This window comes from Canis lupus, chromosome 28 (assembly GCF_003254725.2).
Source record: "Canis lupus dingo isolate Sandy chromosome 28, ASM325472v2, whole genome shotgun sequence".
Classification (NCBI taxonomy): Eukaryota; Metazoa; Chordata; class Mammalia; order Carnivora; family Canidae; genus Canis; species Canis lupus.
In genome coordinates, this window is record NC_064270.1 from 3067591 (window position 1) to 3139679 (window position 72089).

Genomic DNA, 72089 nt, shown 5'->3' on the forward strand with positions numbered 1-72089 from the left:
CCTGCAGAGTCAGATCAGTAATAAGCCAAGGTGGCTGATATACCCAATGGCAGGAAAACAATACTAAGAGTTTCTGAAAGGTCGTGAGCTGACAGGGGGGTGGGGGGATACTAAACCAAAACCAAAACCAGGAAAGCTGGCAGAGCACACAGGACAGAAGCAAGAGATGGTTGTCACTGCTTAAGGACACTAGCAGGTGGTATCTTTTCACCCTCAGCCACTTTGGGTCCCAGCTGAATGTGACTTTTGCTCCAAAGAGCTGATTTTTTTTCCTCTAACAGTTTTAAAAACACCAGGCACCTAACATTGTTAGATAATTTGAGACAAGAATGAACATCTCTAAATAATGTGACATGGACTAGATTAGATACCTCCTGGGGGAGTGTTTGGGAACTTGACAAGGGCCTTGCTCAGGTGAAAAATGATTCTTTTAACTCTACCATGCATTGGTAGGTGTAAAAACAGCTCTCATCTGAATAGTGGCCTATGGACAATAATGCCAGTTTTTGGCTCATTCCCTGAGATTTAGAGACCAAACCTTATAAGGCATTTGTGAAAACCAAATGTCTGACACCCTTGCAGGATGTGTGAAGCCAGGGACAGACATTTCTGGCATGTTTCCTGCTTGCTGTAAGTAATGCCAGGCCTGTGATATGTTAATGAGGTCATTATGGAAATCACAGTAAGTCTATGAGGTGCATGGACTAGCTGAGCATCAGACAGTCAAGTGTCATGGGCCTGGGAACTCTGGGAGTAGTTCCCCAAAATTCATATTGAATTCCAGGGAGAGTTCTATGTCACCTGGCAGCCTGTTGCCACACACATCCTTCTCTGAGGTCTCTGGACTCAACCACGTGGTGAAGCCTTGAGTCAGTGCGAAAATGCACATGTGTGAAGCCATCTGCCACCAGAAACGAATGACCACTGGCTGGGTCTCTGAGAGGCGGTTTATACAAAGTGATCTGTGATTTTAGCACCAAATGCTCCATGAATCCTCACAATCTCGTATGAGGGGGATGGGTCCAAGGCTCAGAGGTTATCTGGAGGAGGGACCTGGCCCTGCATTGGGCCAGAGGGACCCATCTGGCCAGCAGAGTGGATGCCTACATTCACCTCAGTGGTCATACACCTGAGTGGTCATACCCCCCAGTGGACATACACAGTTCATGTGGACTGTGCTCTGGGGCAGTGGTAAAGCCCTTCTCCCTGCTCTGGAGGTGTGAACACAGCCTTGTGGGTTATATGACTTCCCCACAAGCAAAGCACAGAATGTGGCACAGCAAAGACTAATGGGGGATCTGCTGACAATCTGTTTTGCCTCTCACCTGTGCCCTCTTTGTTGATTGATGTTGAGGGGTAGGGTGGCTTTCTGATACCCCACACATCCTGATGCTCCCTCTCTGGAGTAGGAGAGGAAATGTTCTAGGCTGACACTGGCACACTTGGACCCACTCATATCTCACCTGCAAGGCACATGCCCTGCTAAGACAGGAATGGTTATAAGAGGTAATGCAGGGGATCCTGTTGATGGAACTGTTCTGTATTTTGATTATGGTGGCAGTATCATCAATGGACAGGTGATAATTTGCATAGAATTAAACACAGAGAAACCCATACAAACTGGTGAAAACTAAGTAAGGTCACTAGCTGTATCAGTGTCAGTTTTCTGGCTATGACACTGTATTACAGTGCTGCAAGACATCACCATTGAGGGAAACTGGGGGATGTCTCCATAATATTTCTCACAACTATAAATGAACCTGCCATTATCTTAAAATAAAAATTAAAAACATGCATTGAAAAAAAATAGTACAGTTTGGAGTGTGTTGAATTTAAGCTACTTTAAGGAAGAATCAGATGAAGGCTGGGAGGATCCTCCTCCTTCATTGCCTCTGTCTCCTCTTCAGGTCCCAGGATTCACACTCACCTGCTGGCCTGTCTCCCTAGCACCAGGACCTGAGGACAGTCCTGGGAGGAGAATTCCAAGTGGATCCAGACAAGTGAGGAGTGAGAGTGATTCCAGGGGGCACTCTCCAGAGACCTGGGATATGCATGGGGTTACAGGCTCACAGCTGGGCAGATAGGTCAGGCTTCTGTGTCCGGCAGGAGAACAGCCCCATCTGTTCTCAGATCTTCACTATGTGGACTCCTTTCAGGGTGGGAGAGAGAAAGATTTAGAACTGGGATGAGGACATATTACTCTTATTTAAAACAGCCACAAAATGTCTATCAACGAAAAAAGTATATCATAAAAAATACTTTTAATTGATGGGTTTTTTGTTCTGTTATAGACTCCAACCATATTCGCATTTTCATTTTCCTATTTTAAGGCAGGCATGATCTTGTAACCTTTATTAGTGTTTATCAGGACATTATAATTTTAAGAGCATCTCATGGTCAGATCCACTTGGAAGATACTGACCAAGCTAGCTGCACAGCACCTCCAACTTCTCCATGGTCCAGGGCTTTCCAGGATCCTCAATTCTCAGGTCTCTTTACACTTGCTGTTTTGTGGCAGGCCATGATGGCTGCGGTAGTACTGGACTGGGCCCATGGGGGTGAGCAAACCTATGTTCTTCTCATAGCTCAGTCTTGGAAGGGTAGGATAGATGATTGACTGCAAAATGAGATGGTATCTGGTCTAAAGCTCAGAAATACTGCAACCCTGCTAATGAAAGCATGGCTTCTCCTGTGAAACCTGTTGGTATCGGTGTGTGTGTGTGTGTGTGTGTGTGTGTGTGTACTTTGTTTTGTTCAGGATTATGACATTTCTTCCATGTACCATTCATAAAAGGCAGGATTCAGTGAGATCAGATGCTATTTACCTTCATTAAGAGTTAGCCAGGCTTGATTCCTTTCCTGAGGCTCTCTCCTCTCTCCCTTGCTTAGGGAAAAACATCTCACACTGAGTGTTCCTCTACTGCTGTAAGATACAAACAGAATGCAAACAAGAGTTGGAATCTTGCCTTGAGTGTATTAATATAGACTTACTTCATAACTGCTGTCAATTAAAAACAAAATATTTCCCAGAGGGTCTTACCTCATCATATTGTAAGACAGCAATTTAAAACTGCCCTAGGGGCACCTTCGTGGCTCAGTCAGTTAAGCATCTGCCTTCAGCTCAGGTCATGATCCCGGCGTCCTTGGATTGAGCCCCACATATGGCTCCCTGCTCAGTAGGGAGTCTGCACCCCTCCCCCTGCTCATGCTTGCCAGTGTGCTCTCTTTCTCTCTGAAATAAACAAGTAAAATCTTTTAAATGAATGAATGAATGAATCAATCAATCAATCAGTCTGCCCTAAGGTCAACATCCTAAGCAAAAGCAATCAATCTGAGAAATAAGGAGTAACGCATACTGGAAGCACATGGCACACGTGATATGTGAATATGGATATGAAAATGCCTGTAGCATACACGACTGATGGGTAATTAGAAGGAAAGTTGATTATTGGGAACTTGAGAAGTGGTAGGTTGCCATTTATGTCCAGCAAATTTAAATACCTGGGTTAATACCGAAATGTGGGTTTCTTAGACCTTGATATTTGCTATAAGCAACTATTTCTGCATAACTTGGATCATGTTTTCCTTATGGCTACCTGATCAATCAATTCATTACCTACTGTGCCCCACTTATTAAAATGGGGACTTAAAAATGGGCCCTAAAACTTCGCTCTGAAGACTCTGGAACAACAGAACAAGAGACCAATAGTCTTTGTAGCAAAGAAGTTTCTCAGCTTTTAGTAATACAGGGAAATCTGAAACTCCTTTAGACCTCTAGGACTTTGGGTTTATGACTCTAGAGGAACTACTCTGGGAAGTTAAGGAACTCCAATTTAGGAAAATGTCAGAAGACATGCAACTGCTTTGAGGACATTTTTCTCAGATTAATAGGAGTCATGTCACTAAAGAAGTCTCCTTTACAATTATCCTCCCTTCAGACAACACCAGTGAGGTCACTGCAACAGGTGTCGAATTTTGAGAGTCAAGGCCACAGAGTATACCCTGTCTAAGGAATATTAGTATCAGAAGAGCAAAAAGGGTAGATTCAGTTCAGATCCCTGGGGGTATCAGAACCCAAAACCACGATAAAGGGGCAGAACAGGGGTCAATTAAACATGTAGCCAAGACTTCAAAGCCACAAGAAGACTGACAGAATTGGAACAGATCAGAATGAGAAGGTCCTGAATGAAGTCTCTAAAACAGCATTGCTTGTATTCATTGTAGGGTACATGGGTGCCATGGACTGAACTTTTGTGTTCCCCCAAATTCATATGTTGAAAAGCTACCCCTCCAGGTGATGGTATAAGAAGGTGGGGCTTTTGAGATGGTGGAGCCCTCAGAAATGGGATTCATGTCCCCATGAAAGAGATCCAAGAGCTCTCTGGCCTCTTCCACCAGGTGATGACAGAGAAGTCAGCCATCTGCAAGTCAGAAGCAGCCCCTCACTGGAACTCGACCATGCTGGCACCCTGATCTTGGACTCCCAGCCTTGAGAGCTGGAAGCAGTCAACACGTGCTGTTTATAAGCCACCCAGTCTGGTGCTTTGCAGCCTAGACTGACTAAGACAATGGGCAGGTCAGGATGACTTAAAGGTGTCAGTGCAAGAATGACAAGGCTTGAGAGCTTAGTCTAGGTTCTATGCTTTTTCTCAGAGCTGAGTAGGATCAGACAATTTTAAGTTTGTCTATTCTTTTAATAGCATTTATATTTGCTATGTGACAGGCACTGTGCTGAGCTCTGGATAAACAATAGTAAATAAGGCATAAGCCTTGACCTGAAGGAACTTATAATTTAGTAGTGGAAATTAAAAATGGAAAGACAATGGCAATATGGTGTTTTAAATTCCACAATAGTGGAAAGTTCTGGGTGGAACTGAAGAATCTGACACAGGCAGTCTTGGAAGGGAGAGAGAAATTTTACAGAGGAGATATTGTATAAGGTAATAAATGTGTAGAGTACTTAAAAAAGATGGTCAGGTGAACCAGTGAGGAGTGCATTTTAATGAAAGGGTTAGCATGCACAATAGAAGCTTCCTTAACCAGCTGTTACTCAGCTGCTTCTCTGGATTCCTAGACACTCATCCTCCCTTTGCAAACATGTTGAAGGCATATGCAGAGCTGACTGCTCAGCGGGCTACCCTTGCTCATCCTTTCCTAGCTTGACTTAGTACTCCTCAAGGGTCAGCTTCATTTTTCCCAAATCTGTTTATGATTGCTATGCTTGTTATCAAAGCAGTTTACTTCAAGTAAATGTTATTAAAATTGATGAAATATGATGAGTACAAAGAGTGTAGTTTATATGAAAATTAAATGGTAATGCTTGAAAAAGCTTGCTAAAGCTTTAGCCACTTAAATATAATGCTATTTAATTAGGTGTAGATGAGCAGCTGTAAATTGTTGGAGAAATAAAATAGTAACGTTCCTAGTTCTGGGGAGGGTATTGTGCTGATAAGGAGATAATGAGCAAGCCTTATCTCCTACAGATGCAGAGTGCTTCACAACATCCCAAATGTTTTTTACTCATCATAACACCTTAAAACACTTGTTTTTCCTCCATTGTTCCCATACAGTCTATTGTTCTCATATTCTCATATTCAAATTTGAGAGACATGAGCTATAATAAAGTACATGGGTTTAGGGTCAGGTCTGAGTTCAAGATCCGCTTCTACCACTTGGCAATTTTCTACTCTTAAAACTTCCTTAAGCTCACTCACTTCTGTTTCCTCATGCCTGAAGCAGGAAGAATAATGCCCACTAGGCAGTGTTAAGGAGCAGCTTCAATTATTGCCCAGATGACGTTCTATCATTCATCTGTCACTCTTTGCTAGCACTCTCCTAAGAACTGTACATTTACTATCCAGGAACTGTCACAACAATATAATAAGGTACTATCCCTATTTTACAGATCTGGAAACCAAGACTCATGCTGTTAAATGAGTCACTGGAGGGCACAAGCAAATAAGTTGTAAGAGACAAAACTCAAAGCACCCATCTTTAAGAATGTAACTGCTTTACAACATGAGAAGACTGGCTCACATGCATCCAAAATGCTCCTGGTTGTGATTCCCTGTGGAAGTCCCCTCCTCCATGAGGATGTTCACTCCTGCACAGACATTCCTTTTGTTCTCTTTCATCTTTCCCTGTGTATGGGACACAACCAGAACCCCAGTCCCTTGCCCTCAAAGCAGACAGAAATTTCTGTGATGGCCCTGTACAATGCCGGCAGTGTACAGAAATATGAAGGCAATGTAGGGTCCAGGGAAAATGCATGGTTAAAAAATACAATTAACGAAGTTTAAAGTTAAGCCCATTGCCTTAGTAACTCTGGGATGTCTATGGCCACAGATTGAATTCCTCCAGGACAGGCATCTAGTAGGTTCTATATGGCTATTTGGCTCATGTTTCTCAGGAAGTATCCAACTCTAACAAATATGAGGAGACCAACATGAAAAAAATGAGTTCATTCATGTTCATCCAGTTTGCCTCCTCAGCATAAACTGTTATTCTGAATCCCAAGCTAGGCCACTCTCCTGAGAAATAACTCTCAGAATAAGGCAAATAATGACTGATCAATCACAGGCACTGGCTCATTTAAACTTCATAATCACTGTATGAGGTAGACATCACAATCATCCCTACTTTGTAAATGAAAAGGCAGACACCAAGGGCAAATAGTGACTTCCCAGCACTGGCTGGGATTCAAAGTTCTACCTGGGGCTCTCTCACTACACCTATCTATTCCCTACCTTTCCCCAATCCTACGTGACCCTTAGGAGATCACATCACTAAGCTCAGTGGAATAATTGAGTCTTTAAAATACAGAATTATCAATAAATGCAGTGTGAAATATATGGGTTTTGAAGACACAGAGAGGGCAGCCCAGGTGGCTCAGTGGTTTAGCACTGCCTTCAGCCCAGGGCCTGATCCTAGAGACCCGGGATCAAGTCCCACGGTGGGCTCCCTGCATGGAGCCTGCTTCTCCCTCTGCCTGTGTCTCTGCCTCTCTCTCTCCATGTCTCTCATGAATAAATAAATTTAAAAATCTAGAAAGAAAGAAGAAAGAGAAGAAAGAGAAGAAAAGAAAGAAAGAAAGAAAGAAAGAAAGAAAGAAAGAAAGAAAGAGAAAGAAAGAAAAGAAAGAAAGAAAGGACACAGAGAGAGGCAGAGACATAGGCAGAGGGAGAAGCAGGCTCCTCACAGGGAGCCCAATGTGGGACTCGATTCCAGAACTCCGGGATCATGCCGAGAGCCAAAGACAGACACTCAACCGCTGAGCCATCCAGGAGTCCCCTGGCCATTCTCTGAGTAGCTCCCAGACTATGACATACAGCATCTCAAACAATTTGTGTTTTTCCACAGTAGAACCTCACTTTAAGAGTCTAAGAATTCTGAAATGTAACTAATTCAATGCAAATAAAAGAAAAAAAAAGAAACAAAGAAAACTCAAACTAAATTTTATCAGTTGTCAACGGCATGACATAACGACTTACATAGTTTTTAGTTCTCAATGATGTCATTACAAGTGTTAATTTGATGTTGTGACAATATCTATCAAGAAAGAGTAGAAGAGCCTTGAGGACATTATGCAAAGTGAAATAAGCCAGTCACACAAAAGAATAATACTGTGTGATATGAGGTATCTAGAGTAGGCAAATTCATAGATACAGAACATAGACTGGTGGTCACCAGGGGCTGAAGGGAAGAAGGTATAGGGAGTTGTTTAATGGATACTCAGTGTCAGATTTTACAAGATGACATTTTGGAGGTTTTGTGCACAAGAATGTGAATGATCTCACACTTAACGATGGTTACTATGATAAATTTTATGTTTTACCACATAGGTTTTGTTTTTAAAAGAAAAAAATGAGCAGAAGATGAATATCCTTCACATACTATGCTTCCCCGCATTTTCACTTTCCTATAATTAAGATTACTAGCTAGCCCTGTTTGCTTAGGACAACCTCAATTCACTCTCATCGTCCAGTGCAATTACTCATGGGTTCTTTTCACTCTTAAAAGTGTCATGGGTGATAATCATTATGCTCATTGTATCCAATATGCCTTTGGTAACAAAGAACAACTAGAGAACTTAAAGCTGGTGAGCACATCTTGCCTATCATCAGCATCCACATTCCTTGATTTACTCCTTCATTCATGTGAAATCAGAAGGACCTCTGCTTACCTTGTATCTGTTATCACTCTGGGCCCAACATTTGTGTTCAGGTGACTGTCTTCCCAGATAGACTGGGGGTCCCTCAAGGGCAGGACTGATATCTAATTCATCTAATGTCCCCAGATCCCAGCCCAATGCCTGACACACATCAGATTCCCAGCAGAAATCTGCTGGATCACAAGATGTCCTAGTACCAGCTAAAAGACAACAGTGAAGGAGGACTGGCTTTCATTAGTGTTGAGCCCTCAGAACGGTCTTTCCCCTGTGCCCTTGGGGATGGCCTGTTTGGATGGGCAGACAGAGGGAGGGCAAGCTCCTCAGCTAAATTTCTCTCTTACATATTATCCACTTCCAAGACCCTTGAATGGTCTTTATCTTTCCTATTGATACTTTCTATGTTGTTGTTGTTCTTTGACAAACTTAGAAACATTTCCATCAGTCCTGAAATAGATGCTCACAGCAAGCCAATACATGCTTGATAATGCTTGTCCATGTCCCCCTAATATAAATTACTCATTTATAAATCAGAACTTTAAAACTCTAGTGCAATGGCTCAGCAAGTTGGGCTAATTATCTCAGCTAAGTAGCAGGCTTTGTAAGCCTGGTCTTGGTTTCCTCTTTCCAAGGCAGTGCTGTCCTCAAGGTGAGTTTCAGGGAGTCACCTCCTCAGATGCTGCACATTCATCTCCAAGTGTTGGGTTGAATTACACCCTTCTTTGGGTGTTGTTTGGACCTCTTCTAATTTCTAGTGACCTGTGGCCATTTAGGAACTCAGGGATGGCATCTCTATCTTCCAAGTTGATTAAGGTCTCTGATTCCAGGAAAGCATGGAGCTTAACATGCTCCAGTCCTCTGCTTACTTCCTCTTCCCTCTTCTCTTCTTCAGCGCAGCAGATTTGAGGGCTCAAGAATCCAGGACAATGGGAGGAGAGGCCTAGAGAGGAGCACTAAGTAAATGTTAATGAACCAGCAGGTTCAGATCAGAGTGTCTTTTAGGGATTTCAGAATTGTTTTGATAAATTAAGCCCAACATCTGGATGGCATTTCGATTAAGAACCATCAAGACTACCTACTTATCCCTTGGCCAGTCTTGCCCAGAGTGCATCCTTTTCATTAGTCTTTTAAAAACAACTTTGGTTTTACTTATCCTCTCTAGTGTATTTTTTTCCTATTTTATTACTTTCTGTTTCCATCTTATGTTCTTCCTCCTTCAAATGTTAACATCTTAATATGCGTCTTAGTTGTTAATTTACAACTTTGTGTGGAGCGTTTTTTCCTTTTCCTGCTGATTGTCAGATTCATTGGGGTTCTTCTTTTGACACAGTGCCCTGTGTGTCTTGTGTGCAATTGGATAATGACTAATAGATGAGACAATTATCTTTCAGGAGGGCTCTGCTTAAGGAAGGAGATAAGATAGTACATGATATGTGTTCAATTAATAACACAATAGAACTGACTCTAAGATTTCATAGGAATGCTTATCAGTGACAGTTCCAGGGAGGAGGGCAGAGCAAAGAGTCTGTCTCTGTGGACAGGCTGAATCTGAATGGACTCAGAGAAGTTGGAGGGAAGGCCAGTGGAGGCACCTTCATAAGCCCACCATGAGCCCCATTCAGGCCCTACCACCTCTGTCCAGGGGAAGACCTCTCCCAATGTGAGGAGACTATGGGGCAAAAGGCCTGGGAAAGGAGCCAAGAACACATTGCAGAGGATCAGTGGTGGGCATGGGGGCATTCTGACACCCAAGAGCAGTGTCTGCATGCAGAGAGGCATCCTTGAAACATCTGGGCAGCAACACGATGAGCAGAGTGAGGTTAGAGAGAGACAGCTTGACTTGGAGACACTGGAAGCAGAGGGACCAGCAGGGAATGAACCATGGGCAAGATCACAAGTAAGATGACAGAATGGGAGGATGTGGACTGAGTGACTTCCCACCTGAGTTTCTGGAGGTGGGAGGGCCAGGGGGTGCAAGTATGTTCCATGTACACAGTTCCTCCAGTTTAGACATGGATAGGTCCATTTAACAAAGCATCTTCATGACAAAGTTATAAGTCCAACCTTAGACAGGAGATGGAAGCGAGACCGTATACAAGAAGTGGCACCCAGGGAAACTGCACCCTAGTCTTTGGGGGATGCAAGTCTCTGCTTTCTCTAACACATCCCACCTCCTTTCCAGGCCTTCCTTCACTCAGGTCACTTTTGATCATATCACCTTATTTCCATCAGAGCATTTCTTATGACCTGGAATTCTTTTCCTTGACCACTAGCTTATTGTCTCTCTCTCTCAACTACAATATGGCTACTCAAAAGCTATCCTCTGAACCCCCAGTGCCAATGATATTATAATACAGCTGGCATAGAAGGGGCTTCATGTATGTTGGTTGAAATGAAACAACACACCGTCACCCTGGCATCTTCATCCGTCACTTAAGAGTGAGAGTGTCACTCTCAAGAGGAACTACAGTGGGATAGAAGGCCAGGCCCATTCTTCGATCAGCCACATGGATTCTCACACAACTTACCAGCCCTGTGGTTCTAGGGCTCCCAGCTCTTACTTCTGAAAAGTGGGAATTCTAACTTACAAGGCTATTGTGACAATAAGACAAAGCATGTGAAGTGCCCAGCCACACACAGATGGTCAGTGAACAATTGCTGCTATGATCATACCTGATGACCTCACAGGGTCCTTTGTCTGTTTTGTTGTTTTGTTCTATTTATTCAATTTTTCTTAAAGGAAATTGACCCAGGTCACTCAGGACATCAGAGCTGATGATGTCAGGGATACTAGAGGTGGAAGGGAGAGCAGAGACCTGGGTTCCCTGGAGCCCCTGGATGAGAGGAACTACTCCTCCTGCCTCAAGAGACCTTGTCCAAGGCTGCAGAAAAACTCCTGTGGCACCCCAGTCTCCAGGCAGAGAGTGAAGAGTTTTAAGGTTACAAAGGAATAGGTTTAGACCTTGAGAAGCTTCTTAGATTTTTCAGACCTGCCCCAATAGTATGAGTCAAAATTTCCCAGTAAGAGCCTAATAGTTATTACTCAGGAGAGAAGATGTAGAAAAAGGAGAATTTTGACCTCACAACTGCTGAACAAGATCCATAACTTCATAAAAATTTATCCCCACCCTCGGCCTTTAGGAAACACTCTCCCCTCCTGATTCTGCAGTTTCATTTTCCCCTGGTTGTCTTCTTCCTCTTCTGGGGTCCACCTCAAGGTCTCTGTGGGCCCTCCTTCTCCTACCCCAAAGAAGCCCTGGTTCCTGTCTATAGCCTTAGTGATTTCTTTCTCCCGGGGCACCCCCATCCCCACAGCATCATCAACTTACCCACGATTATTGACATGTCCCCCTCACTTGTCCCACCTCTCTGCTTCAGACCCACATCACATGCCTGACCACCTGCACAGCCCCTCCATTTGGTGGCTCTAAGCATCTCAAGCTCAATATGCCTCACCCCCCCAAATCTGCTCATCATGTTTCTCTGAAGGCCAGTCTCCAGGTTCTTCAGTTCTGCATGGCTTCTCCACTCCCCAGGAGAAGACAGCAGACAGGAGCTCAGACTTGGCCTTTCCATCCCCAGACCACACACAGTCAGTCATGTGGTCTGGTGGATTTCATCTCTGTTTACCACTCTTCTCCATCTTTTTCATCTTCTCCACACCCCTGCCCATTCAGGCTCTGCCACCTTTGTCCTGGTATCTGAAGAACCTCTGACTCATGTCCCAACCATAGGTCAGCCCTTTCCATCTGTTCTCCATGCTGCCATCAGCACCATCTTTCCAAATGCACCAAATGCAAACCAGATAGATTGCATAACCCACTCCCCCTTAGCATCCTGTAGGACTCCATTTGATGAAGTTGAGTTGAGGTCAAGAAAGTGGCTACTCCTTGAGGTGGGGCAGCAATGACTGTGAGGGGTAGGAAGGAGTCCTATGCAGATCTGGAAATGTTCTATATTATGATCCAGGTGATGGTTACCTGGATAAATAGGTCAACATTCATCAAGCACGAACTGAGCATTTGTATACTTTACTATATGTTAATGATATGTCAAAAAATAAAAGCAGAAAATATATAAATCTATACAATCTATGGAAAGGGGAAAAAATTTAATACCCTATCAGGGCTTTCAAATCTCTTTTAGAATGAAACCAAATATTTCAACATGGTCTGTGTTTAGGATGCCACTTATCTTGGCTGTTCTGGCAGTCTTGACTTGTGCCTAAGGTCCTGGTATAATTACTGATGTGACCAAATTTGTATGATCAATTATATGGCCATCTCCCTCCTGCCTCTGGGCTTCCCTTGCTGTTCCTCTTTACCCAGTTAACAACTCACTCCTCAGATCCCAGCTAAAACATTATTTTCTCTGAAATGTTCTCTTACTTAGCTCCAAATCAGTCTAAGGATGGTCCCTTTGTTGACTACACCAACAATGACCTGTATTTTCTCCACCCCCATCCAAGTCAGTTGGCAAATTAGGATGGCAATATGACCATCCTTGTAGTTTTGACATTTATTTAGATGTATTCATCTTCTTCTATTTAGGATCAGGAAATATAAACCTCTCATTTTACGGGCCAGGGGCCTGGGATTCAAAGATATTAAGTAGCTCCTCCAAAGTCACCCTGTCAATTATCACCAGAACCAGGACCAGAACCCATGAGCACCCTGATTCAGGGTCCAGACTCCACAAGTTACTGTAGTGATTAGACTTTGGAACTTTGGGGATATGGTTCTGAATATAATTCCTTGGGACTGGCACAACAATTCAGAAAGTATAGAAGATTTAATTTAATGTCTTTGATCCTATTGGCTATCCTGGAAGTTTACCCTTTCAAAAAGCCCTTGAATGAACAAAACTGTTAGCTGAAGCTTTAGGTACCAGGCCTTTCCTGTTGGGGTATAGTCTAGAAGTTAAAGTGTTTATTACTGTCTGTTTATTACTAAGTGTGCATTCATCCAGTATTAATCCATTAACACAGGTGGCTAGCCCACCTATACACTGGCATCCTATGCAGATAGCAATCACTAGAATGGGCTAAAGGCAGGAAGCTGAGGCTCGGGTCACACTATCCAGACCAGTTCCAGCTCCATTCCTCCTGAATGTGTATGACCTTATCTAACCTCTTTAGAACTGAGTTTCTCATCTGAAAGTCTGGGAAATATTCATGCCTACTCATAAGATTGTTTAAATGACAGAATAAAATAATCTGTACAAAATGCTTCTCATGCTGTAAGCACTAGTAAGTCCCAGTTCTTCCTCTTCTCCTTCCCCTCCCCCTCCTTCACCACTCCTTCCTCTTTCTTTTGTCCTTCTCCTTTTCTTCTTCTTCCTTTTCCTCTCCTTCTTCTAATGATGTCTAAACAATAAAACCACATCTTCTTAGGATGAAGATTCTTTTCTATTGGCCCAGGAAAGCTACAGTGTGTGAGCCACAAAGTGGTAGGCATGGGAGATGAGGTCATTTTTTATATTATACCATCCACTTGATCTATCTTACTGCTTGAGATGTTCTTAGGCCTGGCTTAAGTTTTTTTGCATCCTTTCTAAAAGGTAGGTGCTAGAACTAAAACATCAAGATGTGGTTGTCCAGAGCAGAAAAGACAACCCCACCATCCACCTGCCCAGGAGCCACACTAGTCTTCCTATAGAGTAGCCTAAATAGCATGCTTTGAGGTCACGAGGTCATTGGTTGACTCAAACTGAACCTTTTGAAAACCTATTTAATAATATGAATTCTTCCAAAATTCCAAGTAGAGGGCAAGGCTGCAGAGGTCAGGTTGTGACCTTCTGAGAGGGAGAAGTTCAAAAGCAGTTCCTCTGGCAAATATTTGCCTGATTTGGTCTGTTACCACAAATCTTGCTTTGTTTATCTGGAGATCACATAGCCTTTCAAGTTTACATCTAACTGGCAGCTGCAGGCCCTGGCAACCACATAGCTGGGCAGATGTTAGAAATCTGAGCTGAGCTGCAGCAGCTGGAATGGCCAAGTGGGTTCCCCAGAGCCAAGGTCTGGGAAAGAAGTACACAAATGACTTTGGGAACACCATCTTTCTAGAAGACGAGAAGCCCAGTCTCTGGTGAGTAGCCCTATTGTTGCCCACTGTGTCTGGATCACAGTAACTGTTTATACAGGAAGGTCATGTCATTGACCACCTGCAGGACAGCAGGCCCCAGAGCTATTTTGCTGGCAAGTAGGTGGAGTTTTCAAGTCAGCATCACTATTGAGACATTTTGCAAACTTTCTAGCCAGAAAGCAATAGATCTGAGTTTCTGACCTATATTATTTTCTTCTCTTTTTTAAAGAAATTCCATTTATATATATATATATATATATATATATATATATATATATATATATTTTTTTTTTTTTTTGGTTAATCAAACCTAATAGCAATACATTTCCTCGGTTCTTATTTGTCCAAAAGTCTTATTTCTCCTTCACTTTTGGAGGATAATTTTATAGGGCACAGAATTCTAGGTTGGTAAGTTTTTCTCTCAATACTTCAAATAATTCACATCCTTTTCTTCTTGCTTGCATGGTTTCTGATGAGAAGTAAAGTACAATGTTATCTTCGTCCATCTGTAATAAGGTGATTTTTCCTCTGGCTTCTTTCAGGATTTTTTCTGTATTTGATTGTCCATAGTTTGAAAATGATATGTCTAGGTGTAGGATTTGGGGGGTTCTTTGGGGGGAGGAGGATGGTTTGGGATTTTTGTTGTTATTATTGTTGTTTTAGGATTTATCCTTTCTGGTGTTCTATGAAATTCTTGGATCTGTGGTTTGGTAGCTGAGGTTACTTTGGAGGAGATCTCATTTATTATTGTTTCAAATATTTCCTCCTTATTTCTCTTTCTTCTCTCATAATGCCATTATTCATATATTATACATTTTATAGATGTCCCACACCTTCATTTTGTCCCACCAGTCTTTATTCTCTTTGATTTTGTTTGTTTTTTGTTTTGTTTTGGAGTTTTTTGGGGTTTTTTAATTGTTTGGGTTTGTGTTTTTGTTTTTGTTTTTGTTTTTTGAGGATTCTACTCTATGTCCTCCAGCACAGAAATTCTTTCTTCAGCCATGTCCAAGCTACTAATAAACCCATCAAAAACATTTTTTTCATGTCTGTTACAGCGTTTTTGACCTCTAATCTTTCCTTTTGGTTCTTAGGATTTCCACCTCTCTGCTTACATTGCCCATCTGTTCTTGCAAGCTATCTACTTTATCTACTAAAGCCCTTAGAAAACTAATCATGGTTGTTTTAAATTCCCACTCCAATAATTCCAATATCACTGTCATATTTGGTTCTAGTGTCATGGAGGGGAAGTATCCTATCGTCCTATAATTAGGTGTCTGCCTTTTAGTAAACCTATGCCTCTGGACTGTGAACTTCACAATTGTTTCTCCATGTTTTTACCCACTTAGGTGGGACAGGATGGCTAAAGTGGGCTGGAGTTAGGTATTTCTTTTCTCTAGGTCAGTTAGGTTTGATAATATCTCAGCAGGTCAGATTCTGGTTAACTAGTTTCCCCTGAGGTCAAGCATTGTCAAAAACAGAGTGCTATGATTCCTTTTCCTCTTCTCCTGCCAGAAGCATGAGCAGATTTTTCTCTGATATTTATGGTGGGCACCTGGTCATTGTGGAAGCCCCATTATAAATGGGTACCCCTAGAATTTTTAACTCTCATACATGTCTGCTCTCAGCCTCTAGCAATTCAACTACTGTTCTGATTTTCCTATCCCACCACTGGTTCTCAGGCAGTTTCCTCTCGTGAGTCTTTGGTAAGCTGTGACTTCCTATATTTGCCTGTCTTTCCAATCTTAAAAGCTGTGGTTTGCCCTGTGTTCTTCCCTCTCTTATAGATCCAAGAAGAGTTGCTGAATTTTTAGTCTATTCAGCACTTTTTCCCTCCATCTATTATTGATTTCAATGCATACCTTGAGGGGAAAACCACCAAGAGTTGGGCTTATTTTACGTGGTTCACTTCTCTCACGAATTTCTGCCACTTAATTCGTAGCTATGTTGGTATCTCTTCAATGCCTTCAAAATATGTTTATTTTGCATTATATCTGGATTTAAAAATTTTTCTTGGCAAAAGAGTCCGTCTACTTCAAGCTACTCTATTTTGGTCAGACTTAGAAATCCCTTTAATTTTATTTTATGAGAGACAGACTAACATACCTCAACAACTCTAGAATTAGAAAGATCTGTGATTCATTTCTGGCTCTGCCACTTACTAATTTTGAGAACTTGAACCTGTTTACTTAACCTCTTAATGTTCAAATTTACAAAGTCCTATGACTGCTGGAGCTAACGTTTTAATGGTAAGGGGGAAAAGAGTACTAAGAACAAGTAAATTAATATATTACAAAATCTGATCAATGCAATAAAGAGATGACAATTATGCATCACTGGCATACAGATAGTATTTAATGATGTGGCAATAGACAGCATCCGTTATAGAAACAGGTTAAAGAAGAGAAGAGATTCCAAAATACAGTTTTGAGAAACGACAGCAGCATGGTAGAATTAGGCAAAGAAAGGGAGCTGCAGATAGGTAGTACGTGAAAAATCGTCGAGATGTGGCATCACAGAAGCTGGCAATGGAGGGTCTCAACAGAACACATGGGTAGACAGCCCTGTCACATACTGCTATGATATAAAGTAAGATGAGGGCAAAATGCTACTTATCTGATTTGATGCTGTGAAAACTGTTGGAAGCTTCAACAAGAGCAGAGATTTTTGTAGACAAAACCAGATAGAGAGGAGTGGAAGAATGAATCAGTGGTAGAGAAAGGCAGATGTCCTATTGAGACAACTTTTGCAAAAGTTCAGCCTTGAAAAAGGGGCAGGCATGGTGGCTATGTTTACAAATTCTCAGCAGGGTGTTTCTCAAGACGCTCCCTCTCCATCTCATGAACCATAGAGATCCACAAACTCAGTGCTGGTTTCCTTTTCCTAAGCTTTTCCAATGAGTCTTTTGTTGTCTCTTCATATGGCTTCTCTTTCTCCTTTCCTTTCTATCAGTGGTACAATTAATATTATCTGGTTTAGCGTTTACAGTTTTTTTTTTTAATTTTTATTTATTTATGATAGTCACAGAGAGAGAGAGAGAGAGAGAGGCAGAGACACAGGCAGAGGGAGAAGCAGGCTCCATGCACCCGGACGTGCACGTGGGATTCGATCCCGGGTCTCCAGGATCACGCCCTGGGCCAAAGGCAGGTGCTAAACCGCTGCGCCACCCAAGGATCCCGCGTTTACAGTTTTTAATGAAAGTTGAGTACTTTTTCATTATTTAAAAAAATATTTCCGACTATGTTTACTTTAGATAAATTAGTTGGTAGTTAATATCTTCTATTTATTTACACTTTTCCAAACAGTGAAATAATCTGTCCTAAAATGATGTAGTCAAATTGCAGTTTCTATAGCAGATTCAGAAGATAGACTGCAGGTAAAGCAGCATGGTAGATTACAGAATCTACAAGATTCGGTAAAAATCCCAAATTCAAGTCCAACTCTGTCATCTGGGGTAATTTATTAATCTTACTTTTATAGATTTTATATAGAAAGAAACCTATATAGCTTATCCATATACAGATTATGTATAAATTATAGATTAATTTAATTAAGTTATTTTACATATAAATCTATAATTTTAAATATCTTTAATTCATTTAATCTTTAATCATATATATTCATCTATGTGTATATGTATATATCATTTAATCCTTGATTATATATTCATCTTTGCATATATATCTATATCTATACATCTCTCCTTAGTGATCTACTGAGAATCCTTGATTAGATATTCAAATACTGGCCAAAAATAAATTGTTCATTTCATTCTTCTTTCCTCACTGCCATCTCTTTAACCAGCAATACACCTTTTTAAAAAGATGTACCCTTCTTTCTTCCTTTTCCAAATTTCTTTTGTTCCTGAGGACCTGTCCCTATTGGCACTTCATCTTGCCTATCTGCTAGGCATCATTCAATGCAATGCAATCGATTAAAAAAAATTATTTTGCAACTTCCTGGGTCACATACTAGGTCTTTTTTGACACTCATCTTTCATTTCATGAGCTGTTTATTGAGCCTGCTACTTCTTTATTGCTGCTGTTAAAATTATGTTAATAACCATTTTATAGAACCAGTCTTCCTCACACACTTAATTCTTACTTCTGTTTCCTGATTCCCATCTAACCTCTACCAAATCACTGCATTTTCCTATTATCATATGCATCCCTTGCTGCTTGATCTGCATTTTTTAAATTTAAAGTATTCTGCCATCTTCGAAGTCCTGTCTTCAAGGCTGGCTATGTAACTCGTGAGGCCCAGAGCAAAATTAAAATAAGCTACTCTTGTTCAAAGAAACAGGAAAAGGAGTGGAGTTACAAATGTAAAACTATATAGGTTTCCTGTAATAACATCTTATTACAGATAAGATGCAAGGAGACAATAGTGATATTATTTAATCACAGTATAACATACATAAAAGGAACAGGGATGACTTCATGCTGTCCTAGGGCAAAGCCACAGCTGCTGCTGCTACAGCTGCTGCCACACTGTCGTGGCTGCCAATCTGGACCCAGATCCCAATAATGACCATCCCTTCAAGATCCAGAAATGCTCAAGACTGCTGGACACACATGGAGCCCACTGTCCATGGTATCCGCCGGGCCTGACCCAAGATGCACCTGTTGCTGCCTTCTCTGATCACACACATGCTCCCACATCCCATCCGGCTTCAATTACAAAATACAAGTCCAAGGATGATGTTGTTAAGAATTTCAAAATGGCCACAGCAAAACAATAAACCAAGGGTGGGCACTTCTGATGAGGGGGCCCCAGATGGCTACCCCTGTTGTAGGCCCACAGATCCTCCAGCCCAGTCTGTCTGTGCCACTGCTGTGGGCTCTCATGGGTGCTGGGAGAATGTAGCTGTGGCATGCCTACGATGGACACACACTGGACTGGCATACCTTTCTTTCTTCCTTCCAAATTAGTTAAGAGTGGCTCAGGACCTGTGTTTTCAAGATTTACATGCCAGCATGGACTGTTGAGAAATGCGCACTTTGAGTTTGTAATATTTGTTTCCTATACCTCAGTTTACATACATAAAATGAGATTTCATTTGGTTGTCAAAAAAGTGAGAGGTCATGAATGAAATATTATCTACCCTCAAGGACCTCCTGATTTCTCATTTAAATCCATACCTTTACAGGTGCTTATTTCTTCCAAGCTATCAAATGGAAAGCTTCACAGAGAAATCATCTTGATCTGAACCCAGATGGATGAAAACCAGTTTCCCAAGTGCACAAGGAGAGGAAAGAACATTTTCAGGCAGCCTATATGTATGAGTACAGAAATGAAAGTTTAGCAAATTTGGCAAGAACTGTAATAGGAAATTTGGAGCAGGTGGCAGAGGGACAAGAAGAAAGCAATAGCAGATGGAATGACCAGGTCATAGGCCTTTGTAGCCTCATGAGGAATTTTAGACTGGATCTTGAGAGATCTTTAGAAAGACTTTTAAACAGATAAATTGCATGGGCAGTTAGTGTTGCTGAGCATTTTTTTTTTCTATATACCTATCAGCTATTTGTATGCCTTCTTTGGAGAAATATCTATTTGAGTCCTTATCCCATTTCTTAATCAGGTTTCTTAATCAGGTTATTTGAGTTTGTTTTTTTTGTTTGTTTGTTTGTTTTTGCTTTATCAGATATTTAGTTTATAAGAATTTTCTCTCACTCTGTAGGAAAAAAAGTCAGTCTGTTGATTGTTTGATGGGCAGAAGGTTTTTATTTTTACATATTCCCACTTGTTTGTTTTTATTTTTGCTGACTGTGCTTCTGGTGCTATATCCATGAAATCATTGAAATCTTTATGATTTAGTCAAGATCAAAGTCATGACGCCTTTCTTCTATATGTTCTTCTGGAGTTTTGCAGTCTGGGTCTTAACCTTTAAGTCTAATTTTGAGTTGATTTTGTGTGCGGTGTAAGATAGGGTTAATTTCATTCTTTTGCATATGGATATCCAGTTTTCCCAACACCATTTGTTGAGCAAACTATCCTTTCTCCATTGTGTATTTTTGGTAGCCTTGTCAAAGATCATTATTTCTGGGTTCTTATTCTGTCCCATTGATATATATGTCTGTCTTTATGCCAGTAGCATACTGTTTTAATTAGTGTAACTTTGTAATATATTTTGAAATCATGAAGTGTGATGCCTCCAGCTTTTTCTCCCCCTCAAGGTTGATTTAATTGTGTTCTTCTGTAGTTCTATATGAGTTATAGAATTGTTCTTTTACTATTTCTGTAAAAAAAAAAATGCTGTAAGATTTTGATAGGAATTGCAATGATTCTGTAAGATCACTTTGGATAGAATGGATGTTTTAACAATACTAAACATTCCAATCCATAAATATAGGATACCTTTCCATTTGTTTGTGTCTTCTTTAATTTTTGTTGATTAATGTTTTTGTACTTTTCAGTATATGAGTCTTTTATCTCCATAATTAAGTTATTTCTAAGTGTTTTATTCTTTTGGGTGGTGTTGTAAATGGGATTGTTTTTGTAACTTCCTTTTCAGATAGTTCATTGTTAGTATATAGAAACACACTGACTTTGTATCCTGCAAAGGATACTTACTGAATTTATTTCTTAGTTCTCAGTTTTGTTTTGTTTTTTGAGTCATTAAGTTTATATATATATATATATATATAGAGAGAGAGAGAGAGAGAATAAATATAAATATATATACATATAAATATATATGTATTTCTCTCTCTATATATATAGAGTAAATATATATATATACATATATATGTGTATATATATATATATATATATATATATTCAAGCCTCTTATTTCTTTTTTTTCCTAATTGCTATGTCTTCCATGACTATGTTGAATAGAAGTGATGAGAGTGGGCATCCTTGTCTTTTTCCTGATCTTAAAGGAAAAGTTTTCAGTTTTGACCACTGCAAATAATGCTAGCTTTGAGCTTTCCATATATGGCCTTTACTATGTTGAAATGTTTTTCTTCTATTCATAGTTTGTTGAGTGTTTTTGTCATGAAAATATGTTGAATTTAGTTAATTGCTTTTTCTGCATCCACTGCAATGATCACTTGATTTTTATCCTTTATTCCATTAATGAGGCATATCACATTAGTTGATTTTCATATGTTGACCATCCTTGCATCACAGAAATTAATCCTGCTTGGTCATAGGGCATGATACTTTTAACATGCTGTACAATCCAGTTAGCTAGTATTTTGTTAAGGATTTTTGAGGTTGTTGGTTGGATTTTTTAGATTGATGAGGTTTTACAACCCTCATCAAGGATACTGGGCCATAGTTTTATTTTCTTGTGATGTCTTCATCTGACTTTGGTGTCTGGGGAATGCAGACCTCATAAAATGACTTTGGAAGTGTGCCTTCATCTTCAATTTTCTGGAATAGTTTGAGAAGGACTAAAGTTAATTATTCTTTAAATGTTTGGTAGAATTCACCAATGAAGCCACCTGGTCTTGAGCTTTTCTTTGTTGAGAGGTTTTTGATTATTGGTTCCATCTCTATACTAGTTGCAGGTTTGTTCAGATTTTCTATTTCTTTATGATTTCGTGTTAGTAGGTTGTATATTTCTAAGAATTTATCCATCTCTTCTAGGTTGTCCATTTTATTGCCTATATTCATTCAGAGTAGTCTTTTATGATCCATTTTATTTCTGTGGCATAAGTTATAATGCCTCCTATTTCTTTTTTTAAGATTTTATTTACTTATTAGAGAGACACTGTGAGCAATAAGGGGGCCAAGGGGGAGAAGGAGGGAAAGGGAAAGAATCCCAAGCAGACTCCATGCTGAGCATGGAGCCTAACACAGGGCTTGATCCCCAAACCCTGAGATCATGACCTGAGCTGAAACTGAGAGTCAGACACTTAACTGACTGAGCCACCCAAACACCCCTCATAATGCCTCCTGTTTCATTTCTGACTTTGAGTATTCTCTGTTTTTTTTCTTAGTCTGGTTAAGCATTGATTAGTTTTATCTTTCTAAAAAAAAGAAATAGCTCTTAGTTTTGTTGAGACTTTTTGGTTGCTTTTGTTTTTTTTTTTTTTTTTTTTTTTTTTTTTTTTTTTTTTTTATGATAGTCACACAGAGAGAGAGAGAGAGGCAGAGACACAGGCAGAGGGAGAAGCAGGCTCCATGCACCGGGAGCCCGACATGGGATTCGATCCCGGGTCTCCAGGATCGCGGCCTGGGCCAAAGGCAGGCACTAAACCGCTGCAACACCCAGGGATCCCTGGTTGCTTTGTTATAACTTCAGATTATCTTCTACACATATACCAATTTTTCCAATATCAGCATTGGATTCCTCCTGGCCCTGGATACTCTATGCTTCCAAACGTGTCCCCCCATGCTCACTTCGGCAGCACATATACCAAATGTTTCCCCCTCCTCCTTCTTAAAGTAACCAGTACTTTGGAGTCAAACTTAGGGACAAAGCTGTAGACTGAACAGGAGGCCCATCAAATTTGCCAAGGCCCATTGGAGTGATTCTCTCTGAAACCTCAATTCTAGCAAGATAAAGGCTACCTATGATAATTAGGCTCCTTCTGGTCCCCCAGCTGGCTCTCTATTCCGTAGGCAGCTCCACCAAACTGGGAGTTTGTAAGGAAAGTGGTGGTAGAATCTCCCAAGGGTCTGTTTGGTCTTCAGTGGCCACTTTTTCACTGTAAATTCCCAGGATTTGGTGTGTTCTCTGTGGTCCCTGCCTGACTATATACCAGACCTTCCAGTGTGAGTAATCAGCTGGAAGATCTGCTTCTGCCTGAGGTGCAGATTCCTTGGACTAATAATCATGTGCAGCAGCTTCTAGATTCCAGTAAGAAAGTCAATTGCCTCTCAGTCTGCCAGATGGGAAGCAGGAGGAATCATTCTACAATCATTTACTGAAGGGCGTGAAAAAAGAGGATGTGCTTTGGAATTGTACTAACTTTTTAATTATGACTCTGGCAAAACTTTTAGCTTCTTTAAAACATGGATTTTGTTTTGTTTTGTTTTGTTTTTTTCATTTGCAAGATGTGAATAATATTATTTTTCTTCTGGCATCATATAAAGATTAAATAAGTATAATGCATATAGGAATTCTTAGCAGAGAGCCTGGCACATGGGTGAGATAAATGGCAGCTGCTCTTTTTATGCAAAGAAATAAACGAATGATTAACAAGGAATGTTAAGAATCACATTGTCTAGTCTTCACACTATTTTTTCTTCATGCAAGGACACTGACTGAATCCTCTAATCTCTATAGATTCTAATTACAAAAAATATTTTTTTGTTTTCTTCTTATCGTGGATATTGAATTTTGGTGTTTTTTTGTTTGTTTGTTTTTGTTTTTGTTTTGTTTTGTTTTTGCAATAGAAAGCTCCAACTCAATAGCCTGAATCACATTGGTTTCTCAATTTAAGCGTAACTGGGCAGACCTGTAGAAATCATTTTGTATATTTCCCATTCACGGAGAATGGGAATATGATAACTTGGAGCAAGGATGATGGTCCCGTATTGCAGGGAGAGGTGATTTTGATTACAATATGTGGACTCTCAATAGATTGACCTGTAATACATGAACTAAAAAGACAATAATTAAAAAAAAAAAAAGGAGAGCTATTTTACTATAAAAAAAAAAAAGAAAAAGAAAAAAGATGAAGGACACCTGGGTGGCTCAGTCAGTTAAGCATCCAACTCTTGATTTTGACTCAGGTCATGATCTTGGGGTCCTGGGATGGAGCCTCACAACAGGCTCCACACTGAGTAGGGAGTCTGCTGGAGATCCTCTCTCTCCCTTTCTCTTTGCCCCTCCACCTCCACCATGTTTTCCCTTGCTCTTGCACTCTCTCTCTCTCTCTCTCTCTAAAATAAAGAAATAAATCTTTAAAAAAAATGTGAGAATTGGAGGTTGAGGGCAAACCCTCCCTGGGGTCCAACGTAATACAGTGTTGCATGAGTAGTGGTCAGAAGTACTCTTGCCAAATGAGATGTTTTGGGGGCATACTGGAACATCAGAAAAAGTATGAAAGAATTTGAAGTAGAAAATAGATAACTCACTGTCCTATACAATGAACACTTCCAAAGTATCCTGCTTTTCACTGCCTTTGAGCTGTTTTACAGCCCTATAAATTGTGGAAAACAGACAATGATGCAAATGTCTCTTGTCTATAGAAATACAAACTAATTGTGTTCAATGAAATGTAACTATTGCCCTGTGGATATGCCATTTTTGCAACTAAGTTAATTTTAACAGGTTTTCTCTGCTTATGCATGCATGATGCTTTGTTTTTTTTTTTTTAAGATTTATTTATTTATGATAGAGAGAGAGAGAGAGGCAGAGACACAGGAGGAGGGAGAAGCAGGCTCCATGCCGGAAGCCGGACGTGGGACTTGATCCCGGGACTCCAGGAATGCGCCCTGGACCAAAGGCAGGCGCTAAACTGCTGAGCCACCCAGGGATCCCCGATACTTTGAATTCACCTGTGAACCAATTAAAAGAAACATCTTACTCATCACATTATTATTAGGGCAACATTATTATAATAAATTATTATATTACATTATCAATGAGTAAAGTATAACACTTGGCAAGTGTTACCTTTATTTTTTTATTTTATTTTTTTTTTAAGTGTTACCTTTATACCTGCATGAGACATTTGGTTATATCCTCTTGAAAAAAACAGTCTTTTAACAGTTTGGGATATCATCTGAAATGCTCAGTGAACTCACCTGACAGATGTAGGTTAAATGTGTTACCAGGAAAGTACATAGCATATAAGTTATTCCCCATTTGTGGCAGCAATGAATAAGAATTTTGCCTGACCAGGATGCCTGGGTGGCTCAGTGGTTGAGTGCCTCCAGCTCAGGACGTGATCCCCAGGTCCTGGGATCAAGTCCTGCATCAGGCTCCCCCTGGGGAACCTGCTTCTCCCTTTGCATATGTCTCTGCCTCTCTCTGTGTGTCTCTCATGAATAAATAAATAAAATCCTAAAAAAACAAAATTGCCTGACCATCTGGTCATCTCCCTAAATAGATTAGTGGATAAAGATCTACTTTGTGTTGACACAGAATCTGGTTTTAGGCTTTTGTTTGTCATTATGCTTATTTCGACTCAAGTCAATCAAGAATGGCATGTACAGCTCATTGAGATATAGTAGAAATAGTAGATATAGTAGAAATCAATTGTAACTCTAAGAGAGTTATGGGATCAGAAGGTCCCATCCAAGGACAAAGGGTCTGTGAAGTTTCCAATAGAGGCTGAGATTCAAAGGTGAATTAAGTGTGGGTAGATGAAGGACCATATCCTCGGTAGAGGAAGCAGCGTGTGAGAAGAGGAGTCAGGGGCTCTGTGTCCTGCCAACTTAGCCATTTTTTTTTTTGTCATAATCATGACTGAGCATAGTATGCTCTGTCACAGATGCACTTAATGAAATGAAAATCAATTAAGTACCATCTACATGATTATGACCATGTAAATACTGTTTCTAGCAGAATGCATAGGTTTTAGGGTGAAGGTCTCAATCCCTGGGCCACTATAAAGAAAATATCTCTATAGATGGACCTGAAATTGGAAGGAGATGTCTATCTGTCTCCAAATTTACCAAATTATTTTGCCTTCCAATCCTCCAGGACATGCTGGCAAGTGGTTCAAAAGTAAATACAGCCGAACATTTCTTCTTTAGCAATGCTAGATATTTTCTGTCCCAGAGTGCACACCACCACAGTCCTGAGCCCTATGCCCAACATCTCCTAGAGCAGACATCTGGCTAGGATGACTCAGGGAACCCCAAAAGGAGATGTCCACAGCCAGGAGCCTGTGACCCTGGGCACCCCTTGGAGTATCCCAGCAGTCAGAGGAGAAACCTCTCCTGGTGACATGGGCATGTGCTTGTGGTATGCGAAAGATTGGAGAGTGTAAAGTTAAAGACTCCAGCCTCTCCTCTCCTGAGTGACAATGGACTTTCTTCTCTGGCCACCCTGGACTTCAAATGGCTTTTCTTATCCTTTAGGACACAGACACACACACACACACTAGTGGTGTTCTTTCCCTTCTACTCACTCTCTGTCTCTCTAAGCCAGCCCATGCAGGTTCTCATGCTTTGTGGAACACTTAAAAGTCTGGGCACTTTCACTTCCTGCCTTCTCTGGCTCCCTCCTCCATTTGTCCCACTGAGAGGGGAAAGTAGGCAGCAAACTCACTGCCTTCTTTACACTGATTTTCTTTAGTGATGCATGACTGCAAGAAAAGCAGAGGGAGGATTCAGACACCTACACAGATCATTCAGGTCTGAAACCCTTAGTTTGTTTCTGTTGGGAAAGCACAAGCATGTGATTGCTCAAGCTCCTATTTCATGTTGCCTGATTTCAATACAGAAAAATCTAGAGCTGTAAAGGTTATACATGATTACCTGTTCAACCACCCCAATTCCCATGTTATAGATGAAGAGATTAAATTGAGACCAGGGAGGATAAAGGACCCCCCCCCCCTTCCACCCTATTATGGGCTGAATTGTGTCCCTCTCCCAAAATTTGTATGTTGAAGCCATAACCCCTACCCAGCACTTCAGAATGCAACTTAATTTGGAGATAGGGTTCTTTTGTAGCAGTGATTAAGTGAAAATGAGATCAGTAGAGTGGGCCCTAATCCAGAATAGCTGGTATCCTCATAAAAAGGGGAAATTTGTGCACATCACAGAAGGAAGTCCATGTTCAGACACAGGCAGAAGGCAGCCTTCTACAAACAAGATAGAGGCTTCAGAAGAAAGCAAACCTGCTGACACCTAAATCTCAGACTTCTGAGCCTACGGGACCATGAGAACATACATTTCTGCTGTGTAAACCACCCAGTCTGTGCCACTTTGTTACAGCAGCTCTGGAAAACTAATATGCCCCTAAATTACACAGCAGGAGGTGGCAGGTAGAGAGGTTCCTGGGCCTATCCCTGCTCCTGCTCTAGCCATTGCCCAAGGCTTCTGCCCACTGTCTCATTCCCACCTTGATGGGTTTCTCTTCTCCCCTAGGGGAGCACCCAGCACATTTGAACCCTGAAGTATGAGTATGCAGTTAGGCAGGTGGGGAAAAGGAATGAGAAGATATGTAACAGAAGGGAAACAGCACCAGCAACATTGTGGGGGAGAGGCCAGCCTGGCAGGTGGGGTCATTAGAAGCAGCTGTCAGAGACCTAAAGAAAAGTCAGGGACAGTATAGCGACCAGGGTGGAATGGCAGGCTGGCTGGGCGCTCGTACTTCTGCTCTCCCAGCTAAGGATCTCCCACTTTAACCTACACACCATGTGGGCCCTCAAAGAATTTTAGATAGGGAGTGATATGGCCAGATTTAGTTTCTGATGATTTATTCTGGCAACAGAGGAGAATTGGATGGTTGGGAAGAGACCAGAAGCAGAAAGCTTGTTCCACCGAGACTGCTCCAGTGGTCCCTGTGAATGATGATGGCATTCTGCCTGGGCACACCTCGTGAACAACGCTGAGCTGGGACGACCACATGTCACCTTTCCTACTTCTCTGCTTACCCCAGAGCAACATGAGAGGGCTTCAACAGAAGACAGATATGTTCTGCAGCCACTCAGGGCTGGAGGGGGTGCCTAGCCTCAGAGACTATCTTCTAAATGTCAGAGCTAAAAGAACAAAGCATTTGGGACTAAGTTTGAAGAACATATGATCCAGCAATTCCAATTCTGGGTATATATCCAAAGGAAATGAAAACAAGATCTTGAAAAAAATATCTGAACTCCCACGTTTATTGCAGCATTATTCACAATAGCCAAACATAGAAACAACCTAGTGTCTATCAAAATGGATAAAGAAGATGGGGTGTTACTGAGCCATGAGAAGGAAGGAAATCCTACCATTTGCGGCAACATGGATGGCCTTTGAGGGCATTATGCTAAGCGATAAGTCAGACGGAGAAAGATAAATACTGTATGATCTCACTTATATATGGAATCTAAAAAAACTGAAGTCAAAAACAGACTAGAATGGTGGCTACTAGGGGATGGGGCTAGTGGGGGAATTGGACGGATGTTCAGGGTTACAAACTTGCAACTAGTGATAATGAAGTTCTGGAGATCCAATGCACAGCATAGTGATTATACACTACAATACTGTCTTATGAACTTCAAAATTCCTAAGAGGGGCAGCCCGGGTGGCTCAGCGGTTTAGCACCGCCTTCAGCCCAGGGCATGATCCTGGAGACCCAGGATCGAGTCCCATGTCAGGTACCCTGCATGGAGCCTGCTTCTCCTTCTGCCTGTGTCTCTGCCTCTCTCTCTCTCTCTCTCTTTCTCTCTCTCTCTCTCGAATAAATAAATTTTAAAAAATCAAAAAAAATTGCTAAGAGATAAGACTTAATTGTTCTTACTACAAAAAATGATTATTATGGGATATGATAGTGGTATTAGCTAATTCTATGGTGGTAATCATATTGTGATTTGTAAATATATCAAATCAACACATTGTATATCTTAAACTTACAAATGTTGTGTGTCAATTATATCTCAATTAAAATAATACATCTGAAGAGCAGTTGTGATCTCATGCATATGAAAGCAGTCCTGTATGAAAGGCACAGAAACCTTATAAAAAGTATAAGGAAGCAGCAGTTTCCCTGTTGATAAGAGTTCAACAAATAAAATCCACATGTTATTCACATTTGTTTGGCTCAGTAAACCATTAGCTCCCTATAGCTGAGATATAAGAATAATTGGGTAGTGACATTATTTCATGTGGGGCATGTTCCATGTTCTTAAGCTAAGAGGTGACTATGGGAAAGATCTAGAAGGAGGTATTAAAAGTGTTTGGGTAGCTTGGAAGATAATGGAAGAGGCAGCATATAGAAGCCCATTCACAGCAAGATTACAAAAACAGGAGGGCTTTATTACTTTTCAATTATGTGATAACGTTCCTATAAAAGTAATTTATGGACAGACCCCAGGCAAAGCTGGGAAGCTGAGCTTGTGGGTTTTAGAGAAGAACCCATAAGCTCCAGGCAGGAATTGTGTTGAGTTTGTGTTTCATGGTTGAGGTCACTGCTCTCAGATTTCAAAATTGCTATGCAGTGGACAGCAACAAAGCCAGTTACAAACCCAATGAATCAGGAAGGAATCTAGAGAATTTCCACATCCCCAAGTTCCAAACTGTGCAGAAGCAGGTGATTTCCTATGAGTTTTATGTTCATTTCTATGAGTTTTGTGACAATGTCAGGGAGGGTCACTGGACCCTGATGCACAAGGACCCCCAGGGACTAGGACCAGGAAGATTCAGCAGGTTGGTGTCTGCTTTTACTCACAGAAATAAGTGGAGCTTGGGAATACTTTTGCAAATGAGATGAAGTACAAAGTGCAAACCTCATTTTTTACCTTATTAAGGGAACACTGTGATTCTGAATTAGTACTGGATGGGAACTGGGAACTTGTGGCCAATGTAAAAGAATCAAATGTAGTCTGGGGTAGAAAAGGAAGGCCTCTTAAGTCAGTAACCTAAAGGTCTAAATAGACTCAGGAGTGTGGGGAAGAGTATTCCAGGCATAAGAACTGCATGTTCAAAGGCCCTGGGGCAGAAAGGAGTTTGGTGGGTTCCAGGAGAAGAAAGAAGGCTATTGTGGCTAGAGCCATAAGTGAGAGCATTAAGATAGAAAACAGAGCTGAAATACTGGGCCAGAGACTCATGATTCAGGGCCTTGTAGGCCATGCTAAGAACTAAAAGAAAATTCTCTGCCATGATATGGGCATGTCACCAAGAGCAATGCAGGTGAAATGTCTCTTCAGAGGCCACAAAATACTGGAAAAGTTATGCCCAGGCTTAAGGACAAAGCCTTTGGAAATGGAAGATCCTTCCCTTTGGGATCCAAGGTCTTTCCCATCAGTGAGGTATAGTCATATGGAAATGGAAACAGTGGACTTCAGTATGCCAACTGGTTGGAAGAGCTTCTGGAACATTTCCAGTCACCTACTCACCACCATTTAGTTTACATTCCAAAGGGAATATTTTCTTCAAATTCTCCCTTCCTCCTTCTATTCCCCTTCTATTCCTCTCTCCCTTCTGCCTTCTGTCCCAATCTCTCCTTTTCTTCCTTCCTTCTTCAATTTTTAACACCTTTATTGAGGCATGATTCCCACACAATAAACTGCATACATGGATCCACACATACACTCATGAAGCCATCACTGCAGTCAATGTAACCATCACCCCCCAAATGTGTCCTTGTGCACATTTGTAATACATCCCCCTAATCAACCCCATGCCAGGACAATCCAACTGATATTATTTTCGTCACTAATAATTACTTTATATTTTCAGGAGTTTTTATAAATGGAATACGATGTCCCCTTTTTGGTCTGGCTTCTTTCCCTCAGTATAATTATTTTGAGACTCATCCATATTGCATATAAGAATACTCTATCCTTTTTATTACTGAATAATCTTAATGTATGCAGTACTACAATCGCTTATCCATCGAGCTGTTGATGCACATTAGGAGTGCTTTCAGATTTTGGCTATTACAGATAAAACTGTGTGAACACTCATATACAAGTCTTCATGTGGACATATGCTTTCATTTCTTTGGTGAAAATACCCAGGAATGAAATGGCTAGATCATTTGGTAGATATACATTTAACTTTATATAAAACAGACATATTGTTTTCCAAACTGGCTATATCACTCCATATCCCCATCCACCATCCTCTCCCCAAGTAATGGATGATAATTCCAGTTTCTCCCCATCCTTACCAGCACGTGGTAGGGTCATTTCTTTTATATGAACCATTCTAACACATGTGAAGTGGCATCTCATTGTGATTTTAATTTACACTTTCCAAATGACTAATGTTGAACATCTTTTCATGTGTTATTTGCTCTTTGGTGAAGTATCTGTTCAAATCTTTTAACTGTTTTTACTGGATTGTTTGTTTTCTTATTATTAGCTTTTAAGAGCACATTCTATACTGGATATAAGTCCTTTATCAAATATTTGCTCTTCAGGTATTTTCAACCAGTAATTGTTTATGTTGTTATTCACATGGTGTCTTTCAAAGAAGTGTTTTTATTATTTATGAAGTCAATTTATCATTTTTTTAAAAAATAGACTATGCTCTTGGTGTTGTTACCAAGAAATCTTTGCCTAACATAAGCTCACAGAGATTTTCTCCTATTTTTTCATATAGAAGTTTTATCATTTTAGACTTTACATTTAGATCTACTATCTGCTTTGAGTTAGTTTTTGCATCTGGATCAAAGTTCACCACTTTTGCATTCAGAAATCCAATTGCTCCAGCACTAGTTCTTTAAAAGACTCTTTTCTCCACTGAATTGCCTCTGCACTTTTGTCAAAAAGTACTTGTCCTACATGTGCGCCAGTCTATTTCTGGACTCTGTTTTGTCGCATTGGTGAACTTTTTTTTACTAGTTTTGTGGCAATATCACACTGTTTTGATTACCATGGCTTTATAATATCTTAAAATAAGTTTGTGTTAGCCCTCTAACTTTGCTCTTCTTTTTCAGTGGTATTTTGGCAAATCTAGATCTTTTGTATTTCCATAAGAATTTTTAGTACCAGCTCGTAAATTTTTACAAGCAAGCAAGCCTGTCAGGATTTTGATTAGGATTATATTAAATCTATAGATCGATTTGGGGAGAATTGACTCCATAACAGTATTGGACCTTCTGATCCATGAACAAGGTACACCTCTCCATTTATTTGGGGCTTTTAAAATTTCATTCAACAATATTTCCTAATTTTCAGTGTACAGATTTTTCATATCTTTTCAGATTTATCAGTAAGTAGTTAATATTTTTTATGTTATTACAGTGTTATTTTTTAAATTTTTACTATTTTATTGTTCATTGCTAGTATATAGAAACAATGTGATTTCTTAATATTACAACCTATAAATTGCTTAACTCAAATACTAGTACTACTACCTTTTTTTTTTTTATTCCATTTGTACATAGGCAGACAATAAACCAGTTTGTTTCTTCTTCCTTTCCAATCTGGATGCACTGGCTTGAAGAAGCGTTCACTACAAGATTGAAAAGAAGATATGGGATTGGACTCCTTGTCTTTTTTCATGATCTCAAGCAGGAAAAAATTCAATTTTTCATTAACCAGTTTAGTTATTTTGTAGATGTTCTCTATCAGGTTGAGGAAAGTCCTCTTTTGCTGAAAGTTTGTCAGCAACTGATGTTAAATTTTGTCCAAAAGTTTTTGCATTGATTTAAATGATCATCTGGCTTTTCCTTTTTAGTTTATTGGTATAGTAAATTTTACTAATAGATTTTCAAATGTTAAACCAACATCACATTCTTGAGGTAAAACTCACTTGGCCATGATGTATCATCCTTTTAATATATTATCAGACTTGATTTGCTAAATTTCATTTAATTTTGTTCAAGTTCTTACATCTTGCTTCAGGAGAGATATTGGTCTATAGTTAGGAAATGTTCCCTCCTCTTCAGTTTTCTGGAAGTATTTGTATAGAAGGAGTATTATTTTTTCTTTGGTATATTTCTCCAGGGAAGCTACCTGGAAGTAGAGGGTATTTTGTAGGAAGATTTTTCATTACAAATTCAGTTTCTTTAATAGATACAGAGGTCTGCATATTATTCATTTCTTCTTGAGAGTGGTTTGGCAGTTAGTTCACTATCATGCTTTATGAGAATTTGAATGTAGGGAACCATAGATGAATAAAAAAACAAAGGAATTTAGGCCAAAGTGACAGACTGTCCCGAAATGGCAAAATAAAATCCTCTAGATACAGATGTTTTCTGAACTTGAAAAGTTGGTGCCTACTGAGGGGATCTTAGGGGCTCTGCTGGTATCAGAGTTGGAAGGATTTGAGGGGCCCCTTGCCACAGGACCCTATTCTATTACTTAGGAACCCTGCACCCATCAGCAGACAGGCCTTCAAGATGCATCTAAATTATTGGGAATACTCATCTGGCATGCAGGCCACAAAGATCTTGTGAGAATAGACACCATATCAAGTTGTTGAGTCTTTTTGAGAGTGTCAGGTCTCTCCCCGCTTTACACAAACCCTCTTTTTCTGAGGAATCAATGTCCTTGAGTTTGCCACTTTCCTGCTAAGTTTTCCTTCCAAGACAAGGCCTCTGATTGGTGATGAGTAATACAGGTAGAGATGCCCCAAATAAGACAAGTAATGTTTTTTTTTTGCCTCTGGCCCTAAGGTACCCTGCTTTCACAACACCAGGATGAAGTGGAGTGGGCAGTACGAATGAGAGAGGTGTGTGTGTGTGTGTGTGTGTGTGCATGTGCGTGAGCATGTGAGAGGTCGGGGGTATGCCTGTGTGTGTACACATGTGCATGGGTGTGTTGGATTTGTGTGTGAGATGGTTCTCTTATAATTCAAAGAGTTGACAAATAGCCAATGGCTTCAGCCTGTCTCTAGATGTGAGGTTCCTTGGTCTGAGGTTCTCATAAGGGAGGAAGGCTTCCTGGCCAAAGCTTGTCTTGGACTCTGGTTCCATCTATAACCTTGAGCTTCACAATGGCCAAAATTGTCATTGTTTGAAGGAAAAATTTTATAATGGGTTTCTGAAATGGTTACAACCAGCTTGTTATTATTAAAGAAACCAAAGCCAACAGTTTCCCTTTATAATGTGTGTGGAGAAGAAAAACTTTTAAAAACAGCTTCTCACTATGCTATCGTTTCAAAATGAGGTCCATTCTGTGCTGGTCCCCACCCTGAGGAGAATTGGAAGAATCTCAACAGGGTGGTGTCTTTCCCCCTGCAGCTCTGCCCTGCAGGGTCACGGGTCGCCCTCATCACCCTGGGCTCTGCCACAGCTCACAAGGAGTGAATGTCCCACTGGGCTCTCTTTAAAAGACAAAAGCCATAGACCTGGAGCCAGGGCTTGAAATGGGAAGCTAACGTAATCCTTGGAAGAGACTGGGGATTGCCAGCTGGGTTTTCAGACACTTTTCCTGTCTTGCAACACACATTCCTAGTTAGGCCAGAGTCACTGTCTTCTAAATTCTCTGAAAGTGCCTCTTCCCATGGGCAGAAAGAGAAGACAGCGTGTGCACTGAGGTTTCTCTCTGTTTGTCATGAGTCACCAACAGTGAATATTGATCCTAAGTGCCCTGTCAGCTTGATGTGCAACTAGTCTCACACAAGAATCAGACCAACATTAACAAAAATACATAGGTGAAGATTTCAAAGCCATAGAGTCCCTTACAGAACTATGTCCAAAATGTTCTTTCTCTCCATGCCGCCCCCCTCCACCCACAAATAAATAACACCTCAAATGAAGGATAAATTCAGTAGGGATTGAAAATGGAAGGCTCTTTCTCTCACCATTCGGATGCCCCCTTCCTCATTTCTATGTGAATCAAGGGTCTTCATCTCACTCATCATTACATTTTGTGCACACACAGTAGAGACTAGGCACAGGTCAAATATACAGTAATTATTTTTTTCTGTTTTACATTTTGAGACAACTCAAACACAGTGAATAATAGATTAATTGAAGTCACTACATTCATGATGGAAGAGAAACATGCTAGAAAAAATCCTCTTATTTTCTCCCCCAAGCATTTGCTTGGGTACCAGAATTTCTCCACATAGCACCAGCTTCAACACTTTCATGTTGGCCTCCTTCCTGCACCATAGTCTCCTCTTTTGTAAAGTAGAAATTTCCTCTCCCCTGTAAATGTGGAGAGAAGCATGAAAAACAGACATGTGACAATGCTGGATTCACTCGGCATAAGCTTGGAAGAGAGGAGGATCCTAAGGAGAATCTTTGGGCTTTCCCATTCCCATCCCACCACTCCTGTCTTTGTGAAGCTGCACTTTGGCTTCTCTCTGGGCTCCTGCATCCTTTATCCTTGCTCCCTTTCTTCCTTCTCTCCCTTCCTCCCTTCCTTCCCTCCTGGCTTTCTTTCCCCATCCATCTGATAGACAACAGCTTTACTGTGCTAATTCCTAGCTCCACCATGCCAGAGTCATGCACCAAGCTCCCTATAGAGTCCCTCTTCCCTCCCCTTGTTACATGACATTGAAACTTTTCAACTTGGCATTTGAGTCCTTCTACTATGTGGTTTCAATGACAGAGCAGATGAGGAAGTCACTTATAAAGGGGCAGGGGGGTGGACAGTAGCCTGTAGAAGAAAAGTTCCATAAGAGTTAGGTGGCAAATCACAGCATGTCAAATCACAGCATGTTCTACTTTACCCCGTGCTGCCTGGGCATCAGTGATCCTAGCTTCCCCCATTTTTGACTGCCTGGCCCTTCAAGGCTCATGAGATTTTCCCCACACTCCCTGGAATAAATCTCTCTTTACTCATGCCTTCCTACCTCATGGAAATCCTACCGGCATTCAAGCTGCCTCCTTTGTCCAGGTTTTCCTGACCCTCCCCCTTGTAGATCTGGGCTTCTCCCCCTGAGCCACAGTGTTATTTTTGTTCCAATTGAAGCCACATGGTGTCAACAATCTCTGGGATGTGGGACTAGAAAGGATTAAGACCCAGAGGAGCAGACAGTGAAGCTGCAGAGATAGGTAGTGCTGTGGGACTGGCTGAAGGGTGATGTTCTTTACAGCTCTGACTACTACATCATTTCCCCTCTTACCTACTGTCATACAGACGGCGATTGGAATGGCTGATGAATCCACATGGGCATGGGATAAATGCCGTGTATTTCATAGTAGCCAAAACTATTTGAAGAATCGCTTTTGTGAAGCTTCCAACTAGTACCAAGGGCATCAGATCTGCCCTCACAGACCATGGAGAGGTAGTATACTGCTCAGGGCAACTCTGAGCCAGGCTGCCCAGGCTCAACCCCGAGTTCTCCCCACAAGTAGCTGGTGATCTGGGCAGGGTGCCTACCCTTCCCATGCCTCCATCTGTTCATCCATAAAATTACAATAATGTGTACCCCATAGGTTTGTTGTGAGAATTAAGTAATTATGTAAATACTCTGAGTAGTAACTACTACAAAGGAAGCACTCTCCAAGTACCAATGACCACTCTGTAGTAGATCAGATCCAGAGCCACTGCTGTCCAACAGAGCCACACTGATCCCTTTGAATCCTAATCTGAGAATTTTCCTCATGTTCTAGGAAATTTGATCAAACGCAAGTGCAGCCACATTGAGCAACAGAGCCCCCTGTAAATAATTTTGCTTTGACTTTCTGCAAAACACATTCTGCAGTGCCAACCAAGTTCACAAAAACAATTGCTTGGGGAGTCTGTTTTCCTAACTTCTAAATAATAGCTCTGCATTGCCTTGAGGAATGTTATTTACATTCGCAAATTTAAGGTTTGTAAAAGAATTTGCCATAATAGAATTTGAAAACTCAGCAAGTTTTTAGTTTTGTGACTGGGTTTTTCAAGTCTTACATTTCCTTCACTTTCATACAAAGCTAACTCTCATATCCCAAATGTTGCAACCAACTCTCAGTGCAGAACCAAACTCTATAATAGTTAGACCTTTGTTTAAAATCTAGCTCTGCCCTTGGGGAAATCACATGCATTCTCTGCATCTTGGTGCCTTCAACTCAAGTGGGAAAAATGGACCTCTTTCTATGATTTTTATGAATCCTAACACAGAAAATGTACATGCTATACTTGTTTTTAGATAAAAGGCTCAACAAATAATAGTAAATACTGGTTTGGGGACAGATGTTTGCTATGCACTACACAATTTACTTATGTCCATAGGTTTTTCCTCAAGAGATTCTGAACTTCTCAGTACAAGAACTTGAAGAAACAGAAATTTAGGCAGATGGCCAGGTGGAGAATGACAGAGGGTTTAAAATAGGCAGAAGAAGTAGACACTATACAAAGAGAGGAACAAAAGGCATCAAATTCAATGGAATAGAATACTGAGACAAAAACTAAGAAAGTCTCTTAGAATTGTTACACATGATTTTAGCAACATCGTGTTGGCCTAAAGGCAAACTGGCCTAAAGTAAGTTGGCTGACGTTCATATTGGAAACCCCAAGATGATGTGGTTTAAGGACACCTGAGTCAAAAGCAAACATGGAACTCCTGGGTCACTTTGGACATGTCCTGGTGGGTAGTTTTATAAACTTTGATTTACCTTGGAGCAGAAACTCTAATGTCCACCGGTATGATTAGATTTTAGCTTGTTGTTCCTACTCTGTAGAACTTTAAGTAGTAAAAAAATGGAACAGATAATGCCCAACAGTAGATTATCTGGAACAGTTTCTCAGACACGTATTAGCAATTTATATGATGGAATTTATATAGAAAAGATATTTAAGGACATATTCCAACTTTGGGCTAAGTGGTTGTTCAAAGGCAAATGGGGCTGTGGAGGGTTTTGTTGTTCTTCTTTGGCGTTTCTGTATTTGTAAATTTTTTAATGAAGTTGATTTCCTTTCATAATAGAAAGAAAGACTAAAGGTAAGAGAAAAAGATCTGGGACATTTGGAGGTGTTGAGAGAATATTTTCTGGAAAGAATATTTTAATTCATTTTAAGCCAGTGTGATATGGGCTTGTAGGGGAAAATTCTAGAATTCGGAGCCAGGGAATTGAGGGGAATGACCTAAAGAATAAGGAGAGGTGGACAATGTGTGGGTCTGGAAAAGACATGCCAGGACCTCTGATAAGCTCATATCTCCCTCCATCCCTTCATCCTCCATCCTGTAGTAAAAATCACTATCACTGCTGAATATTCAAAGATTAGGCTTTACATTATACTGCAATCTTCTGTGCATGCCTTTTCACCTGAATGGGGAAAATGTCTGCAAGTACCCCAGAGGGATGCTTACTTCTCTTTCTGTGCCTGCCCAGTGCAAAGATGAGGGAAAGACACTTTGCAGTTTTTGTAGTTTTGTTGTTGTTGTTGTCATCAGTTTGCCAGGAATAGCACACAGCTAGTAGTTCCCCCCATAAGAACCTTCCACAGGGAAGCACGCAAACAAGGATCTGAAGCTATGCAAATGTCACCCAATGAAGGGAGAGGCAGGAGAATTGGTTGCTGTGTGTACATTTAGTACATGATGCGTGGCTTAGAGCCCTCATGGCAAAACTACCATGTATGATGTATAAACAAAGACATCACACTCTCAATTTGTTGCTTGCTACGTTATGTTTTTTCCACTCAGCTGAAATGTGGTAATTAGTCACTGGTTTTGGTTTAGATTACTGCATTTTTCTTTTCTTTTCCTTTTTTTTAAGTGTGAGACTCAAGCTCTTAAAGACAAATGAAGACATTCCTTCTGTCGAATGTGTACAAGAGTTATAGCTTCTTGATTAAATTCATTTATTGTTTAATTCCACATGACTCTGAACTTTTCAATGGGGCAATGCTATAATTTTCGAATTACCAAATTGCAAACTGTCGCTGAATGAAGCATGTTTTTGAACTTGTAGCTCAGATGGATTTGGCAATATTGGTATTTTGCTGTCTCAAGTTTCCGAGCCCTTTGGCTAAGGCATCTGTGCCCTCCATGTGTTCCTCGTTAGAACACTGTCTTTCATTTAGGGAGAAGTTTCAGTGCCTTTGGATGGAACTAAGAAATGCTTTTTCTCCGGCTGCACAAGTGTACCTTGCCAGAGCCATCCAAGAAAGGCAAGGAGGGTCAGGCTGCCTGAAAGACTGGCAAAGTCCACTTCATGGGATAGGACATCTGGAGTTTGACAAGACACTCGTTCAAATGACTCAATCGGACAAACTTTTGGAAATAGAACCAATTGTGCTACAAGCATCAGTTACATGCCATGGCACATGAGTCATCAGAGACTACTCGCTCAGAGAGAAAATTTTGGAACCCAGAGATTCCTGAAAATTTGAAAAAAAAAAAAAAAAAAAAAAAAGCCTGCTTCTCTTAGCTCACTGGAATCACTGTTGTGGTGCCAGCCAAGTATCATTGGGACTTAAGTACATATCGTCCGATTGGTTGATAGGTTCATAACAGCAGCTCTGAAATTGGACTACGTCAGATTCATCAGGCAGACTCGAGTTACTGAGATTCATGGTCTCCCTAGCTCTGTGCTACCAGGTATCTGTGCATCACACTGGGTTGTAAAGATCTTGCGTTACCATGGGAGCTATGCAGACAGAGTCAAGGTCACTGAACCTCAACTAGAACACAAGAACATGGTGAAGAAAAGGAAATAGTAGTGTGCCAGAAATGCCACAACAATATGCCATAGTCTTAGTGGCTTAAATGATAGAAATGTATCTCTCTCAGCTCAGGAGGCTTGATGTCTGAGATCAGGGTATCGGCAGGGTTGGTTTCTTCTGAGGCCTCTCTCTTAAGCCTGCAGCTGGCCACCTGCTCACTGTGTGTGTCATCTTTCCATGTCCTGATCTCTTCTTATAAGAACACGTCATATAGATTAGAGCCCACCTAATGGGTCCACCTAATACACTCACATTCTCAAGTACTGGGAATAACTTCACCCTATGAATTGGGAGGAGACTCAATTCAGCCCATAACAAAGAGTAGAGAGGAATTTGGCACCTCTTGCTTTTCCTTGCCTACCTCCTCCATGATGGAGAAAAAGGCTAGGATTCCTAGCTTCGTGTCCCAGTGCTAAGTATCATATTTGGATATAATACCAGAGAGCCATTGATATCAATAAGGCAACAATTCAAACATCTTTAGCCTTCACCTACTCAGTAATTGCTATATCCCTTATTTCTACCTCCATATCTCAGTGTAGTGGCTGGAAATTCCAGGAAGATAGTAAATGATAATCACAGGCACCACTTCCTTGCATCTGATTTTAAAAGCAACACCTTGTAAGTCTGACATCATGAATGATGTCCACTGTCGAATCTCATTAGATATTCCTTGTCATGCTCATTGCTGATTTAACGACAGTTTTCATGAAGACTCCATGTTGAAATTTATCAAATGACCTTTGATAATTTTAAAAATGAGGTTGTATCATTTCCCTATTGGCCAATTTATTTCAGGTAGTCTCCAAATGGGTTTATTTTCAACAGAGCAGCAATGCATTCTGAAGAAAACAAACATAGGATACTAGTCTTGAAATATGTTGTTGGATCCTATTTGCTTGTTTTCAGTATAGAATTTTTGCTTTGCTATTCATAACTAACCTAAACCTAAGGTTTTCCTCTTTGCTTTAGTATTTTCAGATTTAGTTGCTACCATGGTACTCACATGAAAAGTGACTTGGGGGATCCCTGGGTGGCTCAGCGGTTTGGCGCCTGCCTTTGGCCCAGGGCGTGATCCTGGAGTCCCGGGATCGAGTCCCACGTCAGGCTCCCAGCATGGAGCCCGCTTCTCCCTCCTCCTGTGTCTCTGCCTCTCTCTCAATCTCTGTGTCTATCATGAATAAATAAATAAATAAATAAATCTTAAAAAAAAAAAAAAAAAGAAAGAAAAGAAAAGTGACTTGGGAAAACTTCTCACATTTCTATATTCTCCAGAACAGGTTACACAATGTATAAAGATTATCTCAATGTTGCAAGTTTGAAAAAAATTATTCATACTACCCCACCACAGAACCATTCTGCCACAGTCTATTTCGGTGACTGTTTAAGCTCTACGTTCCTCTGGTAATCTCGGTAATTTCTCTTTTCCAGGGAAATAATTAATTTCATAGGCATTTTTAAACTTGTTAATGTGGTTTTATTCTGAGTGTTTTCTTGTAAAATGTGAAGTTTATGTCTGTGGTTAGATACTCCTCATTTTTAGCTTTTCATCTTTTACTGTCTTTTCCCCTTTATTTACAGTTGTCAAGCATATCTCTTTAATTGTGGTTGAGTTTCCCTCCCTACCCCGCCCCAAAAGTGTCAGCTCTTTCATCCATCTAAGTGGTTATAAAGTTCTTCTAGGGCCTGAATGGGGAAAGAATTCACAGCATGCATCAGGAGAGAAGAAAACAACTGACCATTTCTCTGGCTGAAGGCTCAGTGAGCTCAACTTTGTGAGGCTTCATGGGGTGAAGACATTGACAATCTCCACAGATTATTGCGACAACATTGTTTAAGTCTCACAGGATCCAAAACCTCAAAGAAGTCTGTCACTCTGAATATGGGACACATTAGGATAAAGTCATAAATTGGTGCTAACGCCATGCTCATGCTCATTCTGGACAATTAAGGACTTTTTGTATACTGTTATTGTCCTCATTTGATGGAAATAAGCAGAGGAAATGAAAAACACCCCCCCCCCACCACACACACACACACACACACACACACAGGCACACTGACTGTCAGAGCCATTCTGGGCAGTAATCAAAGGAGAGAGAGGAAAAATCACTGAGGTCAACCTTTAGGGACATGGCTTTCAACTCATAATGAAAAGAAAAAGGTGAAAAACATTGAAGAATAATATAATAATAATAGCTTCAATACTGAGGAATTATTATCCAGGGTGTCAGCCAGACTCCTATAATGGGGAAAGACTTGAAAATTAAAATGCACTGCTTTTATTGAGCAAACCCTCTGACCTAGATGTTCTGGGAATCCAGTTGGCTTAATACTCATCTGCAGCACATGATCTTCTGGCAGACCAGATCGAACTCCCCTCTGAACCAGGCACTCTGTTGGCAGCTGAGGGTGTCAACATGCACAGAACTTTACAAACTCACAATATTTACTTCTTTTCACTGTGCTTCATCTGCCTTGAGGGGCACACTGATCCCTCAGTGTCGGTCCTCGTTTCAATATATGTTGTCTACACTCAGCATCTTTAACCCATGCCTCTGTGGTTAGCACTTGTCTTGCTCATATTCCCAGAGAATATGCCTGCTGTCTCATCTCAGCTGTTCCACAACATGCCCTTGACTTATTAGTCAAATCTGCTCATCACCAAACCAAAAGAGGACTCTTGGTCACATCATCTTGATTCCCCTCCATACATGATAATCCCTCTAATCCTTAGTTTTCTCATCTCTCTTGGAAGTTTGGAATATATTATACATGGGATAGTAATTTGTTAGAACAGAATATGGCAAGAACAAAATGAGTGGCTCCCTTCAGTTGATGGAGTCTTATCAGATAAGACTCAGGATAAGGACAACATGCTCATTCAGTAACGGAGCCCTGGTAAGATCTCATTCTGTCACATATAGGCAGTGTGGTTTAACGACTCAGGGGTACAGAGAATGGAGAAGCACGGTGATGGAGATTCTGATCATGGAAGTGTTTTTAATGATGTCCAGTAATACAGGTTTGTGAGTTATTATTTTCAAATTGAATTCTTTTCGAATTGGATTTCAAACTATGTCTAGTGACACAGATTCGTGAATTATTGTTTTCAAATTGGATTTGTGGGAGTACAAATGTGGACATGTTGCCTCTTCCCTGGCATGTATGTTATCCACGACACAGTTTGGACTATGGCTCATTTCCTATCTGTGAGCCTGGCCCAATGTAGACCTGACACAGGGAAGGAGTACTTCAAGCATGTAAGCATCCATGAATGAAAGAAATGCTGACTTCAGTGTGTGATACCTCTGAAGCATTTTACCTTTAAACTCAGAAATTTGAGGAAATGAAGTGACTTGAAATCTGTAAAATGAGAGTAACCACACCCAACTCACAGTTATTGAGAAGACCAGGAGAGAAAAATGATTGTGATGGCATGTTCAGAATTGTTTGTAATTTGCTAAGACAATGTGAGGGATATTTGTTACCTGGTTTGCAGGAAAACATCCTAAAAATAGATTGGGGTTTCTAACCCCCAAGTGATACGAACACAGAACAACTCTCTGCTATCTCTGGGCTATAAATCTTTGAACTTCAAGCCTAAGTGAAATTCCTTTTCTCACATTTTTAAATGAAATCAAAATAAATACAATTACTGAACAGAAGCCAAAGATCACAGGAGGTTAGAAGTGGGGTGAGGATATAGTCAATACTGTTTGTTTGCATTCTGGCACTGTTTACTTGGTGAATATTTCACTAATGGGGGGGAGGTTATGAGGGGGGACGGATGGCCTTCACTGCTCCTGGTAGTCGTCTACTGCTGATTTACTCTGAGCTGTAGTAGCTGTGTGATGCCCAGGAAACTGCAGAGTTGCCTTATGAGGACACAGTCTAGTAGAATGTGAGAGATTGAAACCAAAAGATACTAAAATCCCCCCAAATAAGAGCTTTTTCCAAAGATTTGACATTTGCTCTCAAAATCATGTCTAGGAATACATAAATATGCATATACCTTTCCATATTGTGTCCCTGCAGCCATCCTCCAAAGACCTTAAAACTCACTTTTTTTCTTTAACCCACATGAAAGTAAATATAAGAATTAGCAGTTTATTCTAATGGAGGATCTATTCCTTAAGTAAAGACTGGAGTTACAATTAATACTCTGGTTAGTGATTAAATTGGCTATTGCTTCCCCATCATGGAGCTAAAGGTATTTGGTAAATGCTATATCCATATCATTGCATTTTCCACAGAATAATCATGGCTGCTAAAACCGAAAACAGCAAGATATCTGAGAAGCACAGAAAATTAGTAATTATCTAGATTCTATTTCAGTAAATCTCACTTTATTGGAGAAACTGTCCTGTTAAACAAGTAATTTTTGCTGGTATAAATCCCCACTCCCTCTCATAAAGCCGTATTATGCATTCAGGATACATATAGGAGAAGTCTTGGCTTCTCCCAGAGGTTGCGGTCAATATCTAATTCATTTGCAATTAGGTATAGTGAGTGCCCCAGACAGCAGAGAACTCCAAAATAAGGCTAACAAACCCGGTTTGTGATTCTCTAATGCAAGTATGCTTGTGTTTTGTTTATACTCGGATCAATGCTCATGGCTTTGAAATATTAACTCTCTTAAAATCTCTTGGGGATGATGCTATTCTAAAAGAAAAACAGAATGAGTTCAGCTAATATTTGTCAACAGAATTGCAAACATTAAGCTGCTGCCATCTTGCAAGTTGCTATTCCTCTGCCCCAAACACAGTCATCAACAGCAGCCAAAGGGTGGAGCTTGACTCATTGTTTCCAGTGAGACCAGGGTGGTCTTTCAATCTCAAAGGAGGCACAGGCACCTTCTGCTTCTCTATGTCTTCCTTAGATTTACCTTTGGGAACATGTGAATGTGGAGGAGTCCTTCAAATGCATCTGATGTTTATATTAGCCTCTGAACTGTAGGAAAGATTGCTGTAACTTCCCGGGTTACCCTGTCCAAATAAGTGCAGCAGAGTAAGGAAGATATTGTATCCTGATCATACCACTAAATCTTTTTCTTTTGTGCCTCACCAAGAGAACAGTTTCAGGACAACTGTTGACTTAAATGGGTGTTGGAAAAATATGACCAATGTCCTTAGGCTGATTTGTCCACTTCAGTCACACTGGAAGTGGCACAATCACGGAAGATGAGGAGTCAAGGTCACTAGGAGCCCAAGCTTGTCATAGTGGGTCAGGTTGACATTTATGGGCCATATATCTAATTCAGGATGCATGATTTGCTAATGGGGAGTTCTGGACTTCTCCAGCCTCCTCTATGGGCTTTGTTCACAAAGAGAAATGATAACACGGAAATATATATATATATATATAAGAAGCCAGCTTCTAGAAGGAGTTCTAAAATTCTTTTTTTTTTTTTTTTTTTTTTTTTTTTTTTAGTTTAAAAGGCCTTAGAGTCAACAGAGGGTTTAAATCATGCATACTGAGCACTGAGCTTCTGTGCAAGGAAGAATAAATAAATGAAAGATGCCATGAAGGAGAATGCTTGGCTGACCACTGAGAAGTACGTACATTCGAATCTGTTTCCCTGGAGCAATGCATTCAGGTGAGACTGCCCTTTCTTAATTAGTAACAGAACTGCTCTTTTTGAGAAATGAATTCACTATGGCACAAGTGAGAACTACAACTAACTTGTTGCATTTTTAGATGCCTCACACAGAACATTGCTACTTAACACATAGAGGCAAAAAAGGTTACCAGAGAGTAACTATGGGAGCAGTTGGTAGAAGCAACATTTGGGAGGGCAAAAAAATCATGTAAAGGAAACGTGGCTAACTATTTCTATCTTGCCCAACACAGTGCCCAATGTTTAACGAAATATGATTTTGAAATTAATTATCAATAGTTGCAAACCAAGAAGCTTCACATAAAAATCCAAACTCCTGCCATCTCTTGGAAGAAGGCTTAGCTTTCATTCAGGTGTGGCACCTGTTAGAGATGCACCAATCCCTTAGTGAGCCCATGCCCACTAGCTTCCTACCTATAGGCACTGGAGTCTTAAACCTCATTCTTGTTGATCATTACTTATCCACCCCTGTTACATACTTGCTTTAGAACTATGCTCACATCATGCATATCAAATGAATGAAAGAATCCTCTAGGAGAGTATCAGAAACGTGCAAGGATATGTGCTCGGACTAACACCTTCCATGAGTCTGAGAGTCGTGCCTGATTTCTAATCACATATGCTTTGCATTAAAACGACCTGTTTACATAAATACATGTCCCTCAAGATTCTGAACCACCCCTAAGCAGGCATCACTTACCCGGCCCCCACACAGAACAATGACTCTTATGTGTAAGTCGTTGTCAGTGGTGTTTTTAAAGATTGATGACACTGCTCTATCCTTAACTCTTAGCTTTAACTTTTTAAAGAAACATGTAGAAATTCATTCAATCATAATGTTTGGAAAAGTCATAACAAGCTGAGAGCTGGTTTAGAATTATTTAAGCTATATTCCCCAGTCTCTCCCTACAGAAAGGACTAAACCTCACAGCCCTAAAGGTGTTTGGAAACTCTGGTAATTTGAAATGTCACTTTGTGCATAATCCATTTTATTTAGGGAATAAAAAAGCTAAGTCTGGTTAAACTCTTGAAAATTATACCAGCACCAAGAACAAATCAGTTTTCTCAGATAGTAGTCTCACATCATTAACTTATTAAAGGTTTTTAGCTTAAGCTAGTTTGTAATTACTAAATGTTATGCAATAAAATTCTGGAAATTTTTTACCTTACCTTATCTTACTTTTTAAAAAAAACAATCATTGTCAGTGTTTGAAAAGAAGAAGAAATATGGACTCTGCTCCATAATAAATGGGTCTACTCTGGGGCACAACACCCCCCCCACCCACCATGATCTCATTAATCATTAATCACTGAGGCTTCACTGGGTAGACTGGCAGAAGCAAGGCAGTAATGAAATTCAATCCCCATTTCACAGATGAGGCCAAGGCAGCAAGAGTTAAGTGATTTTTGAAGACGGTACAGCAAGGGGGTGGAGGAGCAGAGCTAGACTACTGCCTGAGCTATCCTGGAGGCTCCATGAAGCCCCTCATGAAGAAGTGGGGAGTAAGGAGCCTGCAAGAGGGCCTAGTGAGGGGGCCCTTGACTCAGGGTGGGGTTACAGTAGGAACCCCACAGGCCTGCTTTCAAAACATCTCCCAGTTCATGGACTGTGTGTGACTTTGGCTAAGGAGCTTCTCTGAGTCCCATTTCCTCCCCTTTCAGATAGTTATAAGGATAATCACAATTAGGTTTGCAGGGAAACTCGCTTAAAATTCACATATGAAGAATCTCTGGCACATTATGGACATTCAGTAACATCTCCCTTTGATGCTGCAACTCACCCACAGATAAAAACTATTCTTTCCTCCCATTCCTGGACTGAGAAACCCTGTGTCCACCCTGTCACCCATCAAGAGGACTGAGGAGGATGGATAGAGCCAGCCTAGGCTCTCCACAGTCCTGTAAGATTTCACCTGTATCTTGTTAATCTATGCCATTAGCACCCATTTATGATGCGGAGAAATTGTTAGGATTATAAACATCATCTCCTCCAACCCCTCACACGTGTACTCTGGGCCTCCACATATTTATAAGTATTTACTTTCTTTCTAAAGAGGCCTCTCTATATAGCACATAAATAATGTAAACACCTTTCTGCTTCTCCTTTATGTAACATTACCTTGCAAAGAACATCACCATTTGTCCCAAACTGAACATGAATTTCCTTTCAAAATTATTCATAGAGATGGATTAATCATTGTGAATCTATGATGTATGGTGTAGGCTAAAAAGGGAGATGGTGAGGGGATCCCTGGGTGGCTCAGTGGTTTAGCGCCTGCCTTCGGCCCAGGGTGTGATCCTGGAGTCCCAGGATCGAGTCCTGGGATCGAGTCCCGCATCGGGCTCCCTGCATGGAGCCTGCTTCTCCTTCTGCCTGTGTCTCTGCCTTTCTCTCTCTCTCTCTCTCTCTCATGAATAAATAAAATCTTAAAAAAAAAAAAGGGAGATGGTGAAATAGTAAATAGTGAATAGACAGTGAAACATTCCTTTTTTTTTTTTTAAGATTTTATTTATTTATTCATGAGAGATACAGAGAGAGAGAGGCAGAGACACAGGCAGAGGGAGAAGCAGGCTCCATGCAGGGAGCTCGACATGGGACTCGATCCCGGGTCTCCAGGTCACGCCCTGGGCTGAAGGCAGTGCTAAACCACTGAGCCACCTGGGCTGCCCTGACAGTGAAACATTCTAAAACCCACAGGGCCAGGAAGATTAGAGAGCTTGAATGACCTGAGTCAGAGGACCAGGCACCGTGTCCCTCAGCCAGACACACGGAAATCATCCATTGTCTCTCCTCCCTCTGCCTGCAGGCTCCGTGTCCTCCACACTACAGGTCCTCCAGCCTTTGCACGACTGTCTCCTTCCCTGAACCCCCCTTGGCTGCATGCCAGCCGTCAGCATCCATCCCATGTTTGAACTGTGGTAACGATCTTCTAGCTCATGTCCATGTTTCCATTTTTATCTACTTCCTGTCCATCCTCCACACAGAGCCAGAATGTCCTCTAAAGCACAACTGTTACCCTGTGCTTGCTCTGCTTAAATTCCTTGGTGACTCCCCTGGGCCTGTGAGGAAGGACACACGATGTTCTCCCGGAGTGGAGCCTGCCTCCCTCTGCGGCTCTCTCTCACACTGCGGCCACTTTCCACCCCTCACACCCACATGACTGCCTCATTTTCCCCTGAGCCTCACAAGTTGGTCCCTGATTCAATGCCCCATCACTCTGCTCCACATCTCCCCATCAGGCTTCTAAAGTGGCCACCTCCCTAGGCCAGTTCTCTCTTTCTTTGAGCCTCTCTGGGGCCTGGGCCCACGGGGCCCTCCTCAGCAACTAGCTCTCTAAATGCTCATCCTCTTCCCAGGCCTGCTGGTCTAGACCATTCTGTGGCTTGACCTCCATGGCTCTTGATGTGTTGTCATTTTTCTTTACCCCTTGGGACTCCATATCCAATGTTAACTGAAGATGCAATATGCGTGGAAATTTCTGGGACTTTGATATGGCCTCCCACGTCCTCTGTGTCTTCCCTACTTTTATAACTCCTGTTAGATGGACACTGGCTCTCCTTATTCTCTCTACTTCCAAAACTATGGGGTATGTTTTCTCTCTCCAGACAGGTTGCTCAGTTCCATCACCCGGGGATTCACTCCTTCTTCAGGTCAATCTAACTTGCTGGTATGTTATCTTCTTGTTTATCTCAATTACTGCATTGTTATTTCGGGAAATTCATTTGCTCAACTTTGCCTTGCTAGTTTTGTTTTTCCCCAGAATCTATTGTTTCCTTTGAGATTCTGGTCCTTTTTCATCTCTTGAATACATTAAAAGAGGCTTATTTTTAGCTTCTTGCAAACAGCTTGATTATCCCACATTCCTATGCATTATTTTCATGTTTGTTGTGTTTTCTAAACACTTTCCACAGTTGACAGCTGCCTTGTATAGTTCATCATTCCTGTTTTAAGATGAGGAATTTATTTCTCTCTGGCACTCTGGGCACTCTGGACTGTGGGAAGGCCCAGACAGAGTGGCTTTGCCTCTGTTCCTATGGGGGCTATAGTGATGCCAGGCTAGGACTGCCTGGGGCCCTCACCGGAACTATATGCTTGCGGCTGAGCCCCCACAGACATTTCCTCGACCAGAGCCAACATTGAAGCTAGACCAGCCCTTATGAGTTTGATGATCTCAAGAGGAACCTCAACCACAGTCATCATGGAACTGCAGAAAGACAAGCTAACTTTCTTGGTCACAAGTCTTCAAGGGTACATGGAAGACATGGGACCACAAAGTGAGGTCATATGGAGAAACAGAGAGAAAAAAAAGCATAGGCCTGGGGTTCTGTCTTTATTGGGGGCAAGAGTAGGGGGCCTAGGGCTTTGCAGTTTCACTCTCTTGATGAATTTGAAACATAAGAGTGGGAACAGAAGTAGGGGAAGGGAGGCACCCTAGATTAGGGACTGGCTCTTTGTTTTGCCTCAGGGCCTGATCTCTGGGTCATGAAATTAAGTCCTGCATGGGGATCCACACTCAGCATGGAGTCTGCTTGAGATTCTCTCTCCCTCTCCTTCTGCCTCTCCTGCTTACACTCTCTCTTCTCTAAAATAAATAAATCTTACCAAAAAAAAAAAAAAAAAGTACAGGAAGGGAAAAGCAGGATCACACTAGCGGTCAGTTATCTTAGTCACTCAGAGCTTTCCATAAGAGGACTTCATGGGCCTGGCTCCTCATCTAGCTATGTAGCTGGCAGTGTGTTTTTTCCAGAAGGACATCTTTGAAATGAATGTCTCCATAGTCAGAAGTTTAATGTCGGGCACTTATTCTGTTACAATAAAAAAATCCCTGATTGCCAGGCCCTTATAGTACAACACCCTGTCGGTTCAGTGTCACACTCACTTCTCAGGGGTTCTCATACCATATGGGGTTGTACACCGGAACTCCATACCACCCCTTTGCATGGCATGGGCTTCCTGTTTTGATACCTTACAGGTTACTTTTCTTTCCTTTCTACTCAGAGCCCAGGTGAACAGTAGTCTTCCTTAATGCTTCCAACTTTGGAGCTTCCCTTTATAGAAGGACTTTCAGACTTCCAGTTCTTTCTAGGGCATCTCAGATGCAACCTCCAGCTTTTGACAAGCCTTCTACCCCTTCTCTTATTCTGGTGGGGCATCCTGTGCCTACCCCCAGCCACCTGGACATTCATCCAGATTTCCTCCTCTGCTGTCTGAAACATCTGATTGCAGGCTACTTTCCTGCCTTTGGGTTCCATTTCATTTCTGGCATGTGGAAATTTGCCTTTCTTTCTTTCTTTCTACTAAGGTCAGCTATATTTCCAACAAGTCTTTGTTTTGGTTACACTTATCTAGTATTTTTCTGCTTTTATAACTGGAAAGGTATCACACATTAGCCCTGTTCGCTTGTTTTATGAACTGGATTCTGTAGGCCTTGAATTAGAACATGTGGTTTATTCAGCATTCAGCAAGTGCCTCCAACATATGAGATACTTAGACTTTGACTGCTAAATAAATAAAACCTGAGATGAATCTCACCTTCTCCATTTAGCAACTGGATCTTAGAAAAGCCATGAAATCCCTGTAGGCCTCAGTTTCTCCATTGTCAAACCAAATGAAAATAATCCCTCCTTCATTGTCTCACACAAAGAATGGGTTGTGAAAGTCAATGCAATAATATTAAGAAAGACCTTTAAACAGTCATAAGCTCTAGTCAAGTGAAAGACACTAAAGAAAAAATAATTCTATATTAATAAAGCGTTTCAAATTAGTGTGGGAGAAGGAACAACATGGAAATGACAAACGTACACTCATTCATTTCTTTATCAGTTCTCAAGTATTTGGTACGCCTCACAATACACCTGGGCAGGGTATGCATAGATAAGAAGTGGGTGTACCTAGAAAAGACCTCAGAAGACCTCAGAAAATGCAAACAGTCCTTGAGGTGCCCTAAATGAAATTGAATTAAATGTGCACAGTTCAATGAGGAGTGAGCCAGAATCCATTTACTATTTTGCAACTGGCTTTTTTTAAACTATAAAAAATATCTTATATTGTTCCACATTAGAACATATCAAGGTGCTTATTATTCTCATTCTTCTTACAGCTGCAGAGTATCTCATAATATTCTTTAGCCAGTTCCATGTTAATGAATATTTAGGTTGTTTCCAAACATTTGCTAGTTATAAAAATTTTTAAAAGACCTCAGTGATATCCTTACACATTCATTATTTCACACATGTGCCAAATATACCCTTAGAAAGGGTTTTAAGAAGTGGATTTGTAAGTCAAATGACATGTGTATTTTACGTTTTGATGGATATTGCCAAATTATTCTCCATAAAGATTGTAGCTGATATTCTAGTTTTTAAACATTATGTATTTACTTCCTACTAAAAACAATGATAGACTGTTATATATTTTCCCTTTTTATTCTTTTTGCTAAGCTTTCTTTTAATTGTCTTATTTCCCTGGATAGGACTTCCTTAGCAATAGAAAATCTAACTGGCAAGAGGAGACCTCTTTCCCCATTTCCCTGCTGAGTTAGTTTCCTTGTATTCTACTTTGCTGAGAGATCATGCTCTGTATCTTAAGTGAGTCTTGAACTTTGTCATATCTTTTTCTTGTATCTGTTAGGATAACTATATGTATTTTCTCTTATTTTGTTAATGTGATGAATTACATCGGTGGATTATTAAATACAAACCAACATGCATTCCTGGGGGAAGCCATTCATGATCATAATGATTATCTTTTTAAAATATCATTTGAAAAAAATAATTAAATATAGTTTGATTCATTTTGTCCAATTTTGCTAAAGATGTGTATTTCTGTCCTCAAGAGACATTATGGTTTCCTTTTTTTTGTAATATCTTGGTTTAGTTTTGGTGTCAATGTCATATTGGCCTCAGTTTGGGGAGAATTCCCACATTCATTTCCGAAAAGAATTTGTGTAAGCTTGGTATTTTTTTTTTCTTTTTAAATGCTTGATAGAATTTATCAGTGAATCTATCTAGGCCTGGAGATGTCTTTGTGGATTTTTTTTTTTCTAATGAATTCGATTCCTTTAGTAGATCTAGAGGTATTTGGATTTCCTATCTTATTTATCACTTTTACTAAGTTGTATTTTTTATAGAATTTGTCCATGTCATCCAAGTTGTCAAATTTAATAACATAATAGTACCCATTAGGTTCTCTTACTACTCTTTTGATGGTTTTTAGGATCTGGAGTAATAATTTCTTTCTTGTTCCTGTTACTGGCGATTTGTATTTTCTTTTTTTTCTTTTTTTTTTATAAATCAGTCGCCAGAGATTTACCAGTTTATTAATCTTGTCAAAGGACTAACTTTGGGCTTTGTTAATTTTCTCTTTTATGTATCTATTGCTTACCTCATTGACTTCTGCTCTTTATTACTTCTTTCCTTCTAACACTTGGGTACTTTTCACTTTCTTTTTTAGCTTGTTGAGATAGAAGCTTAGATAACTGATATTATATCTATTTTCTTTTCTAAAATAAATACTTAAAACTCTAAATATGCCTTTTCTGCCACAAAATTTTGATATGTTGTATTTTCATTGTCATAGAACTTAAAACAGTTTCTAAATTCCCTTGTGATTTCTTCTCTAACCATGAGCTGCTCAATAACGTTCTGTTTGGTTGCTTACTATATGGGGATTTTCCAATTTTATTTTAATTTATTTTGTGATCAGCCACTTATAATTTCAATTCTTATAGATTTATTGATACTTGGTGGCCCAAATATAGCTTCTCTTGATAAATGCTCCACGTGTACTTTAAGAAAATATGTATTCTGTAATTGTTAGATGTAGTATTCTGTGAAAGCCCATTAAGTCAAATGTATTGATTGTGTTTTTCAAGCTGCTAAAAATATCTTAGTGATATTTTCTCTCCTTGTTTTGAGTGCAACCCACTGAGAGCAATGTTGAAAAATGCCCTATTATTAGTGTGAATTTATTGGTTACTTTCCTAAATCTTCCAGTTTTGGTTCAAACACTTTATTTATTTTTTTTTAAAGAGGCAGAGACATAGACAGAGGGAGAAGCAAGCTCCTGGTAGGGAGCCAGATGCAGGACTCAATCCTTGGACCAGGGATCACACCCCGAGCCGAAGGCAGACCCTCAACCACTGAGCCACCCAGACGTCCCTGCTTCAAGCACTTTAAAGCTCTTAGATACATAAACATTAATGACTATAATGTCTTCCTGATAATTGAATGGAACTGATCATTTTATTATTATAAAATATCCCTCATGCAAAGTACATCTAGGATGGTGGAATAAGTATCTCCTAAAACAAGCTCCTCTATAAAAGCAACCATAATGCTGGCAAAGATTGTCAAAGTTAACTTTTCCAGAACTCCAAAAATTAGCCAAAGTCTTGAAACTATCCCACAACATTTACTCAAGAAAAATGTCTGAATCCCAGTAAGAACAGAATATGGCATTTTGACTTGCCATATTCCCATCCTCCTATATTCAGCTCCATGATAGCCTTGGAAACCAACAGACTCAGAACCATACTAGATGTGAAAAACAGCAGCCTAGCAGATATGGAGGGGGCAGAATGGGTTTGGAGCACCCCAGAAAGCCTCATCCTGAAAGAATTGTTACATTTTATCTGTCTGGAAGCTCCCTGAAAAAGCCCTAATAATAGGACTTATCTTTATTTGACCTGACTCAGAGCTTGCTCAATGAAGAGAATTCTAACCCCAGAGCATTTGCTGAAAAATCAACTGCAACTGTTTAACATCCAAGCTGATTGAGGCAATGCTAATAATTGGGCAAACACGGGCTGACAAAAATAAATCTCAAAAGAAAATCTAGGGATCCCTGGGTGGCGCAGCGGTTTAGCGCCTGCCTTTGGCCCGGGGCGCGATCCTGGAGACCCGGGATCAAATCCCACGTCAGGCTCCCGGTGCATGGAGCCTGCTTCTTCCTCTGCCTGTGTCTCTGCCTGTCTCTCTCACTGTGTGCCTATCATAAATAAATAAAAAAATTAAAAAAAAAAACACCTTTAAAAAAAAAATCTAGGGAATGAGATTGGAAAAGCTCAGACATATTCCTGGGAATATAGAATACTCTAGGTTCTAGTTTTCACGTGGAATTGTGACACATGGGGGCTTATTACAGTATCAAAAATATATTATGAGCAAAATATATGAACACATGAATAAAATCAGGCCATGAATTGACCAATGATGATAGTATCATGAACAAAAATGATGCTGCATGCTCAAAGTGAGGGAAAGAGAGACACAGAGGAACATTGAACGAGTGGGAGACAACAGTTACAGATCATGATGTGAAGTTAGGAGGCATTGTTTTAACTTTATTCCTGTCTGGTATGGCCAAGGCCAGCCCACCATAAAATGTTACAGAGAGGGCAGCCCTCTCTGACCCAAGCTGGAGCAGACTCAACCTGAGGAACCACTCACCTCATCTTACTTATCTGTACCTCACTCCTCATCCGTTCCCTGAATTTCTGAGTTGAGGGTTGTGGTTTTTGTTTTTTTTTTTTTTAAGATTTTATTTATTTACTCATGAGAGACACAGAAAGAGAGAGAGAGAGAGGGGCAGAGACACAGGCAGAGGGAGAAGCAGGCTCCATGCAGGGAGCCCAACGTGAGACTCAATCCTGGGTCTCCAGGTTCACTCCCGGGACTGAAGGCGGTGCCAAACCGCTGAGCCACCCAGACTGCCCTCTGAGTTGAGTTTAAAGCCAGTCTGTGCTTCCTTCCTGCCACTTCAGCTCTCTGCATATGTGTTTCTGTTGTAGATGGTTTGCTGCTCTTCTGACCACACTATTGCCTCTGTATGTCTACTCAGCCATTTGCATCTCCCCCGAGTTACAGCCCACCCAGAATTGGAAGTCATCTTACTGCTGTCTGACCCTACTCCCCACCCAGTCCCCAGATGGGGAACACAAAAATTATGTTTCAGTCAGTCTGAAGGATGAATTGAAGGTGCTAAATGCCATTTGAGATTAATATTTTACTTCTATTCCTGCATATCATGAAACACATGTAATTGAAAAAGAACTTTGTTTTCCAAAGGCTATCATACTGCTTGATGGAGACATATGATAACGCTGTAAAGCGGAAGAACCATGGGCCTTGGCACATCCCAATGGCCATTGCTTTGTGGGAGGAGAGAGGAAGTTTAGACCAGGGCTTGCATACCCAAATTCTGGAGCCAGACTACCCAACTTTGAATATTGGTTTGGCCATTTCCTAACTGTGTGATCATACCAGCAGGGTGTTTGTCCCAGTGTTCGTTAGTGCCCTTATCTGACAGATGTTGATAATATGAATCCAGAGGGTTGTTGTGAGAGATACAAAGGCCATAGGTTAGCATACAGAGCACCCTCAAAATAGTGCCTGGTACAAAGTAAATGCTCTATATGCATTTGCTATTATAATTGCTCCTTTTTCCAATATTCCCACCTGTCTATATAATTAGGAAGAAGAGGGTGGTTGGTTCTCAAAGCCTGTCTCCTGTTTTCTCAAATGTGATTGTACATGTATCCACTGCAGGATCTGGCAAGAAAGGTGGTTTGGAGAGAAGCTTTGCCTGCCTTTCTGCTCCCTATGCTGCCTCTTCTGAATGCTTTGTGGGCAGAACTCATAGCAGATTCCATAAGAGGGGTTCTATCCAGTCCCCTCACATCTTGTCCATGGGCCCATCTGTGGGGGTGGCAGATGTTGAGTTCTCAGTGATGCCTAAGCTGCCTCAAATCATGCCCAACAGCTGGTTTGGGACCAGTTGTGGGGAAGTCAAATCCCAGGTGTGACACCAGCTGGATCCCCCACTCCTGACACCACACACTTCAGATGATGAGAAAATGATTAGCAATTTTAAGCATCCCAAGAGGTCTGATAAGCTTGTACAATATGCTAGGAAGAAATAAAACTGAGATCCATCCAAAGATATCTGGCTTGAAAAAAAATAGCTGTGTTATTCAAAACATCTGGTTCTTGACAGAGAACAGGATTTTGCCAACCAGTTCTCCCCTGCTAAAGCCCTGAGGTCCATTCTATGTGGTTCTGATTCCTTTTTCCTGGCCTCTATCAAAGGTTACATAAGGACCATGGGGTTATTCTATGTCCACAAAACTTTGACTCTATCCTGCCCCCATGCCATGGCGATTCTCCCAAGTGGGCTGTATAGCATGGCTCAGCCCCAATCACCCACCCCAAGTGGATATTTGCCCAAGGTCAGCCATGTTCCCAGCCAGTGCAGTTTCACAATGCATGGTGTCATGGCCTCCCACAAGTACTCCCATGTGTTCTCTCTGAGAGTCCCCTGATACTCTCTGGGTGCTTGGCAAATATGAAACCACAAACAGAACTGGAGTTCACAGACATGGTCAGCTCAAAGGGGATTTCCTCAATGTGCATTCTTTTCTGAGAACCTCATTGATTGCTCTCCTGAGGCTGATTGTGGAAAAAACTCTGAATTCACCCCATTTTGGTAGATCAAGGGCCTCACTTAGGGGAAATAATATAAGAACAAAGATGAGACAGGTCAGATGTCCAATGATTGGAAGTCCTCTGAGATACCTCTGGAGTTGCAAAAAAAGAATGCTTTTTTAAATGAAAAAAATTACAGCTGGGTTCCTAACTTCCAGTGACAGAGTCCATAGGGTGATACAACTGATAGCTCTGTGCTGAGTACCTCAGAGACCTGTCATCAGGATGCTCATATTTAATTACAGTTATAATTAAAGTAATTCATGCACATGATTAAGTATCAAATCCCTGTCCCCTCCTATAAAATGGCCTAAAATGAAAGAAAAAATATATTTCCTGTCCCTGTTCAACTCCCCAAAAACAACCTTGGGTTCTGGCAGTTGCCATCATTTATAAACTGAGTTTGGAACTGTTCCTTCTTCTTCTATTTTCTGGAAGAAATTGTTTAGAATTGGTGTTATTTCTTCGTTAAATGTTATTTTATAATTTGCTGATGAAGCCACCTGGATAGACATCTCTTTTTCAAGAGTTGTAACTACAAAGTCAATTTATTTTGTAGTGGTTATCTATTCAATTTTGAGTGTGTTTTGGTAATTTATGGTTTTTAAAAATGTGTCCATTTCTTTTAAGTTGTCAAATGTATGAGCATAAAGTTGCTCATAATATTCCCTTATTATTCTTTTAATGTCTGCAGGATCTACAGTAATACCCCTTCTTTCATTTCTGATATTGATAAGTTGAGTCTTCTCTCTTTTCATCTTTGTCAGTTTTTCTAGAGGTTTGTTTTTTTTAAAGAATCAGCTTTTGGTTTTATCAATTATTCTCTATTGTTTTTCTGTTTTAAATTTCACTGATTTCTTGTCTTACCTTTCTTATTTTCTTCCTTCTGCTTGCTTTGTCATCTTTTGTTCTTCTCTTTATAGAGATTTAAGATGAAAGCTTGGATTATTTATTTGAAACCTTCCTTCTTTTCCAAACATAAGCACTTATTTCTATAAATTTGCCTCACAACATCCCTTTACCTTTATTCTATAAATTTTATATGTTGTATTTTCATTTTTGCTCAGTTCAGGCAATCTACTTTCCCCTGAAATGTGTATTCTGCTCTTTTAGGTGGACAGTTCTATAAATATCAATTAGATCCACTTGGCTGATGGTGTTTATCAGTTCTATATCTTGGTGAATTTCTGTTAGTTCTATCATTACTGACAAAGCGTTGAGATCTCCGACTAAGATTGTGGGTTTGTTTATTAACCCTTTCAGTTCTGCCACCTTTTACACTATGTATTTTGAAGCTCTGATTTTAGTTTTCACACATGTATGGTTGTTAAGTGTTCATGAAGAGTTGATTCTTTGATCATTATATATTTTCCTTCTTTGTCCCTGGTAATTTTCTTTGCTCTGAAGTCTACTTTGATATTAATATAGCCATTTCAGTATTAGCTTAGTGGTAAATGTTTCTCCATCCTTTTACTTTTAACTTACCCATTGCTGTCATTTAGACAACATATAGCTGTGTCATGTGTTTGCTTATCCATTCTGATAATCTCTCTTTCATAATTAGTATGTCTAGACCATTTACATTTAATGTAATTATTTATACATTTAGATTTAAGTTTACCATTATGTATTTTATTTCTATTTATTACCTCAGTTTTTCATTTCTTTGTTTCCTTTTTCTTGCCCTCTTTTGGGATATTCAAACACTTTTTAATATTCTATTTTCATTTATCTATTGTATTTTCTCTGCATAGTTTATTTTCTTATATTTCATTTGTCTGTTCTGGTGGTTGCTCTGAGGATTAAGATAAACATATTTAACTTTAAAAATATCGGGGATCCCTGGGTGGCGCAGTGGTTTAGCGCCTGCCTTTGGCCCAGGGCGCGATCCTGGAGACCGGGGATCGAATCCCACGTGGGGCTCCCGGTGCATGGAGCCTGCTTCTCTCTCTGCCTCTCTCTCTCTCTCTCTTTCTCTCTCTCTCTGTGACTTACATAAATAAATTTAAAAAAAATAAAAAAATAAAAAATAAATAAAAAAAATAAAAATATCTGGAGTCAATGTTTTACAACTTCAAGTGGGTTGTATAAACCTTGTCAATATACAGGTCCCTTTTCCCTCTCCCTTCTATGTGGCAGTTATCTCAAGTATTACACCTACGTGCATTGAAAACCTCACCAGACAATGTTATATTTGCTCTTATCCATCCAGCTTATTTTAAAGAACTGAAGAAGAGAAAAGTAAGCTATTGTATTTATCCAAATATTTACTATTCCTATTGCTCTTCCTTCATTCCTGATGTTTCAAGTTTCCCTCTGATACAATTTTCCTTCTGTCAAAAGAAATAGCTTTAGAAATTCTTTTATAACAGATCTGCTGGCTTTTACCTCTCAAGCCCTCTAATCAAGTAAGCCTATTTTATTTACAGGATCATGAATACATGTTGCCAGAATGGATAAATTAACCAATCATGCCTTTCCGTGAAGTCAGACCAAATTTAACAAGCTCCCTTAAACAATGAGAGGTATGATGCTAACTGTGAAGTTTTCACACTTTGGTTCACACAGATAAATTATTGTTACAGCTTCCTTTCATATTCAACCAAGGATTTTTAGGCTGCACTTATTGTGCCTTGATCAAGAAAACACACACACTCAACTTGTCATGCCTAGTGACACAAGGCAAAGAGTTTCTCTGATCAATTACATGAGTGCAGCCTATTGTCTGGATCTCCCTCTTCCCTTCATCTTTCCCTACCCCCAGCCCACACATTCCAGATCAGGGGCAATTTTATAGGGGAGATGGCATAAAGGGTTTGCATCATCTAGCCCCAACATGATAAAAACAAAACAAAACAAAACAAAAAATTATCAGATGTTTCTATTTGCTCTTTTTGGATCTGCTCTCAACTCCAGAGTCATTAATCATCCCTTCCCATAGGAGTCAGTCCTTCTTGATCCTTTTTCTTCCCTCCTGGATTTGTCTCTGTAGGAACATCAAACTCCTCCCCTTCCCATTTATTAGACAGAATTTTTCTCTTCCTCATGGAAACTAGGCACCAGCCCAAAACCCAGGTCCTTAAAGCTTGTTACTATCCCCTCAATGGACTTTTAAAACCAACTTCCAAAAAAATCAAGTCCCTTATGAGTAAAGAATTCTTATAATAACCGCTAAGAAGAGAAAACATTTCTTCACTTTATGACATGCAAATCTCAGAAGAGACATTTGTGTCCAAGTTGTAGGGACATTTCACTCTAACCCTCAATGTTTTGTCCAAATGAAAACCCAGTACAGCAAATTCCACAATGAGTGTGGTTTGTTGTAAGCACTGTTTCCTCTAACATAGTTGTGGGGTTTCCTGTGGTCATTTTTCCCTCTACTCACCAATAAGAACACATTGGGGAAAAAAAAAAGAACACATTGCACTGTGTGTATTGTGTAGGGTCCCAATTCAGCTTCTCCTTTTCCTACTCCACCAGTAAAATATCATTGGAGCCAGCCAGGCTTACACCTTTAACTGGGCTAAACTACAGGCCCATACAATTTCAGCCAACTTCTGTACTCAAAAGTTTGAAAGATTGTACCCTAAGTCACTTAGTTGAGGGTAGCCAGACATCTATATCTTGGGTGAATTCAGCCCCAGAAAAACCATGGAGGACACAATAAAGAACTACAGCAGTAGGTGGAAATTCCACATGCCTGTTGCCCAGATCATAAGCCTTGACTCTTTAGTACTTCATTCTATTCAAATGGCTTCCCTATTATATTCTCAAGTGTGATTCTGCCCTCCTACTCCTAACATCAACTCCTATGGCTCCAGTTCATAAAACTGAGCATTTTTCTTCAGCTCCTTCTGTTTCCTTTTATTACCTCCTGATTCCCCAACCCCTGTGAGGACTAATACCCTGTTCTACTTTTATTAAACTAACAGAGTGAAGTGAGGCACTGACTGGGAGCTATGCCTGCCCCCAAATATTATCAAATGGTGTAAGGATTACAACAGGAACAGCTCTTGATGGAGAACATGAATGTTCAAGGCCAAGTTCAAGGAGCTCCTGGTTCTTGACATAAGACTACACTGTCATCCATTTATTTCACTTATTTGTATGCTATAAACATCCAATAATTGTTACTATCACTACTTTAAAGAATTAAAATTTTTATCAATTAAAAATAAGAAAGGTAAAGATTCTATTTGACCTTCATTTTTCCCTCTCCAACACTCTTTCTTTCTTTATGTAATCAGTTTCTCACTGTATCATTTTCCTTTTACCTAAAGAGCTTCTAAAACGTTTGTTAGAGGACAGGTCTGACAGTGATGAATATCTTCAGATATTTTTTCTAAGAAAGTTTTTATTTCTTCTTAAGTTTTGGAGAATAATTTTCCAGGATACAAAGGGTAGGAGCTAAATTTTTTACTGGAGTGGGTGTTGATAGGCAAGTAAGGGGAGGAAGCTAAAATGTTCCATATAGAAATGCATTAGAGTTGGGGAAATAAATTCATGTTTAGATTAATATAGATACAAGTGGCTACATATATATATACGTATATATGTACAGGCATACACACATATGAGTTATATATACACATATATTTCCTACCTGTATCCCCTAAGAGGATCCAGAAGCAAAGACACCCCAATAGCAAAAAGCATACCTAGCACCCAGATCTTGGTTTCTAATACCATTCTTGATATAAAGAAACTGTGCTCCTTAGAAAAAAAATGATGATTGTAGGAATAGGGAAGAAAATGTACAAGATGAGCCTAGAGCATCTCATAGTGACAGAAAGTAAGGAAATGCTCGAACAACAACAAAATATATTGATGGGGGCACATTAAAAGGACACAGAAGATGAATGAAAAAGTTTCCATGGCCAAAGTTGGAACAAGTTGATCAACAAAATAAATAATGTAGTACAGTTGATCCTTGAACAACATGGGTTTGAACTGCACAGGGCCACCTATCTGTAGATTTTTTCAATAGATACAGAACTGTATCTATTTTCTTTTCCTTATGATTTTCTTAATAACATTTTATTTTCTCTATCATAAGCATATAATATATAATACATATACAAGCTTTGTGTTAACTGTTTATGTTATTGGTAAGGCTTCTGGTCAATAATAGTCTATTAATAATAAATTTTGGGGGAACTCCAAAGTTATATATGAATTTTTGACTGCACAGGAGGTTAACACTCCTAACCATTGTCAACTGATATTAGATTACAGCCCATAATATAAAGTAAATACTCATGAATCTATGCTGATGTAAATAAATGATTGAATAAATAAATAATTGGGGAGAAGAGACAAATCTCCCTTTAAGAATTCCAAATAAGTTATGTAGATACTCAGCCCTCAGTGAAATGGGACATAACTCTCCCTGTGTGAGTTGCACATAATGAGTTCCTTCCAAAGGGTAAAGTATAAAAATAAGAGCATGATTTCACAGTGGAGAATCCTGACAAATACTTTCTCAGTCAGGTGATCAAGGTCAATATCAACAATGATGTCATAATGATAACATGTACCCTTGATATGATGTGATGAAAATGGCTCTTTACATCTATGGTCTCCCTCCCAAGAACACAAAACCCCAGGCTAATCATGAGAAAAAGCATCATACAAATCCCAGTAGAGGGGCATTCTAAAATTCTAAAATATACCTGACCAGTACTCCTCAAGACTGTCAAGAATACCCAAAACAAGGAAAGTTTAAAAAACTATCACAGCCAAGAGGAGCCTAAGAAGACATGATGACTAAATGTAATATAGTATCCTGGATGGGATCCTGGAACAGAAAAAGGACATTAGGTAAAAACTAAGGGAATGTGCATAAAGTATAGACTTTAGGTAAATTTAATAAATCAATATTAAGTCATTCATTTTGGCAAATGTACCATCTAATGTAAGATGTTAATAAAAGGAGAAAATGGGTGTGGGAATATATGGAGCCCTCTATATTATCTTCACAACATTTTTGTAAATGTAAAACTATCCTAGCTTCTGGCTTTTGGTCTGGAGGAGGTGCAAGTACAACTGTTCTCAGTCGTCCCAAATCCAGGTTCATGCAACATGAGCTGCCTCCACCATGCAGCCCAGGTTGGACCCCAACAAGATTGAAGTTGTATACCTGAAGTGTACCAGTCAGGCAGTCAGTGCCACATCTGCCTTGGACCCCAAATCAGCCCCCTGGGTCTGTCTCCAAAAAAAAGGTTGGTGATAGTATCGCCAAGGCAAACCAGTGATTGGAAGGGTCTGAGGATGACAGTGAAACTGATCATTCAGAACAGACAGGCCCAGACTGAATTGGTTCCTTCTGCCTCTGCCCTGACTCTATCAAAGTCCTCCGGGAACCACCAAGAGACAGAAAGAAGCAGAAAAACATTCAGCACAGTGGAAATACCACTTTCAATAAGAATCATTGCCTGACAGATGTGGCACTGATCTTTAGCCAGAGAACTCTCTGGAACCATTAAAGAGATCCTGGGGACTGCCCAATCTTTGAGCTGCCAAGTTGACAGCCACCACCCTCATGGCATCAATAGCAGTGCAGTGCTGGGCATTCCCAGTAAATTAAGAATTACAAAAGAAAATATTTCAATAAAGGATCATTTAACAACTAAAACATTTTTTTAAAAATTTTTTAAAATTTTAAAAATTTTTCTTAATAAAACTAACCTTAAAAAATTAAATGTATTTTAAAACAAATGAGTACAAACTTCCAGATAAATATGACAATCCAATTGAGGAAATATTTTCAATCAATACTTTTGGTTTTAACCCTATAGTAGAAATATTAATATACAAAAAGTTGCCCATATTTAATGTTATACATTTTGATGAGCTTGAATATATATATATATCTGATAGCACTTTTCTCAAAAAATTCCTTGAATGGATTATCACCAGACCATTGTATGGATAGGGAAGAGGCAAGACAGACACCTCTAGGTGCCAACTCAGCATTTATCCCTCTTCTTATTCACCAGCAGAATATTTTGTTTAGGGCAGTAATACAGCCGGTTGCTTCTCCAGACAACCTGCCCTGAGCTGGGGTTCTCAGAATAGGTTGCCATCCTTCTCTGCACCTATCCTTCTGTCTGTCTGGAGTGCAGACACAAAGCCGTGGAGAAGCACCCTCCTATGAACATGAGACAAGAAAGGAAGCAAGAGGACAAAAGCCTCACCTACAGGCAGGGTGGAAAGAGGATCCTGGGGCACAGATGATATGGAGAGCCACTGTGCCAGCCTGGACAGCTATTTCAGGACTTCATTTGGTGTGAGAAAGCAAATCCTTAATTGGTTAAGCTATTCTTTTTTTTTTTTTTTTTTTTTTGGCTAAGCTATTCTATTGTGTTTCCACTCTATGGATTTGAGCATAACTCTAATAGAATTAAGTGACTTGCCCAGGGCCTCATGCATAGGACACACACTCCTGGCCCCCACATCAGATTGATGTGATCTCAAAGCTTGAAACTGCTGCATTTTCCTGCCTTTTACATTTGTGTTCATTGCTCATCATTAACTGTTTCATCCCAGGCCTTCCCAGCTTCCCATTTTCAATATTGACTTTATAATTGAGACACTCAAAGGTCTATTCCTGGGCTCTCCCTCTGGCTCTTCCTGGTCCTGGCCACCCTAGACAGCAAGCCCACTCCTGCACACACCCCTGGTCCCTGGGGCGTGGGGCCCAGACAAAGCAGACCAAGTGGGCACGCACTTTTCAGCTGCAGCTAGAATTCATCCCCATGTACTCATAGGCTCCTTGATCTCATCATGAGACAGCTGTTCTTCCTAAGCCACATCTCTCAACCCCAGACTCCCATGAACTCGTACTAATCACCAAATCAAATAATAAGGGTCTAACCTGATGTCAGAGTCCTGGGTTACAAGGAGAGAAGATGACGGTAGCAGTGACTGTAAGGATGGGCCAGTGGTGAGCACTGCGGGGAGGATACCTCTCACCCCTCCCTTCCCGTTCCTCTCTCTTGCCTTGGTTAATGCTGTTCTTAGCACATCACAGACAGCAACTTTTGGAAAAAATAAATCAGTAGGGGCCACTGTCCTCTGTTTACCTCCATCTGTCCAGAGCTTCTGGGACCTGCACAGAACTGTGTGTCCTCAGCGCGGGTACCCTGAGCAGTGCCACCGGCTCAGTCTGTTGTAGGCTGAGACCAGGACTCAGACCCCTCTGGAACTATACTACACCAAGGACATGAGCACAGAGTGTCCTCAATGCCCCATTGCCTCCACTCTGATGCTTCTGAGTCTCACTGCTAAGAACAGAACTGTTCAGAAGCCAGGGGCAGGGTCCTCAATGCATCTTGGTGCTAACAGTCCCTCAGGGCACCTGGTGAGCACTGGCTGGAGGAATCCACAGGCAATGCGCACCTCCTGTGCAGCCATCCTTGGCCTCCCTGCAGAGATGCAGCTCTTTGTGTCTGCTTTCTTCTGGCCACTGCCACCTGATGCCCCCGAGGATACCCCACATGGCACAGTTCCCCTGTAGAAATCAATCAGCTCCCCTTTCCTAACCTGTTCTTTTTGGAGCTATCAAACAACATTACAGCCATCCTCAGCCTCAGGCTCTGCAGAGAGAAGGACAGAGTCTCCTCTGGCTCATGCTTCTCTCCTTCCTCCTCCTGATCCTCCCTTTCCGCAGTCATAGCCCAGCCTGGCCTTGCTGCCTGGACTGTCCACTGCTGCTCTGTGTCATCACACATATTTCCATCTAACCTGTATTTGAAGCCCTCACTATGATGGCCTACCTCCCTCTTCTCCAGGATCCTTCCCCGTTATTCCTCCAGCACACTTGTTGCGTTCCGGGCCCATCCCGAAAGCTCCTTTTCCCTTTCATCCCCCTAAATCCACCTGTTGAAAGTGGGTATCTCCCTTGCAAAGCCCCTAAGGCCCATTTCTCTTTCTCTCCCTCTAAGAGCAGATTTTTTTTTCTACCTAATCATGCACTAGATGGTATATACATCGTGTGCAAGCTGACTGTGAGGCAGGACCATCTCTGCATCCTGTATGGTCTGAGAGGACTCATTTTCCATGGTGAGTACTCAGGAAGGAACAGAATCTCAGAGCTTACAAACCCAGGCCCAGGTATCCACATCCCATTGCAAAGGTGAGCTTCCTCAGAGAAAGGAAACAGATTGCTCAAGGTCACACCCCTCACTCAAGGGAGGGTTAGCATCAGATGACAGCTGCGTTATGAACAAAAATATATCAGACTTGGAGTTGTAGGACATTTGTAGAATTCCAAATGTCTGTTTGGAATTCCAGCTCTGATCCCTCATGGTGGCTACATAAACAATTTAAAAAGGGCTAACATGGATTAAATGATCATGAGATGCAGGCGCACTGCTAGGAACTCTAGGTGGGCTATCTCATGTGATCCTCACAACAGTCTTGTTACTTATGGCTAGCTTTGCCCCCACTTTCTAAATGACCCTGTCTTAGACTAAGCAATTTTCCAAAGTCATGTATACTATTTAAATTTTTTAGAAAGGTTTGAACCTAGCTTGTCTCACATGAGAAATCACACTCTGAACCAACATATTAAGTCACTCAAACTCTCTGGACTTTAATTTTATCACCTGTAAAATAGGTATAATAGTAGTTTATCATCATGGCATACAATATATATGAAAAAGCTACAGGGTGTGCATTACTCTCTATAGTTCAGGGGAGACTCTAGAGATCTGAATATTCATCTCAGCTCCTGCAGTTTGGCCTGAGGTACACAATTCTTCACCTCTCTGTGCCTCAATTTCCACAACTATAAAAGTGAGGAGCTTGATCAGACAATATTTAAGACTTCCTCTATTATAGTCTGAGCATCCTTGTGGTGAGTCTTCTGGCTAGAATCTGCTAACATCGAATTGATTTTGTTTTGTGCAGGGTCATGTGCTCATTGACATGTGGCACCATTAACAGGACATACCATGTTCATTGACATGCCCAACTTGCCTCCAGCTCTACACACAAAAACAAAGCTTCACATGATATTTTCTTTCAGTGTTTATTGACACTTAGTTTAGGTACTATACTTGCAAAGAGATTTTTCTTTATTTTTTAACTAAAGATATTATTTTGCACAATACTATCCATATGTTACTAACATTAAAACTTAGAAATATGCCTTTTAGGTCACTTCATGGAATATAAATAAATATGTTTCATTATTTTTAATAATTATATAATATATATAATATGAATTTACCTAAAATTTATTTTTATATTTTGAAGATTTTATTTATTTTTTCATGACCGACACAGAGAGAGAGAGAGGCAGAGACACAGGCAGAGGGAGAAGCAGGCTCCATGCAGGGAGCCCGATGTGGGACTTGATCCCGGTCTCTAAGATCACAACCCTGGCTAAAGGCGGTGCTAAACCACTGGGCCACGGGGGCTGCTCTAAAATTTACTTTGTTTCTGCTATTTTCATTAAACATTGCTTGAAATATTTTTCTTCATTCAACATAGTTCTATACTTTTAGAGCTTGCATAAAATTTCATTGCAATAAGTGCATAATTTATTAAACTTTAATGTTGGGTATTTAGGTTATTTCCAATTTTCCTTGGATTTAAGTGCACATTTTTGAAACAGTAGCTTTCTGGGTTAGATTGAGGCATAGTGCACCATCTAAAATTGGCAACAAAATAAAGTCCAATTTTTCAGTTCTAAATGAAAGGACACACTAACATTACCCAACAGTGAGGTTCCCATATATGGTTCTGTGTTAGACCCAAAAGCTCAAGCTTCTATGGCGAAGAGCTGATACATAATGATTTTTTAATTTATTTCTTCATCATCCATTTACTCAATTTATCTAAATATTTATTTTAGGCATACTGTGTTCTAACCATTCTGCTAGGTTCCAATGATGTGGGTAGAATGCCTTCCCTGACCTTGCAGAACTTATAATCTAGTAAAGAAACAGTACAGCAGTAAAAGAAACATGTATGAGAGATCACATATGGAAAAAGAATCTAGGCATAGATTCTGCACCTCTAGGTATAGAAGTGTTCTGCACTTCACCGTCTTCATCTGTAAAATAGACAAAATAACAGCATATATAAATGCTTAAAAGGGTCCTTGACATATACTAAGCACTCAGTATGTTTTAGCTATTATTGTTTTTTGCATTAATTATTCACTGCTACATAACAAATCACTTCCAAACTTAGCAGCTTCAAAAAGAATCTATCATCTCACATTTATTGACCCAATTCAAAAGGGTCAGCATGTGTGTTACAAGACAATAGCAAGTGGGAAAGGAAGTACCTGGCACAGCAACATCAGCCATCAAATAAACACTCCCCAGAGATGAAGTCACTAAAGTCCAATAGGTCTCAGTCTTTTGCAGTTCAGAAATAAGGGAAGGGATCAGGGAAAGATCTGGAAGCAGCTTAGCTAGGTGGTGCTGTGTCTGGGTCACTCATGAGGCTGTAATTATCTGAAGGCTCAGCTACAGGGGGAGAATCTGCTTCCAAGATGCCCCCTCGACAGCTAGTGGTAGGAGGCCTACATTGCCTGTCCGGTGGATGTCTCTGTAAGGCTGTTGAGTGTCCTTACGCTATGGTATCCAGCTTCCCCTGGAGCAAGTGATCCCAGAGAGAGGAGAAGGTAGTATTTTTTACGACCTATTCTTGGAAGTCCTACACAGCATCACCTCCACCTCAATCGATTTATTAAAAGTGAGTCACTAAGTCCTAATTTCACTTAAGGAGAGGAGATTTAGGGTCCACTTTTTGAACAGTGTCAAAGAGCTTGTGGACATGCTGCAAAAGGTCACACAGATATGGAAGGACCTCTCAGTGCCTGACCCACAGAAGGGGTCCTCTCTCTATCTCTTTGGTGCCCCTCAGTGGAGTAGTCTATACAACACAGCCCCTCCATAAAGTTCATTCACAGAGATGCCTTCTATAAACTTTACCCTAGCTCAACAAATCCCCATCATCTTCATCACCAGATACACAAAGTAACTCTTTTGTTTCCAATCTTATGTATTGGATTTAAGAATACAAGCCAGCTTCTGGGATGCCTGGGTGGCTCAGTAGTTGAGCATCTGCCTTTGGCTCAGGTCATGATCCCGGGGTCCTGGGATCGAGTCCCACATCAGGCTCTCCGCGGGGAGCCAGCTTCTCCCTCTGCCTAGCCTCTCTCTGTGTGTCTTTCATTAATAAATAAATAAATAAAATATTTAAAAACACATACATACAAGCCAGCTTCCATTCCTTTCTATACATCTCTCTAAAGAAAATTCCTTTACTTTAGAAAAGAAGTAATGTTGGAGAGATGCAGGGCTGCCTGCGGGTAGAAAATTTGCAGTGACAGACTAGAGGCAACTTCCACATCTCCCAGGCCAGGTCAGCCTGCCCCCAGGATGCCTCTTCTAGCCTTCCCCACAGCTCCCTGGCAGGTTTCACCTGGCCTTCTGTTCCTCAGAGACCTACTCCCTCAATCATGTTAGTCTCTTTTTGGGAAGATATTTACCAGTCCTACTGTATTTTTAAAAATTCATGTAGTTTTAAGATGCCACATCCTTTGCATAAGCCATTGTCAATCATTACTTCAACTCCAAAAACCTCACCGTAAATGAGAAACTTGATTCAAGTTTCAGAGAAACCAAGATACTTGCACCAGCTCACACAATGATGGAAGTTCGGAGCTAGGCTTGCTGGACTCCATATCCATTTCTGTCAACAATGCTGCCATTCCTTAAGGTTTTATTTCAGAGCCTCAAGACTGAAAAACCCTGTAGTCCTTCAAGTTATTCCCAGACATGCCAGTTCACTTGTCAAAGCTTTTCCATAAGCCTCTTCAACCCTCCTATGACAATGAGACATCACCCACACATGGGATCGCCTGATAACATACAGAATGTTGAGTTAAATTTGCATGTCAAATAATTTTGTTAGTATAAGTATGTTTCATACTTCAGCTAGAAAAGTTTGTTGTTGAAACACAAGTTTAACAGAGCACAAGTGATAGCAGACTAGAATGCTTACATCTCTCCCTCACCACCACAGATCTGGAGGTCTGAACAGATCCAAAGGTTTCTGATTTCTTCACAAAACCACCCAGGATGTAAGACCTAGATCACAGGAGCTCTGGGCTCTGTGTTTCTGCAGTGGAAACTGGGCAGGATGTCCCAGGAAGCCGGGGCTTCTGTTGACACTGAGATATCAAGCCCCTGGCTGCTCCACTGCGAATAAATGCAGGATAGTTCGATGTTTCCCTTCTGTTTGGTCAAAGATGAGTTTAATTGTGGAGACCTGATTCTGTGTGGGTTACTTGTAGCAAAATTGTCACCACAAATTCATGCTCTTTCATCACCCATGTGTCTTGGAAGGGCCCCATTGCCATTCAGTAACTAATGACCTTGGGTGCAAACCACAGCTGGGAAGAGTCTACAGCAATCCCAAATAAGGCAGGCTTCCTGGAATTAAGCTTTGTTTTAGTGTCGAACCAAGTTGGCCAAGACAGCTGGACACCACTATTGTCCTACACTGTCCTTGCCCAAATCCTGGCTGACCTCTCTATCATCCCTGCATGCAGCCATAGCTGGAGAAGAGGATGTGCTTCTCCCAGTGGCTCTGCAGACTCTTAGGGCATATGTATGTTTTCAAAGGCAAAATCCACCAAAAAATCCCTTAGGATAAAGTGCCAAAATTCTGGAGTGTGCTACAGGCTCTGCATGACTCTCCCTTGCCTACAGGTCCCTCACTATCTCCCACCTCCAGTCACAGTGGTCCTTCCCCAAATGATTTCCTTTTCTGGAATTTTCTCATTCCTTCTTCTGGAGAAAACCTACTGACATTTCAGGTAGCAGCTGAAACACGATTCTTATAGGAGGCTTTGGTCAATCCTACCATCTCCCCATCACAGCTAGGTTAGGTTTGCCAATTAGCCACATTCCACATGCTCAATAGCCACATGTAGCTCCTAGCTACCATAGGAGTATGGATATAGGACATTTCCACCAGCACAGAAGAATATTTTTCTTTAAAAAAAAAAGGCTTACTTTGCTTTTTTCCCAGTGCCTTATGGAATTGTCTCTGGTGGGGCTTTCTATTCATGCACTTTGAGTCCGTCTTTGTGCCCTGGCCTTCCACCTCCTTTCCCCATCCTCTAGGACATAGATCTGATGCTTTCATTTGCTTCTCCAGAAATAGCCCCAAGTACTGTCCTTGACGATCGCATCTGTCCTCATTATGATTTCCACCAGGCAGCTCAAGCTCTTGCTTTTAGTGAATTTACTCTTTCAAATTCAAAGTATAATAAGAGAGAAACAGATCCAGACAAAGGTGACTTGTCAACAATTTCCAAAAGTCAAAGTTTGCTTATCCCGGGATAATGACCTTCTGGAAAACGAAAGAGCCGGAAGCTGAGTACAGTGACATCTATTCTTCTTACTGAATATGCAGTGAGGCTACAACAGAGCTTTCTGAAGCTGTGGGCACATCCCGTTTCCTGCTGTGCCCTTTACCTGACAGAGTAGGCAGAGGGCTTTCCTGTTGGAAAGGTCCTCCTAGACACTTCCACTCCCTTCTGCTCTTAACCATCTCTCTTCCCATAAATTGGCTTTTCTTTATCAAAAAAGAAAATCCAAAAGCTATCTATTTTTTGTGTACGTGAAGAGATAACTGCTGGGAGCTAAACATATGAATGAATAAATGAATAAATGAACAAATCTCCAGATTCCATTCCTTGGTAGAAATTCCATAATCTGTCTGCATATTCAGGGTGAAACCACACACCCGGGTCCTCTCATCTTTGAGCATATCTCAGGAGAGAGGAAGAGTGAAAGGGCAGACAGCCCTGCTAAGCTCCCAACCTATGAGGGACATACAAGAGGAGGTGTTGTTCAGGTTGTGTGCATCTCAGATGATGGATTTCTGGGGCTCAGGCATAGGCTTTAAGGCCCAATAATAAACACATCCTCCATTTCCCCCATTCCATAGTATTGTTCAAAAACAACCTGATTAGTAGGAAGCAAGCTTGGAGAAAAGTCTCAGAGCTCCACTCTTGTGGTGAGAGCACTATCTCAGCAGTGCAAGCTATTTGGGCTGGTTGGGGCTTTTTCCCACTTGCCTTCCCTACCAACCTCGTTCAGCCAAGCCTGGACCACCCGGGAGCAGCAGGGCTTCAGAGCAGCTCCTGCCCCCCCTGAAAATTGCACAGGTGTGGAGGTAGAATAAGGAACATTAATAGGAGATTGGCTGGAAGCTATTGTTTCCATGTAAGTCATGATTTTAAAGAATTGGAAGACAGAATGTTGTCATCAGACAGAAAGGGTGGTAAACTTGGATGCAAGGGCAGTAATCATGAATTCGTTGGAAAAGTAGGGACACTTCCAATATAGCTGGAGAAAAAGAAGAAAAGACAAGCCAGACAGCTTTAGAGTGTTTGCAGATATTAGAAGCCATAAAGTACTAGGGGCACCAGTCTTTATAAATGCGTGCACAGAACTTGGGTCCAGATACAGGAGGACATTTCAGTGGGTCGAAATACAGCAGGCTCACTCTTTTTAACACTACAACTGCTTGTTTTTTCTACAGCTCAACTGGCCTCCTTCATGAGCCCCAACTGCTGGTGATTGAGAAAAACA

General features: G+C 40.6%; 1 long non-coding RNA gene across 1 annotated transcript; it reads left to right on the forward strand.

The window, feature by feature from the left end:
- Window positions 1–1905: 1905 nt before the first annotated feature.
- On the forward strand, window positions 1906–60614 carry LOC112672576 (uncharacterized). Its single transcript, XR_004810275.2, has 4 exons — window positions 1906–2000; window positions 44790–44955; window positions 58890–58985; window positions 60393–60614. It is a non-coding gene; the product is annotated as an uncharacterized LOC112672576 (long non-coding RNA).
- Window positions 60615–72089: the final 11475 nt, after the last annotated feature.